The 68,822-nt window shown below is 32.3% G+C and overlaps 3 protein-coding genes and 1 non-coding gene across 9 annotated transcripts; 2 read left to right on the forward strand and 2 right to left on the reverse strand.

The window, feature by feature from the left end:
• Window positions 1–4,946: 4,946 nt before the first annotated feature.
• Window positions 4,947–9,087, reverse strand: LOC145822433 (uncharacterized). The gene is made up of 5 exons (XM_082919457.1): window positions 8,673–9,087; window positions 8,046–8,255; window positions 7,146–7,686; window positions 6,179–6,550; window positions 4,947–5,289 (listed from the first exon to the last, which is right to left on the reverse strand). Exons 1-5 carry the CDS (start codon window positions 9,085–9,087, stop codon window positions 4,947–4,949), a joined length of 1,881 nt encoding a protein of 626 aa, XP_082775583.1.
• Window positions 9,088–28,371: 19,284 nt separating this feature from the next.
• On the reverse strand, window positions 28,372–28,466 carry TRNAY-GUA (transfer RNA tyrosine (anticodon GUA)). The gene is made up of 2 exons: window positions 28,430–28,466; window positions 28,372–28,407 (listed from the first exon to the last, which is right to left on the reverse strand). It is a non-coding gene; the product is annotated as a tRNA-Tyr (tRNA).
• An 871-nt stretch (window positions 28,467–29,337) lies between these two features.
• LOC114310450 (serine carboxypeptidase-like) lies at window positions 29,338–43,824 on the forward strand. The gene is made up of 9 exons (XM_028256422.2): window positions 29,338–29,899; window positions 32,035–32,203; window positions 33,394–33,513; window positions 33,832–33,975; window positions 34,066–34,216; window positions 34,404–34,492; window positions 34,709–34,967; window positions 35,062–35,195; window positions 43,528–43,824. Exons 1-9 carry the CDS (start codon window positions 29,607–29,609, stop codon window positions 43,654–43,656), a joined length of 1,488 nt encoding a protein of 495 aa, XP_028112223.2. The 5' UTR covers window positions 29,338–29,606; the 3' UTR covers window positions 43,657–43,824.
• A 4,753-nt stretch (window positions 43,825–48,577) lies between these two features.
• LOC114310452 (uncharacterized) lies at window positions 48,578–60,650 on the forward strand. Of its 6 annotated transcripts, none has more exons than XM_082873153.1 (4): window positions 48,667–48,886; window positions 49,710–49,845; window positions 55,428–55,495; window positions 59,582–60,650. In XM_082873153.1, the coding sequence occupies exons 2-4, from the start codon at window positions 49,831–49,833 to the stop codon at window positions 60,447–60,449; spliced, it is 951 nt and encodes a 316-aa protein (XP_082729279.1). In that variant the 5' UTR covers window positions 48,667–48,886; window positions 49,710–49,830; the 3' UTR covers window positions 60,450–60,650. The 6 variants fall into 6 exon arrangements, with proteins under 6 accessions (XP_082729292.1, XP_082729285.1, XP_082729295.1 ...); XM_082873155.1 differs by having other exon boundaries at window positions 48,734–48,886; window positions 49,716–49,845; XM_082873166.1 differs by lacking the exon at window positions 55,428–55,495 and having other exon boundaries at window positions 48,578–48,886; window positions 59,591–60,650.
• The last annotated feature ends 8,172 nt before the right edge of the window (window positions 60,651–68,822 follow it).

The following is a 68,822-nucleotide window of genomic DNA, read 5'->3' on the forward strand; positions in this document are numbered from 1 at the left end:
GTTTCCGGACGAACAACTCTTTGAGCTGTCACGAGCGAGCCCTCCGTGGTTTGCACATATTGTGAATTGCTTGGCCATTGGGCAATTTCGTAGAATTGGTCTAAGCAAGACAAAGACCGATTCTTTTCGCAGATTAAGTATTATTTTTGGGAGGATCCGGAGTTGTTTAAATATTGCTCCGACCAAGTGATTCGACGTTGTGTGCCGAAAAATGAGGTGCATAGCATTCTTACATTTTGTCATTCTTCTGCATGTGGCGGTCATTTTAGTGGGCATAAAACAACCGCCAAGATTTTATAGAGCGGGTTTTATTGGCCCACAATTTTTAAAGATGCCCATCAATTTTGTAGAACTTGTTTGCGCTATCAGCAAATGGGTTTGATGTCTCGGCGCGACATGTGCCAATGTCCCCTATTCTTGCGGTAGAAATATTTGATGTTTGGGGGATTGATTTTATGGTACCTTTCCCGTCATCGTTCGGGTTTGAGTATATTTTCTTGGCAGTAGATTATGTGTCTAAGTGGGTGGATGTGATAGCTACCCAAACAAACGATCATAGAGTTGTAATCAAATTCTTACATGAAAACATCTTTAGTTGTTTTGGGTTTCCTAGAGCCATAATAAGTGATCAGGGTACTCATTTTTGTAACCAGTTCTTTGAGTCGGTAGTCAAGAAATACTCTATCACTCATAAAGTTGGCACTCCATACCACCCTCAAACTAGTGGCCAAGTAAAAGTCTCAAATAGAAAGGTAAAGCACATAATAGAGAAAACAGTGAGGCCAGATAGGAAAGATTGGTCACAACGGTTAATTGATGCATTATGGGCTTACCGCACTGCTTATAAGACACCCATTGGGATGTCACCATATAGAGCGGTATTTGGCAAAGCTTGCCATCTCCCAGTTGAACTTGAGCACCGAGCATTGCGGGCCATAAAGAAGTTTAACTTCGATATAGCCGCGGCTGGGCTCAACCGGAAATTACAACTTAATGAGCTGGAGGAAATCCGGAATGATGCATATGAGAGTTCGAGAGTTTTTAAAGCTCGGACTAAAGAATTCCATGACAAGCACATTAATAGAAAATCCTTTGAACCCGACCAAAAAGTGTGGCTTTTTAATTCAAAATTGAGACTCTTTCCGGGTAAGCTAAGATCTAGATGGAATGGACCCTTTGTGGTTGTTGAGGCATTTATTCATGGCGTCGTTGAGGTGCAAGATCCAAAGAATGGCCACATTTTCAAAGTGACTGGCCAAAGACTGAAACCGTATATAGAGGGGATTGGGAATAGGGACATGATTGAGTCCATTGCTTTGATGGACCCTTTTTACTATGATTGATAGATTGATTTCTTGTTCTCCTTTCTTTCCCTTCTGTTATATTCTATTTTTTTCTTTGTTCTTGTTGTGCTTTATTTGCGTCTAGGAGACTTTAAATCCTCTAAAGGTGTAATTCCTTTGGTGTTAGCCGTGCCCGAACAGCATCTGACGGTCTGGTATAGCCACCTAACCATGTTTGTAGTGAGTTCCTAGAAGACCAACTGAGACGGTGGAAACTAGAGTTCGAATGGCAAAGCTTAGAACACAAAGGTATGGAATTTCTGAGACTAGAGTCTGGTTTAAATACCCAGGGGTGTGGAGATTACTTCAAAACTACCCCGGCTTAAACTCTGTATGGTAGCCCCATAGGTTGAGGTAACTTTATGCGCCTCAATTCTGGATACCGAATCAACCTAGTCTGTCACCCTGTTAGATAATAGGGAAAGTTACAAACACAATTAGGGAGAAAAGTAGTACCCGTGGTTTTCAAGTGAAGATTATATCTTTAGTAGGCATTCCGATATTTTCTAAAATGCTATATTTACATTGGGCTGTACTTGGTTTTTATTTTCTTTTCTTTAATCTTTTGTAAATATAGATATATATATATATATATTTATATATAGTTATACTAAAATAATAATAATAATAATAATAATAATAATAATAAAAATGTTGTATTTGTTAATTGTTGTTTTTGGTCAGTAGCCCGAATGCTATAAACTACGCTGGGTTTTATTACCTGGGGAATTCTAAAGTGGCAACTTTATGCCATAACTTTGGTGCCTTTTGTTAGATGTTTGGGAGTTAGTTTTCCATTTTCTTGAAGTATGTACGCTTGCGAGTGCTTCTTGTTTTTTTGTTAAACTATGCTGTTGCAATGTAGTAGAAAAAGGTCATTGCATGCGTGTGGGTGGAAGGGACCCTCCCTAGCCTAGGTAAGACCTTGATTTATGCTTTGTGGTTTTTGTCTTATTTAAGTTCCCTCTAGAATGCTTATAGCTTTGTGGTTCCAATTGTATTCAAGCTAGTTCTAGGGTGTTTATGGTTTTGTGGCCCTAGTCTTATTAAACCATTCCTAGCTTGTACTTTGAGGTTTGTGGCAAGATTTGTATTTAACCTCTTTGTCAAAAAGCATGTTTTCATAGTTTATTTTCTTTGTGTTAAAAAAAAAAAGGAAAAAAAAAGGGGACCGCATGAGTGGTTGGGCTTGCCGCACGAGCGGCCAAACCCCAAAAGCATACTGCTTCACGCCACAGGAGCGGCCCGAATTAGGCGCTTGAGCGGCCCCATGTGGCGCACGAGCGGCCCAGCATTCAAAAAAAAAAAAAAAAATTAAATTGCAAATTTTGTTTTGTTTTTATTATTATTATTATTATTATTTTCTTTCTTCTTACTTATTTAAACAAATGTATATTTATTTTATTTTATTTATTTATTTACAAATTTTATTCCTTATTTATTTACATATGAAAAAATAAATAAATAAAAATAGAAAATAAAAATTAAGAAAAAATAAATAAATAAAAATAAAAATTAAAAATAAATAAAATAAATAAATATCTGTTTTCTTTGTCAACTTCTTTTATTTATTTTATTCTATTTATTTTGTTTTATTTTCGTTAAAAAAAAAAAAAGTTGACCTTATCTACACCTAACACACAATCCCTCTCACAATCTCTCAGATTTCTTTATCTCTCTTTATCTCTCTCTCTCTTAATCCCACAAACCAACCATCACCATCTTCTTCTTCCTTTTTCTTCTCTTTACTTCTTCTTCCTTATTCCTTACCACCATCATCTCACCGCCAGCATCCCTAATCCTCTCCGTCCGACGAATCTCCGGCGACCACCATTTTTTCCAGCAAATCTCCATTCTTTTTCTCTCTTTCTCCATTTTTTTTAAGGTAGATTTTCCTTTTGTGTAGATTTGTGGGTGTAGAAATATATTTGTGGAGTTTTTGTTTTTGTTTTTGTTTTTGTGTATCGTTGATCTATGATTCATCCTTTAAAAAAAAAAAAGTTTGTTCATAAGTGATTTACTTTTTTTTTTATTTAGTTGTTTATTCTTTCTGTTATGTTATTTTTTTTATTTTACTTGTGTTTCTTTAGTTGTAGTATACTAATTTAGCCATGTTTATTAGTTTATTCATCTCTAAAAAAAAAAAAAAAAACTCTGCGTATGAAGAAGATGAGAGCCACACGTGCGGCCCTTTCCGGGGCACGTGTAGTCCAAGCCAAAAAAAAAAAAAAAAACTCATAAATAAAGGTGCCAATAATAATAATAATTTAGTTTATTTTTATTTCCTCTATTTGTTTAGTTTAAATTGTTTCGTTAGTGATTCTGATTAGTTTAATTAGTTAGTGGATTGTTATTATTTTTATTTTTATTTTACTTGTTTAGTTAGTGATTTCATTTAGATTTTTATTTTAATTTTAATTGTTAAATAGTTTAGTTTTAATTTCATTTTATTTTATCTTCTGAATTTTTATTTTATTTTATTTCACTTTCTTCTCTTCTACTAACTAAATAGTTTAGTTTTATTTTATTTTAGTTAGTGATTCTAAAATGTTTGGCCAGTAGGCTAACCCTTTCTAGACATAACGGAGTAGTCCTCCAATGATAAGCAAAACAGTTTCCGATGCTTTTCGAGGCACATGAAGTTCCTATTTTCTTTTAATTTGAGAGACTTGTGAGGTCTTATTTTGTTGTAATATATTTTTCCTCTCCTCCCTTATTCATATACTAGCGTATGCCCGTGCCTAAAGGCACAGTGTAAATAATTTTAAGATTAAAATGCAATTATAATTTATACGTATTATGTTGAAATTTTTAAAGTTTGTGTCATTTTTGATAAAGATACTGAAAAAATATATTGAAATATTTTTCTTCTTAAAGAACTTATAACAATTTTGCTTGTATTACGCACTCTACAAAACTCAAATAAAATAACAACTCCCCCTGATCTTAATGCAAATTAAGAAACAAACATATAGGATTTAAAGTTATATTGCATATCAAAATATAAAAGGCCGTAAAAAAAGTGTAAACACTGAACAAAAAACAGAAATAAAGTTATATTGTTATACACCAAAAGAGTAGGTTAAAACTTTATAAAAAGTGGGTTAAAGCTTTACAAAAGATGTATGCTTTACAAAAGATGTGTCACTAACATGTCATACACCAAAAATTATATTGTCATACACCAAAAATATGTATGCTTTACAAAAGATGTGTCAATAACATGTCTTCAAATATGCGTTTGCCCAAACTTCCTCCTCATTACTTTCCAAAAAGTATTTGTATCAACTTTTATGTATCCCCAATGAGGAATATGCACAACAATCTGGTAATTTGTGGAAACAAAAAAAATATAGATTAGTACATTTGTTGGAAATATACATGTCAAAATACTTTGAGATTGAAATTACCATATTACATCCCCATCGAAGCAAGGTAGTCGTATTTCTCCGTTTAAGCTCCATAGATTTTTCGGTCCAATCCTACAAAAGTCCAAATTTCAAAATATTATTAAATTGAAATTTTTTAAAAAGTTATATAATCAACAGACATAAATCTACGTGGTTACCTTATAATAAAACGTCATTTAATCTGCATAGAATACTACAGCAACACTTCCGGATAAACAATATTTGTAGTAGAATCCAAATTATCTTTAGGGAGGAGAATACTTATATGATCAAAAGATGTACATCTAGACAATGCCACATATAATTGCCCATGGCTAAACAATGGTATACGCAAATCAACCCCAACAAATTTCACAGATTGTCCTTGAGATTTATTAATGGTCAAGGTATATGCCAATCGGACTGGAAATTGACGTCTTGTCATTTGGAAAGGCATTTCTGAAGAAGATGGTGTCAAAGATATCCTTGGTATGAATGCCAAATTGCTAAACTTTTCTCCAGTTAAAATTTGAGCTTCAATTATGCGAGTACCGCACCTAGTAACCATCAATCTTGTACCATTACATAGTCCATCTTTCGGCGCAATGTTTCTCAACAATATTATAGGACAACCCACTTTCAACTCTAACTTAAAAGTTGGCAACCCAAGAGGATCCAATGAATTTAAATATTCATTAGGATATCTATTTGTAATGGTAGGATCAATTTCATTATCTTTAGACATTTTATTTGCTGCAAGATAAGTATATAATCTCCTTGGAAAGATATTCAACGCAGTAGTATTAATGTCACTGACATCATCGTTACGCGCAGACAGAATTGTGCGTTCAGTTAAAAATGTTGGGGTTGACGTCTCTATCATATTCAATTGTGGATAAACTGTAGAGAGTAATTCATTCAAATCTTGACATTTGTGTATTGTTGATGGAAGGTTAACGATTTCTTGAGGATTGGTCCCAATCTAAAAAAAAGTGAAATCAATAAAAAAGTAAGTGTAAACACAATTTATTAATTTAAAATAATCTATATAATACAGGTTAAAGTAGTGTTGCCTCCATCAAGAAATTTGCAAAATTAGCATTTTCATGGCCTTCATGATTCAAGCGCATATTCAAATCCAAAGTCAAGATATATATATGCTTCCATAGAACAGAGTGTCTTAATGATGCATTCACAATTTGCTCACGAACTCCTTTGGGTATAACTGGTAAGATTTGTCGAAAGTCTCCTCCAAGAACAATAGTAATACCCCCAAATGGTTTTTCACTATCACAAATATCCCTCAATATACGATCAACCGCCTCAACACAATGTCTATGTTGCATAGGAACTTCATCCCAAATTATGAGTTTTGTTTCTCTAAATAACTCAGCTTGTAATGATTATTTGCTAAACCCACAAAGTGAATTTTTCAATACATCTAACGGAATAGAAAATGTTGAATGTGCAGTGCGACCTCCTACCAGTAACAGTGATGCAATTCCAGACAAAGCCACAGTAACAACGCTATGCCCAAGGCTACGACATTTTAATGCAATCGTATTGTATAGAAATGTTTTCCCTGTTCCTGCACCCCCATTCAGAAAGAAAACAATTCCTTTATTTTGGAAAACTGAAGAAGTGATTGTATTATAAGCATTCCGCTGTCCATTATTGAGACAATTAATAGTAATTTGTGGATCTGCATGTTGTGCCTCACTTTGCAGTTGTTGATGTTCAACTATCAATCGATTACCAACTACTGCACTCCAATTTGCAGTAGGTTGTGTCATGGGTGGCAAGTCAATTAACTTTTGCCTGATTCATGAAGCATTTGATTCAAAAGATGGAGACCATAATCTTCAATTTGAGCCTCAGTTGGTTTAGAAATGACAAACAATATACAAATCTTATGTGCAAGATCATCACATATATGCGTTGAAAATTGATTCCATAATGCACATGGATTTAGTGGAGAGCACTGGGTGAGAATAATACTAAACAATCTCCTTAATTATATCCAGTTTTTATGACTGCAGCCTCTTTTAAGCATTGTATCCATTCTTCATCATCTTCTAAAAGCCCCCTTGCAACACATGCTAATTTAAATGTATCATGCACAACATTATCGACCGTGCGTAAAGACTGAAACGACTTTGGTCCTTTGACAACGGTTAGTAACAAACGCAGATAAAATCTTTCACCACAATTAGGGCTAGCAAAGTACATTCTACCAATTGTATATTCCCTTTCTCTTGATTTCCATCTTTTTTCTGACTTGAGCCAAACAAAATGTTGTGGAAATTCTTGATAAGTGAATGGACATTCATCTTCATTGGCAGCACAATATGCAAAGAAGCCAGTAAGAGTTGACATTTGTTGACCAGCTCTAGATTGAATCGTTTGTAATGACTCTTCTGGATTAAAAATAACACGATGCATTCCAGGTAAATGAAGTGCCAATCGGACAACTGTTGGCATCTCTGCATGCAAAGGATGACCAAATATTCGCCAAGCAGCTTCTGGAGGTCCAATATATCTTGCATCGAGATATCGTTTAGTCTCATTTATCATTCCTAACCCCATCGTTGTACGATCATAACCCTTATAAATGTGCTTATGTATATACTTGACACATCTCATTCCGGCACAAACTTCCACATTTATAGGACAGTTGAAAAGTTTTAAAAGATATGCATTGTATGGTACGACATCCCTATTATCAACTTCTTGCCCTCTCACAGTATGTACTTGACCATTATTGCGACGACGATAGATAGGGTATCCATCTTGATCCATAGTTGTTGTTTCTGTGAAAGCTCGAGGGTATCTCTTAGTGCATCTACCATTTTCCGTACATGGTGCTTGCGGATTTCGAGCACCACATGGTCCATGTACCATACAACATTTGATAGTTTCAAAAAGCATAGGATCATCTTTTGGGTCTGAAAATTCTGCACAGACCAATTTGTCTACTTGAGCACATGTCCGAATTTTGTCTGGACCCTTGAGAAATAAAAGTGCATGCATATGAGGGAGGCCTCGTTTTTGAAATTCAATTGTAAAAACATGTGCAACTTTATTTTCAAACACTTTATTGTTTCTATCTCCTTCATCAAACATTTTCTCTTCAACTCAAAAACACGGGCAATTAAATCAAGACGATCAATAGGTTTTTGATATGGTAATAATGCTGAAGTAATTTCTGGCCAATTGGGATTTGCAGTCATGGTAAGAAAAATATCTGGGTGTTGGTTGTATCGTGTGATAGCCATTGAATCTTGAAAGATTTCAAACATATGCCTAAGACTACCAGTAAATGAAGATGACAAAATAAACCTTTGACCAATTTGTCCAGGTCGCACATAATCTGGATCCATATCTGACAACTCTTGGTAAAGCTCAACCCGAAGTTTCCCTTGATTAAGCTTGTAGTATGTCAATCGATTTTGCTCAGTTGTAGCCCAAGCATCTACCAAAAACTCTTGAAATAGTTTCCCACCTCGTAAAATTGTTGAATACTCTGTGGGTCGTTCAAACAAACAATAACAATAAAAATTCATTTGAGTAAGTCGATCAGTTGAAGGTCGATCATACTGAACATTCCACAATTTCAACTCAGGTTCCCATCCAAGCTTACCATATGGAAATAATAGAACATAATGTAATGGCAAGTATGCTGGGTGACATTCATTAATTCGCATCAACTCATTATTTCCTCGGAAATGTAAAATAATATCTCTCATTCTATTTACCTCTGTTCCATCACCTGGTATTACAATTGCAATCTCATCTGTAGTTGGTAGGTTATACCGACGTCAATCAGTTGTTGAACTGTAATGAAGATGAGCAGGTAGATTGTGTCTTGCCGAGTCTAATTGATGTAAAATGGCATGAGCTTGGCGATATTTATCTACAAATACATTGACTTGCAACAAACTATCCTGAATAGCTTTTAGAACATCCCTTCTCAAGTTAGGATTTCTACGATTACGAATTTCTAAAGCTGAATAAGGGTCATACATATACAGCTGAGCATAACTCGCATCCTGCCCTGGTTGTGGTTGTAGTGATCCTGTTCGATGTCGCAATTTCCCATGAATTGTGAATGATGTAGGGCCCCTTCCACTGAGTACTCTAGGATCCAATGTAGCACCAAGACTCGTAAAAGCATTGGCTGCATTGTACACTCGAGTATAACTTCGAAAGGATTTTGATTGATCATTATTCCTATCATACAATGCCTGAAGTGGTGGAGGGGATGTGATAAGTAAAGGTAGCCTAATCTTTCCTTTCAAACAGCAAGTTCCGAATAAGGGACGCTTTATAGATGATTTTGTCAATTTTTCATCCATCTAATGTAAGGCTGAACAATAAGGACATAATACATCCATCTTGCCAAGATAATGGCGGCAAGAATCTTTGTGTGCCCGGGCGTCAATTGATATACTCGTAGGCAGATCTTCTAATTCATCATCAGTACATAGATCTTGTTGAAGAAATCGATTTATAGGAGTAGACCTACGAATATTTGTGTATAAATAAAATTTTGTAAAACAAAACGGTATGAGTAAAAGTATGTATTTCAAGATTAGACACAGTAGTTTACCGATTCCTTTGTGAATTTGAAGATGTGCTTGGTATAGAAAACGAACATGTAGAATGATGGGTAACCATTGTTCATTTTTGTGCCGACTGAGAATCTTCAGTTATTGTTTCCTACTCCAAGTGAGTGCGATCGCGACGAATTAGTGTTAAAGAACGTTGTCTTAGTTGAACACATTCTTCTAATCCCTCTTGCTCTCGTTGCAAGCATTGAATTTCAATTTTTTCACGCTCTCGCCAATGCAGCTTTTGATATTACATTATCATTTTGTGCCTAAAAAGAAAATATTTTATCATTGAAGCAAAATATGTGAATATTTTGTGCTTAAAATGAAACTATCTTCTTATTTTTTCCATTTCTCTTAAGTTTGTTTTCTATTTTATTTGTTTTATACCTTTAATAGTGTTATCTTTATTTTCTTTTTTTCTTATTTCTTCCCTTTCTATCTTCTTATTTCTTCCCTTTCCCTTTCCCTTTCTTTGTTTTCTATTTTATATATTAAATAAGAATTAAAAACCTATCTTATTTAGTTTCTCCTTTCTTTATATATTTTTTCTTTATTTCTTCATTTCTTTTTTCCTATTCTCTTTATATAAGTAGCAACTTATGGATGGTACATTATAAATGCACATGTATCCATGCAAAATATGAATAAATAAATTTGAAAAACACATACAAATAATAGCAAGTTACAGGAAAACATATTACAATTATTCTACAAAAACAGCATAAAACAATAAATTCATTTTATACACTCATATATTTTAACTATTCAAAATTTTGATTAGTTTTGCATCATATTTTTAAAAAAGAATATATACCACTTGACATGCATTTGTTATTCTCTTGCCAGAAGGAGCCATCTTTTCTTTTCCTTTAGACGTTGGGTTGACCTTTTCTTTATCTTTTGTCTAACAAATATAAATAAAATATTGAAAAGATTAAAAAAATCTTATATAAATAAAATACATAAAATATTGATTTTGTACTTATCGCACGAACACGGATAACATTAAGGTTGTGCTCATCACGGATGACCACACCAACATTTCTACATGGAGTTGTAGGAGGAGGCCTACAGAAATAGATTGTGAACAAATTAAAATCTATATAATAAAGTGGTAATAGTAAGAGTAAAAAATTCAAGATTGCCTTGGGTTAATTCAAGATTGTCTTGGGTTAACAAATTAAAATTCTTTTTCTTTTTACCAATTTGGTGTTAAAGAAGGTTGTTTTGGGTTAATACATTCCTTTGATCTTTCTCTTTCTCGTTCTCATCGCAGGCGTTGTCCCAATTGGTATGCAGAACATGGCTTTTGATTTTTTTTCACGTTCTCGCCATTCACGTTGGGCCAATGCAACTTTTGATAACACATTATCATTGTGTGCCTAAAATGAGAATATTATATAAGAAGCTGCATAAAATGTGAAGATTAACTAATTCCCTTTCATCATGTATTTTTTCTTCCTTTTAACTAACTTTTCCTCTTCACTCGGTTAAGTTGTTAGCCATATAAGAACCAATGCCTGTATTTATGAAATTTAAAAAGGAAGGAAAAAATAATTTGAAAACACATTAAGCACACAAAGCTGTAAACTCACTATGCACGCACTTATTGGTTTTAAGACACTACCCATCTCTTTACAAAATGTACGTTGAAAAGGTAAATATTAGATCATTGGATACGTAAAATGTGAATATTAGCGTGTAATGTCTTGTACTTTCCTTTTCTCTCTTCTTGTTGTTTCTGTTATATTAAAATGCATTTTTTTCTTTTTCTTCTATCCTTAAGACTTCTTATAAGAAAAATAAAAATTAAAAAAAATTATATTATGCAGTTTCCTTTTCATCACATATTTGTTCTTTCTTCTTATTTTCCTTTTTTGTTTTCTTCTATTATATTTTTATTATGCTATGTTGTAGATGAAACATATTGTACAAATGTAACATATTTTTATCATACAAATAGACAAACATATTAAAAATTCAAATTAATGTTCATACAAATGCATTAGCATGTTGTACAAATGCTTACTTTAACATGCTTCAGAAAAACATTTCACATTCAATAAAAAGAATTGAATAAATTTTTGAAGAAAAAACATTTGAAAAATGTACATAAAAAATAGTATATGACACTATGCAAAAGAAACTATATAAAAAATCTACATAATATATTCGAAAAAGAAACTTTTAAAAATTGTTGAGAAACCATACCATGGGATGTGCATTTTCCTTTCATTTGCCATAAGGAATAGCTTTTTTTGTTTCCTTTGATATTGCTTTGTCTTTTTCCTTTGCCTTTGCCTGTAAAAAATAAGTAGAATATATTTATAAATTATTTTTAAAATGATTAAAAAATACATGTCCAATGTTCAAGTGACTTTTAGGCTTACCTCATGAATGCGAATAGTATTAAGGTCACGCTCATCGCGAATAACAACATTAACATTTCTTTCTTGAAGAAATCGAACCTATACATACAAAAACTTTAGAGTGATAAATAAAACTTTATACACATAAATAAGAAAATTAGTAAAGGGAGGTGATATTTCAGTTCGGTGTAAGTCCCCATCTACCTATAAAGTATGAGGAAAAAAAATAATTAGAATAGTGATATTGTCCATAACCGTTGTACTTAAATTTATAAGAGGGGTACTTAAATTTATATGAAGAGAAAAAAGAAGAAAAAAAACTTACTTCACCAAAAATAGTGATATTGTTCATAACTGTTGTATTTCAACCTAAAAATGATTGGTTATATAATTTTAGACACAAAGAAACAAAAAATTAGCAATAATAAAAGTTAACGTGGATTTCATTGGCAATGAAATGTTATTTCCAAATATGTTGCTACCAAATCGAATAATAAAATTCAAAATTTTATTTAAATAAATAACTACCATGAGTAGAAAATACTTAACGGGTTACAATTCAGAGGAAAAGAAATATATAAAAATATAAATTTCTAAAAAAAAGAAAAAGGTCAACAGATACCAGAGGTACGTGCCTTCTCTGTTTAGAATGGTACAATTTTTTTTTTTTAATTTGTTTATAACAAAATGTTAAATACATTTTTTTGGGTTAAGTTAAATACTCGATGAATTTGATTCAAAACAAAACGGATTATGTTAAATACTTGCGTTAAGTTTAATATATTTTTTTTTTCATGAAGACAACTAAAGTAATACGCACAGACATAAGGATTGACCAGAATTTTTGAAATACAACATAGAATATTATATTCCCTTAAAAAGGTGCACAAAAAAAAAAAACATAAACTCTCTTGCCATATTACACATAAATGTTAAAATGCCAAGTCTTTCAAATTTTTCTTTTAATTAGGAACTCTAGATATTCACAAAAAAATTAAAAGAAGAATATTTATCATCTGTACATTAGAATCACACAGCAAATAAATATTACATTTGAATGGTACAACTAAATAAATATATTACACAACAAATAAAATGTTAAATAAATTTTTCTGAGTGTCAGTTTAATTTTTTTGTTGCAGGAAAATCAACTAAATAAATCACCCTTAATTTCTTTTTAAATAGCTCCAAACAAACAGTTCCTTCCCTATCAGACTAATTTGTACAATACAAAGCACTAATCATAAACCAAGTCCCAAATAACCTATCTCTTTCTCTCTCTCTCTCTCTCTCCCTACATTCTTTGAGAAACCCACGATCAAACTCACATTTTCTAAGTCAACCCAGCATTTAGAATAGATGTTTTTTAACAATCACATTAAAATGATAAATTAAAACTCGAGCACAATAATTGTCCGAATTTGAACTTTGCTCTTTCTTAACTGACTTCAATTTTATAGAGATTAAATTAAAGCCAAAATTAAAACCCATTATAATCATAAATATTTTAAAGTTCACCATTTATGACTTGGAAAGTCCAAACATACATTTATGCCCAAAAAAAACATTCACCACATAAGAAAGCCATTTTATAAGCAGTAATGAATAATTATTTCATCAAGCAACCAAGGTAATACACACATATGCATTGACCAGAATTTTTGAAATGCAACATAGAATATTATACTCCCTTAAAAAGGCGGGAAAAAAAAAAAGGAATATAAACTCTCTTGCCATATTACGCATAAATGTTAAAATGTCAAGTCTTTCAAAAAAAAATAAATGAAAAAAAACAGTCACTTTCTTTTTAGAATCACACAACAAATATACTACATTTGAATGGTACAATTTTTTTTTTTTATAACAAAATGTTAAATACATTTTTTTGGGTTAAGTTAAATACTTGGTGAAGTTAAATACTTGTACGATATCTATAACGGATTATATTAAATACTTGTGTTAAGTTAAATACTTGTAAGTTTAATGCATTTTTTTTTCATGAAGACAACTAAAGTAATACACACATATATACATTGACCAGAATTTTTTGAAATACAACATAGAATACTATACTCCCTTAAAAAAGTGCAAAAAAAAAAAAAAAAAAAATCATAAACTCTCTTGCTATATTACACATAAATGTTAAAATGCCAAGTTTTTCAAATTTTTCTTTTAATTAGGAACTCTAGATATTCAAAAAAATATATATGAAAAAAACAATCCCTTTCTTTTTAGAATCACATAACAAATATACTACATTTGAATGGTACAATTTTTTGTTTTAATTTTTTATAACAAAATGTTAAATACATTTTTGTGGGTTAAGTTAAATACTTGGTGAATTTGATTCAAAGTAAAACGGATTATGTTAAATACTTACGTTAAGTTAAATACTTGTAAGTTTTATACATTTTTTGTTCATGAAGACAACTAAAGTAATACACACATATATACATTGACCAAAATTTTTTGAAATACTACATAGAGTACTATACTCCCTTAAAAAGGTGCAAAAAAAAAATAAAAAAAAAATAAACTCTCTTGCCATATTACACATAAATGTTAAAATGCCAAGTCTTTCAATTAGGAACTCTAGATATTCAAAAAAATGAAAAAATTGAAAAAAAACAGTCCATTTCTTTTTAGAATCACACAACAAATATATTACATTTGAATGGTACACTTTTTTTTTTATAATAAAATGTTGAATACATTTTTGTGGGTTAAGTTAAATACTTGGTGAATTTGATTCAAAGCAAAACGGATTATGTTAAATACTGGGGTTAAGTTAAATGCTTGTAAGTTAATACATTTTTTTTCATGAAGACAACTAAAATAATATACACATATATACATTCACCAGATTTTTTTGAAATACAACATAGAATACTATACTCCTTTAAAAAGGTGCCAAAAAAAGAAAAAAGAAAACATAAACTCTCTTGCCATATTACACATAAATGTTAAAATGCCAAGTCTCTTTAATTTTTCTTTTAATTAGGAGCTCTAGATATTAAAAAAAAAATTAAATGAAAAAAACCAGTCCCTTTCTTTTTAGAATCACACAACAAATATATCTTGCATAAATGTGTGACCTACTAAATGAAATGTTCTTTCATTAAAAGGGTGACTAAATCATGGTTGATTGCATCTATTTTTGAAAAACAAAATTGAGCGTGTAGAGTTCTTCAACTGAGCGTTCCAGTGATTAGTTATGCGCTTGATGGTTTAGTAAGTTGAATAGAAACGAATAATGCCTAGGTTTTTATTTTGGAAAGAATAAATAAATAAAAGGGAGAATAGAAGCCCATATTACATCAAAAGATATCATCACATAACTACGATGAAGCAACCCGACTATGCCTCACTAAGGGCACAATGCAAGTAGCAGTGCACACATGATTTTCAATATCAAGTTAATCTACAAAACTACCCACTACTACTATATCTAGCGCTCAAGCCTCCAAGAAGAACAAAAAAATAAATAATTGTGAAGGTCCTTGGGTTAGGGTATGAGAGAGAGTACTTGACTTCTTTCTAATAATGCAGCAAAATTGATCAAATTTAAACAAATCTTGACCAAATTTTAAAAATTTAAGACAGACCAATTTTATGAATAGCGACGTAATCAGCTAAATGTTTTACACTTCAATTTACCCACCGGAGTCAGGACAACCAATCCTAATCCAAGCTTTAAGTTCTAACAACAACAATAAGGAGTCAGGACAACCAAACCATGATGGTTATGATTAGTAAATTACTTAACTTACTCTCTCTCTCTCTCTCTCTCTCTCTCTCTCTGTTCATCAAATTTGAGTGAAAATTTGATTAAAAGCTTGATCTGATATGAATACTACAATCCTTACTCTCTTCGCATCTTCAAATCTTTTCAAAAAAATTCCAAACTTATCCTAAAAACCATCTCCTATCCATACCATTTTTTATGAAAGAAAACCATCTCCTATCCATACTCTATTGTCAAATTTTATCAAAAAAGATTAAAAGTATTATTATTGGAGATTTGGGGAAATTTTTTGTTCATCCTTGATTAAGTGAAAATTTTGGATCTATTACGTTTTTCCTGTGTATAATAGCCAAATAATTTTGAGACCAACCTTATGTGTAAGGACCAAATTTGTACTTAATAGTTCAAATAATTGACAGTAATTTTTTGATGAAAAAATAATTTTTGCTTAATGTTTTTTTTTTATTAATTTTTTTTTTAATAATTCTGATTAAAAATTGACAGAAATTTGGTGATGAGAGACATTTCCTCAATGTTTAATAGTTCTGAGAGAAATTTGGTTCACAACAATTTTGGTTAATGTTTAATCAAAATTGACAGAAATTTGGTTCACATAATATTTTTTTTAATTCTTTGATGAAATTTAGTTCAAATAATTTCTGCTTCATAGTTCAAATAATTGGCAATAATTGACAGACCAACTATTATACACAGTTGACAGTAAACACGATGTGTATAACCTTTTTTTTTTTTTTTGAACAGCAAACCAATTTCTGCTTAATGTTTTTTTTTATTAAAATAATTGACAATAATTCTAATTAAAAATTGACAGAAATTTGGTGATGAAAGACACATTTCCTCAATGTTTAATAGTTCTGAGAGAAATTTGGTTCACAATAATTCTGCTCAATGTTTAATCAAAATTAACAGTAGACACGATGTAAATAATTTTAAGATTAAAATGCAGTTATAAAAATATATTTAAATTTTTTTTTTCTTAAAGAACTTGTAACATTTTTGCTTGTATTACATTCTCTACAAAACTCAAATAAATAACAACTCTCAATAATGTTAATGCAAATTAAGAAATAAACATATAAGATTTTTAATGTTCACCAATACTGCAAATCAAAATATAAGAGCAAGTAAAAAAAATTGTAATCACTGATAGAAACTAAAATTATTGTATACTAAATCTATAATAAAAAGAAAAAAATACACCTAATATTTTCTTAGTTGATGATTAAGTAAACAAACAAACCAAATTTTTTAAAATTGAATTTATGCACAATTTGTATATACAAAATCTTTTTATATAATACAACTAATATTAAAAAATCCAAGGCACTCATGTGAATCAAAATTTGGAAACACACAGATTCACATGATTTGTCAAGATCATCTATTTTTTTAAGAGCACTGAATTTCATTTTAAATAACAAACATAGAAAAATCAAAGCACATCTGTAAAAACTTGTTTTGAAACCAATTTTCTAGTGTATAACACCAAACTAATTTAAAAAATCCATTGAGCAGAATTTTTGGCTGAACCAAAATTTATGATTTTGGTGATAAACAGTTGACAGTAAACATATTGAGCAGAATTTGGTGATTTTGGTGATAAAAAATATAGCCTTTGCAACTACTCTTTGGTGATAAGAAATTCTGCTTTGAAAACATATTGAGCAGAATTCTTCTTCAGTTTTACTCAGTTGGCTCAATATCAAAGCAAAGCAATAACAGAAGCTGCAGCCAAACGTTACCAAAGCAATAAACTAATCGAGCAGCCGAGCTTTTTATTTTTTATGGCTCCAAGTTCCTGATTAACTAACCGAGCAGCCGAGCAAAGTTCCTGTTTCAAGTTCAAGTTCCTGATTTCAATTAAAAAATAAGTGATATTGTTGGGTGCAAGGGGATACATAGAGCCATGTGAAACTAAGTGAATGGCATTAAATAAAATAAATGGACATTCATACTTAAAATAACATGGTCAACATAGTTGGTTCCTATTTCATTATTATATATGTATTTTCAGGATCTTAGAGTTTGCTAGGGATGAGTAATTGAGTTAATACTGTAGGAGTAGACATTCTTATGGGATGATTTTTGAATATTGGAATTATAATTTATCTACAAATAATCTGGAAAGGTGATTGGTATGTATATAGCTTATTCAGTTGCTTCATGGAGTATATTAAAAAAGATTAGCCTTGGTAAACTGACCAAAAGATTAGCCTTGCTTCCTGGTGATTGGTATTTAAAATGCAAAAATTGTATTTTTATTTTTTTGGAAACAAAAGATAATAGAGGGGACCAAATTCCACCAAGATTGCCGAAGATGCCCTGCCATCATATCTTATTACCCACAAAGTTGAGGCGTTAATTATTTTAGTAAAACCTCAAAATCCGAGCTATGTTATTCTTTTATTGCTCAGCTTCAATTACCCTCTCTCTGCCACACCCACGCTTTCCTTCTCTCTTGCTCACATATGCTTCAATTTTCTGATGTATAGCCTAATGACTTATAATTTGTAGGATGGGTGTGGTAATTGTGGATTAACATTTGATGTGAGTTAACATTCTATTCATCCAAATAGATGCATTTCTTCTGTCAGGTGCTGATGTCTTCTCTTTTGCATGTTTCATGTTGTTTATCTATTTTATGGGTTTTTTCTTTTTCCTCATTCGTAAATGCTAATTCAAATCCTCAGTAAAAGTCTAGTTTATGATGTTCCTTTCGAACATTGGAATGGGTCATACATGGCGTAGTTGTACATGTTCTTTAAATTTTTAAAAAGATCAGTGTTTTGATAATGGTCTTGCAGAATGAAGCGGCGTTGAAAGCATGTGTAGAACCACCACCTCCAAAACCTTGATTTGCTGTATTTCAAAACCAAAATATAGAGCCGCAAACATACAAACCGAAATCATACAAATCCGAAATCAAAATACATAAATAGAAATACATAGAAATACATAAATACCAAAATACAGAGATTCGAAAACTTATTTCAAAATCAAAACCGAAATCATACAAACCCATTTCGAAATCAAAACCAAAATCATTCAAACCCATTTCAAAATCAAAATTAAAACTGAACCAACTAAGAATTTAATATATTTCTACCATACATATATTTTACTGAGTAGTCATTAAGTATAAATATTTTACTGAGGATATATGAAAACTAAGTGTATGTTATATAAAAATTTCATCACAGAATTTCATCCCTTATTGAACTAAATTTGAACTAAAATATACTGAGTATGTGGTTCATATAATAAGGGAAGAAATATCAGTTATGTGGGTTAAGTTAAATTTGAAATATCAGTTATTGGTTCATGTATATTTTAGTGTGAACTAAATTATATGAACCAAATATCAGTTTGAACAAAATATCAGTTTGAACTAAATTTGAAATATTAGTTTCAACTAAATTATATGAACCAAATTATAATTTGAAAAAATATATTTGAACTAAATATGTGGTTCATATAATAAGGGAAGAAATATCTATATAATAAGGGAAGAAACTAAGTGCATGGGGATGTATGAAAACTAAGTGTATGTTATATAAAAATTTGGAGTAGTCATTTTGTTTCACATTACCGAGCAAAGTTCCTGTTTCAGATTACCGAGCAGCCGAGTTAATCATTTCCACCTCTGTTTCAAGTTCCTGTTTCACATGGAGCTAGAGTGAACAACGGAGAGAGTGGTCAGAGTGATCCACAGAAGCTCTGATGAAGGCAAAAGCTGAGAGAGGAAAAAAAAAATTCAAGAAGAAGAACAAAAATGAGAGAATACTCTATTGAACCCATATATCTATTCAATAACTTTTGAATTTGAATTCAATAACTGTGCAGAATTTGAATTCAACCCAGCAGTTAAGAGTGCAGAATTTGAATTCAATAACTTTTGAACCCAGCAGTTAAGAACCCAGCAGATCATACAGCATATATCATACTTAAATTTAGAAAGGTACAGCATATATCATATATCATACATCATATATCATGCAGCATGTAACGCCCTCAAAATAATACATAAAACCCATCTCTTTAGACATGCATTGATACAAAGAAACCAACCATCTTTTCATTAATCTGAATAGTTCTTACAAAAGTATTACATGTTAACAACAAAAGCAAATGCCCTACGGACTTACAGCTTTCTAAGTTAACACTTGGTTACAAAAAAGAAGAGTACTAACTCAATACATATTAAGCCATTGGCTTGAATTTACATGTAATACATCAAAAGAAAGAAAATAACAAGCAGTCAGTCTGCCTCTAGCCTCCCAAGCTATGTCCTTGGAGGTGGCATGCTACCTATACCTGAAAATGACGTCCCATAAAGGGTGAGCCACAGCCCAATAGAAATACACTAAACCAGCCATGAACAATGACTAAAAGATTAGCAGTTGATAGATAGTCAACACAAATACATCCACATATATCACATTTCGATTTCATGACATTAAGTCCATGTTACATTTCATTTCTCATTTCTTTTCAACTTTGAATTTGAAAACAAGGCTCAAAACTTAGCCAAATAACTTGATGAGAATAAGACTCATCTTAAAAACACTTTCGAAATTCATGGTAGATATACATTTTGATGCTATATCAATAACACATAAGCCACTCCCATACTATACGAACAATACACATTGTGGTGCTGTATCAACATGACATAGAAACACTTCTATACTTCACAATTGATAACGATATACATTTTAGTGCTATATCAAATCAAATAAACACTTCTAATTCGCAGCCTGATATACATTGTAGTGCTGTATCACTGTCACAAGAAAACACTTCTAATTCGCAGCCTGATACACATTGTAGTGTTGTATCACTGTCACAAGATTTGGTTTAGAGGTTCAGCCCCTTTCTTCCAATAAACCGTGGAGTACATCCCCCATCTCCTCCCACACAATGCAATGTATAGAAACAATTATCATATACAAATTAAATCGATCAATACACATTTGAGTGCTGTATTGTACCAACTACCATATTCAATGGCTTACTCAATTGATTAGTTTTAGTTTGCCTAATCATCATGCATTGTCTACAACAATCAAGACTATCCTCCACCAATAGCCCAAAGCAGTTATTTCTATACTGAAAATAAATGCACCAAATGGATATATAATCAACATTTCAACTAGGTAAGCGATGAACGAATCAAACTACACCCTTTAATCCCATACACGTCCAATTCCAACATTCTCAATTTAATTCTTCTTTTCTTCAATTTAATTATACCAATTAATTTATCAATGTAATTAGAACATTTCCCATAATTAACATCACAACCCTAAGGTTTTATTTCATCAATAAACCAATATTGATCCCATTTCTCTATGCCAAACATGCATATAAGTTTACATAAACAAAACCCCAACTTTTGCAAAATTACACAAAGGCCTAAACTTTCTCAAAATTACCCAACAACCCCCAACTCATCAAAATACTAAAATTCAAAGACAAAACTCATGAGAAGGGGTAGGATATCCCTACCTCGAAGTTAGAGCTCAAACGGGGAAGTTGAAGAAAACCAAAATGCTCCAAACTCAAAGATCCACGGATCAAAATGGAGCCCTCGACGATCCACACACTTTTTACAAAGGCCGGAGGATAGTGAGACACTCTAACTAGATCAAACCCTACAGAGAAGGGAGTTTCTAGAGAGAGGAGCTCTCAAAATGTCTTTTAGAAAGTAAGAGAGAGAGAGAGAGAATGTAAAAAGTGATTTTAAAATGGCCAGCTGCCAACTGATATACGACATTCCCGCTCAAGCGGAGAACACAACGCTCAAGCGTCAAGAACAAAAAACTAGGTACGCTCGAGCGCAAGAAGGCCCGCTCAAGCGCCAAAACACAAGAATAAAGTACATCCGCTCGAGCGCGAAAACCAGTCCACTCGAGCGTAGATTTCCCCATCCCAGAACTTACGCCAAAAAGTACTACCTGCTCGAGCGCCAGAGTACCCGCTCGAGCGTAAAAATCACACCTGCAGAAGTTTTGCAGGGACACGAAAAACTGGGAGTGTGCAATCTCCGCTCGAGCGCAACAAGGCCCGCTCGAGCGGAACGACCAAAAACCTGGCAACAAGATTTCAGACCAAGGTTCAACCCACCTGTTCGAAACATGCCCAACACATCCTAAAACTCAAACAAATGGAATTAAAGGACGACAACAAGATAGATACAACTACCAACTCCACGGAACCGAGTCCGGAATACAACAGAACAGTAAAAGGACAACCGGGATTGCTATACAGCATATATCATACAGAGGTTCTTAAACCAACCGTGTAATACCACTCGATATTGCTGGGTTCAATATCATGTTTTAAAATTATCTTATAGTTATGTTTTCAACTCTATTAAAGTCATGTTTTCAAATATCATGTTTTCAATACTGAATAATATCATGTTTTCAAAACTATAGTTAAGAACCCAGTAGAATTTCTTTTGAACCCATAATTTCTTTTCCATACAACTATAGTTATCATTCAAATCTGTACACAGAATTTCTTTTCCATATATGAATTACTATAGTTAATAATATCATCCAGAATTTCTTTTGAACCCAGAATTTCTTTTGAACCCAATATATATATCATTCAAATAACTCAAAATCCAAACAGAAAAACAGAGCCAGACGGTAGATAGAGAGGGAAATGGAACCACTTAAATTGGAGCAACTTCTGATCCTTTTGATGCTCAAAAGTATTTCTTATCCATACTTTTTCTAAAAAAACAAATGCAATTGAAAGAACATTTTAGCTCACAGACTGGGTTGTCAAAACATTTTTATCACAACACAAACTTCTATTATTTTCATTTTTTTTCCCCCCGAAGGCAAATGAAATCAAATTATGAATCGGATATATGACATAGTAGTTGATTTCACAAAGGGATTATCTCATTCCTGATCGACATATAATCCAAGTAGCAACAGGAAGTTGCATATTCTTTTCCAACCTTCTCAAATCAATTTCGCATGTTATCATCAAATGCTATAACAATATATACAATACACACCTCACTATCTGCTTCTCCCAACTCTGCAGCAGTATTTGTCTGTCCTTCATTCACATTATATTTTCAACTCTACTTCTCTCAACATCTATATAACAATCATCAAATGTATTTATCTTCACTTTGCAGCAGCCAAGCCAAGCTTCACATCTCATCAGAGAGTAGGAATGGGAAGGTAGATAGAGGGTATGTGAAGACAGATGGTAGACAGAGGGTATGGGGGAGACAGAGGGTATGGGGTAGACACAGAAATGTGTTGGGCGGGAAATGTGAGCTATCCAAAGCAAATCTAAACCATTGATATAAACTTGGGATTAATCTCAGCTATTGGATCAAAATGTATCTCACATACATTTTTGACATAAATTCAAAAACCTTTGTGACTTATTATATAGATGTAATTATTTAAGTATTGTAATAATTTCCCGCGCCCGTTTCTTCCTATCCCATTCTTTTTCTTGCTTTCCTTATTTGTAAACATGCATCATAATTTGTTTTTCATCATATCCATACTTTGCATCCATGTTTCATGCATCTTAATTTGGCTAAATTTGCATTTGTAGATTTAATTAATTCTTATGTGATTATGTGTGCTACCTCATGTTCTTGGGATAATTCACATGCCATAAATTAGAAGCCAAATCTTTAGTTGCATTTCATGAGTAAATTGCATTAAGATTTTGTATATAAGATCATGCATATTTTACTTATTTTATTTTGTAACTGTTCACCGGACATCGGTAAATATGCATCTTCTTATACTTTAGCATCTCGTTTGTGTGTGCTTTTCTTACTATGTTTAGCTTTCTACCATGTGACTATTTGTTTATTTGATATATCTATATGAATGCTAGTGGATGGAGGTTGTGTTGTTCAATTTGGAATAATATTGATTTTCGTGTTTGTCTGCTCAATTTTTGTAGGGTTGAACATTATTCACTCTTTCAAAATACGTGAAATCAAGTTGTTCCAAAATGAATGACATAATATATACTTGTTTGCTTCACATAGTAAATTTTTATTAAATAATCGAAATATGAACATGTAAAGTGAATAAAAATCATATCATGGTTTAATAGAGGCCGATCTTTGATTGGGTGAGTAGGGGTGCTCAATTAATAACCTTTCCTTCTCATATCTATGGTTCTGAACCAAGCATCTTTGGTTACAACAAACAATGACCTTGGCATGAGTCACGCGTTTCTTAATTTTTTTAAAATATTATGTAGCAACTCGGAGATCAGGTGATGTAGACCATTTTTTACAACGGTTTTGCAATAAAATGGATTTTCTATAAAAGTTGTCGAATTTGGAGTCTCATCTACGTTTCACATTACACTTGTGAGACTAGATCAAATAAATCAAGGGTCTGAACTATTTAGCGCTTGGGTACCCTCCGGCATGTTACAATCCGCACGGGTACTAACATAATGCACAACCATTTTCCAAAAACTGACTCCTTACTCTTACTCACATGCTATTTACCACCCCTTAAAATGATCTTTCTAAGTATTTATACATTAATAAGTTTAAAGAAATTTGTCATAATTTAAGCTATTGAGATGAATATAAAATGACAAATCCCAAAATCATAAATAAAATCTCAAGAACACCTAAATTTCACAAATCTCAATTCAAATACTTCTCAAATAACATGATCCAATCACCAATTTTAAAGAATTGAAGACCAATTTCATTTAATCACATTATCTTCAAATTTCAAAAATTTGGGTTCCATAAAAATTTAGGGCTTTTGCCCCTCCATCATATCTAAAGCCATTTCTCACGTAAAATTTCCATAATCTAAGTATAATAAAAGGAATCTTAAGATAACAGTAGAGAAATTTCATTTTTTTTCAATGTATAAACTCAACATTCATCTCTTCATTAATGTCATAACAATACCACATAAACATCTTCAAATGTTAAAAGTAATCCTACCTCAGGAATCAAGACCAAGAAGAAGAAGCTAGATTTTTGAAGAACTCTTTGTAAAATCTAAATCCAATCAGTAGAAAGCTTTATTTTCACCCAAACTCCAACTTTTATAAGGAATGAAGATGTAATTCTTAGTAGAATGAGAGATTTCTAGAAAGATAAGGCTAGGGTTTTCGAAGCTAGAGAGAAAAGAGAAGGAATGAGAGAAAAAGTGAAGAAAATAATCTAAAAAATAACTTTTAAGTGGCTGATATCATGTAGACTGCTCAAGCGATCTTTTCACCGCTCGAGTGGTGAACTTAAACTCTCAATATTTCAGCCTACAAAATTAAATTCTGGGAACCCCCACAAGTTCGCTCGAGCGACCACTTCGCTCGAGTTGTCCTTCGGTCTGCAAGGCAAACTACTGGAAGCATCCTTTTTTCGCTCGAGCGATCACTTGGAACAATTGTCATAGTTTTGGTGGTTAATGGTAAAATCTTTGTAAAGATAATAAGACAGAAATTGGAATATTTCCTTCTCTGTTTCAACCGACATCTACATTCATATATATATATATAAGAACAATGTGTTGGCTTGAAGAGGGGTGGTTTGCGCGAGGTAGGTAGGATGATTTGTGCAGTTTGTGTCACGACCCAACCCTAGGGGCTTAAGGCTGGAATCGCAACTTACTAATTTATTTGTAGCAAATTAAATGGGCAGGCGAAGGCAAATAAAAATAATTAAACAAAAAATTTATTTCATTTTACTATTTTAATAAAAGAAAGTACATCTATGGGGCTTTTATTATTTTATTACTTAGTGACCGGCCCTCAGTAACACAAAAGGAGGAAAGGAAAAGAAAAAAGAAAAAAAAACAAAATAACAGATCAGTATCAAATTCTTGTGTGGATTCCACTACACGAGATTACGGGTCTTCCTTACATTTCATCACCTGAAAAGGTAATAACTATAAGCACACAACAGAGTGGGAAATATTATTCCTAGAGTGTAGGGAATACAAAATAACCATGGATAGTTATTTAAGCTAAAATAATAATAGAACTTAATTTAAATAAACGAATGATTTAAAGTGGCAGAAATTGACACACAAAAATTATGTAAATAAATAACCATAATCACGGTACAGAACAGAACAGAGGTCATCGGAGTGACAGTCAGAACAGAGGTCAATAGATCCATGGCAAACAAAGGACTACAAAGTGGCCAAACAGAGGCCAATGGTTATTTAAGTCCTCCAAGGCGTGAGACTCCCGTAGTGGTACTTACAAAATATAATTGTTTATAAGGTCATAGTCAAATACTTACTAAAATTTAAACAAACATATTCATGGGTTTCATTTTAAACGAATAGAGTTCAAAAATTAATCCACGTAATTAAAATATTAGTATAATTTATAAAACATAACTTGTATTAAAAAAATTATGGTAAGTCAAAATATGCGTAAAATATATTATAGTTACTCAAGGTATAATATAGCTCCCCTTAATATTGACCCTTAGTCTTTTTTATTTTTTATTTTTTTTCTTTATGTTGCTTTCGAGGCTCCTCTTTTTTTTTTTTCTTTTTTTGTCTTGCTGGCCTTGACTTCACAGCACCTCCTTCGTATTTATATACACATGGCTGGCTTGGGTGATGACTTAGCCTTCAATGATGGCCTAAGTGATGAATCACCTTCCTTCCCATAAGCCCAGACGTGCAGATGGCCCAATTCCATTTCTTTAGCAATATTTGCAAATCTTTTTATTAATTATTGCTTAATTAACGTGGAAATTATTTATTATATTTGCTTTTTTTTTACTTTTATTTATTTATTTATTATCTTTAATTTTAATTTGACCCAATTAGTATTATAATTCTATATTTGTGTTAATTTGGTTCAAAATAATAATCCTTAATTAATCTCATAGTTGATAACCCAATATCAAATTAGATTTATATATACATTTATTATTTATTTATTTAATAATATATTATCACATACAACCATAATTATATTTAAGCGTCGTTCAGGAATATGTTTTTTTAGTAATTTTTTAGATTTTTGGCTAAAAAATGATTTAAAAAAAATTAGTATGTTTGGGATGACTTTTTAATTTTATACGAAAAGATGTACAAAGAAAAGAAAATCATTGAGTTTTTGGTATTGATTGTTGGCTTTTTGGTTTGTTTAGTGATTTTTGACTTTTTAACTAAAAAAGTTACTTGCCAAACGATATCCTATATATACCTATAATTATTTATGTGGTATTTAATTAAACACTTATAATGTCACAGTTTGAGTAAGAGTGAAAAATAATTTGTTGGATGATAGTTTGATCTAAGAAATGAAGAGAGAAGAAAGTGAGGTTGAAGGTAAAGGTGATGAAAGGAAGAGCTTGTGCTGGTTGTGTGTTGCCACGTGAAGTGCTGAATCTGGTGATATGGGATTGGTAGGTAAGCAACGTGAGTAAATCAACTCAGTAAGTAACTCAAAGTGAATGAACTCGATAACCTAGTGTATATTTCTATTTTATCCCTTAAAAGATGGTTATGTGCAATACAATACATATAATCATTTTTCATCAAAAAAATTTAACTTTCATCCACAATTATCCTTATTTGGTACAAAATAAAACTTGGAGGGCAATATGTTCAAATTGAACTATCAGGGATCAAAATAAAATTTAAGAGAAACTATGGGGACCTCTAAGTATAATTTGCCTTTTAAAAAAATATTAACTTAATCACCTTTGATTTGAGTTGAGAATTTTTAAATAGTCAAAACTAATGAATTAGTTAAAGACTAAAAGGATTATTTGGCATAATTTATATAAGTGCACTTATTTAATTGAAATAAGTGTAATTATTTGAGTCATATAATTTTTATGTTTTTCTACACATCTTTTTATAAAAAAATAAAAAAATATACTTATTTAGAACATATCTCAAATATACTCTAATTTTCAATTGTAAGCTTAGGTTTGGTATCAATGTTCTAAAAGATGTTCGGATAGCCAAATTTATTTTTTATTTTTATTTTATTTTTAAAACTTATCCTGTACAAAAAGCACCCTAAAAGAGGTTGGCAGTTTGATTAAAATATTCCAAAAAAAAAAAAATTTAACACGAAAAAGTACACTCATTTTTTTTTAAAAAAACAAACCCTTATTCTACTGTACAAAAAGCACCCTAAAGAGGTGGGCAGTTTGACTTAAACATGAAAAGTCAACTCATTATCTTTATTACTATTATATTTTTTTTTGTGTATCCTTATTATTATTATGAAAAATGCTTGGGAGCACTAATTAGTGCTCCCACTAATTAGGTGGCAGTGAGTCTCGCTATTAATGATGTGATGTTTTGGTCTTGGAGTTGTGTTTTTTTTTTTTTTTTTTTTACTTTTTTAATGCATTAGTGCTATTAGTGGTGATGTTTTTAGTGGGATGAATCATTGTTGTATTATTATTTAGGGTGTTTGGTTTGAATTGTCTGAATTAAATTTTTTGAAAATTGATTTTTTTAGTTTTCGAGTTTTTTTGTTTTTAGTGAATATTTTTAAAATTTTAAACATTTTTTTTTTATTTTTTTAGATTACCTTACTTAGATATATCTAAAAAGTAAAAAATTTGTGAAAAATATTTTAAAAAATTAATAAGTACATAAAAATACAAAAAATATACTGAATTCTTATATTTTTTTTATATTTTTGGTATTTAGTGGATTTTTAAAAGATTTTTTTTTACATTTTTTTTACTTTTTAAGTGTATTTATGTTAAGTGTGTCTAAAAAGTAAAAAAATTGCTTAAAATATTAAAAAGATTCACTAAAATCAAAAAAATAATAAAGTAAAATTTTTTAAAAAATATTTTTTGAAAAGTAAAAACAAGCAAGTGTTATTATTTTGTATAAAAAGTTAATAAAATAGAAGACAAAAAAATCCGACCTGCCGGATTCGAACCAGCGACCTAAGGATCTCCATCAGGTGTTGATACCCACTACAGTCCTCCGCTCTACCAACTGAGCTAAGGTCGGGCTTGTGCACTTTGACGTAAATGTTTATATATTAACAAATAGAAAGTGAGCGCACCTAAACAAATAATTTGTTTGACATGTTAGATGAAGCACGTATATACTCTTGTTCCCAATTTGTTTTTGCATAATTTACTATCCACCAAACTAAAAAAATACCCAAATCTTAAATATGTCTGAATATCAAATTGAAAAAAACAAATAAATGAAGAAGCTGGTTTATGATATGAAATTGAATTATGTCTAGAACTTTATTACAATCAGCCCTCTAATAATTTATACTAATCTATGAATCGAGAACACCGATTTGGTGTGTTTTGCTTTTGATGTTCTGTGGACTTTTTACAATACCATTATATTACACTAGCAATTTGTAAATAAAAATTATGCGTTAGCATCTTAAAATTGTTTTCACTTGTTTTAAAAATAAATTATTATTATTATTATTATTTTCCCTTATTCTCTCTCACCAGTCATATTTTAGCAACTTATATTTTATTACTTTTATTTATTTTAATAAATATATATACATCAAACACATTTTTTTATTTCTTTTTATTTTATATATTATTTGTAAAAATATGTATCATACATACCTTATAATTAAAAGAATATATATATATATATATATATATAAATTCATATTTTTTGAATTATAATTAAAAAAATTATAATAAAACATTATACGATCCTAACTAAGGCTAAGTTTGGCATGATTGAAAAAAGACAAAAAGTCAAAAAGTCACTATTCTATTTAAGTCACATCATCTTATTAAAGTCACATCACCTCTCTAACACATCACTTCAAACCCAACCCAAATTTCATAAAAAGTCAAAAAGTGCACTTATTTAGTCTTCCCAAACTAGGCCTAAAGAAAATTAATCATATCTTGAAAAAAAAAAATGACATAATATGATAGGTGTGTATGGTAGAATTCTGCTAAAATTTCGGCCCCTGTATCAGCATTTTATTTTCCTTTCCCGCCTAACCACACTAGACTCCGGCAACGCAACCTTATAAAGTCCTCTCTCTCTCTCTCTCTCTCTCTCTCTCTCTCTAACTGACATACTAATATTTGACCTCGCGCACACACTCTCTCTATCTCATAAACCAGAGGTTTTGAGAGCTGAAATTGGAGAAAAATGAAGACTTTGATTGCCCTATGTTTCTTTCTTCTTCTCTCTCCTCTTTCTTCATCGACTCTTCTTCCCATCCCAAATTTGCCTTCAATTCAAGCCGAGAAGCTGATCAGAGAGCTCAATTTGTTTCCCAAGGACCCAATCAACATCGTCGATCGCGATGAATCTGAGCCGGCCCGTCCCAGCCTTGTGGAGAAGCGCTTCAAGTTCCCCAATTTGCCTGGCCCTTTCGTCCCCGCCGAAGACCTAGGTCACTTTGCTGGCTACTATAAGATTCAGCATTCTCATGCTGCTAGGTAAATTCCCAAAACCCTAGAATTTTAATTTTTATTAGGGTTTTTGTTTTTGCAATAGGTACTAGAGAATTGGTTATACTTTCCTGTTTTGTTAATCAAGGATTTGAGTTGTCAATTTGGATTAATACTGTGTTTGGTTGGGAGATTTGGGAAGGAAAATGGAAATGGAAATGTAAATGGAAATGGAAATGAGGAAGAATTAATAAGATTCCAAGTCTCAACTATGTTTGGTTGAGTTGGGAGTTGAAGAAGGAAAAGAAATCATTTCTCAAGAACTCTCTCTCATTGTCCATCATCACACACGCTCATCTCCATCAACAACTCTCTGCTTCACTTCATAATTATATTAAGAATAATGCTATATGTATCAATTAGTATATTAACTAGTGTAGTAATTGATGATATTACATAATTTAAGATGTTTTTGGTGTTTATAATTTGTATACTGAGTGAGGTCAATAATAATATCATAACTAGTATTTATACTAATTGGTGTATATAGCACCACCATTATATTAAATATGTTTAATATAATTTGACTACAAACTGGTGCATTGTAGTCGTGAATTGTAATAACGAAAAATATGGGTGTATATGTTCAAAGTGCTTTTGTCTGTTTTTTTAGAAAAAAGTTTCAATTTTTAAAAATAAAAAATAAAAAACAATTTGGTAAAAGTAAAAATCAATTTTTTTAAAATTTTTAAAAATTATTTACAGCCTCCTAAAAAATAAAATTGTATAAAAATGATAGGTATTTTTTTTTTTATTTCTTTCACCTAATTAATATTTTAGAATAAAAACTTAAAAGAAGTTTTTGAAAGTCAAATCAAATAGTCTGTCGATTTTGTGAAGCAAATGATGATCCTCGATTGGAAGGATTTGCTGAATGATGCTGCGAATTAGAGATTGCTATCAGAGTTAGATCTGCAATTCACTTCGAAGCAAAATTGCAAATAAAAAAATTCATGAAAATCAATATAGATCTAAGTTTGATAGAAGGTAAGAGAAAATGAAAAAGGAGCACAAATACCTGATCGAAAATTCCAGGCAATGAATCTTCAATCGAGTTCATTGATTGAAGATTTCCAATTGAAGCAAATGATGATCCTTGATTGGAAGGGTTTGCTGAATGATGCTGCGAATTAGAGTTTGCTACCGGAGTTAGATCTTCAAAAATCGTCGGTGGTAGTTTTTTGAAGCTACTCATGGTCTCCTGCGAGAAGCCATGAATAATGAAACTCTCTCTCCCAGATAAATTTTTCCTCCTAGTTTTCCCGGGTCTTTTATCACAGATATAAAAGGAATTGATGTTCTAGAAGGTGGTCCTATTTGTTTATTTATTTCCCACTCCTTTTCTTTTTCCATATGTTTTTTATTATAACCAAACATAAATAGGATTACATTTCTCTTTTCCTTTCCAAATCTCCCAACCAACACAGCATAAGGGTTTTGTATATTTCATGCAAGTAGACTTATATCTCATTCATTTGTGTGTTTGGGGTTTATAGTTAGATTAGATGTTATGTGGATAGGTTTATTATAGAATGAAAGACTCTCTAGTGTGTTGCACTGAGCATTCAGCGAGTCAATGACCTTGATTGTTGTTTCAGTTGAATTTGCATATCAATTAATTTGGTCATTAATTATATTTAATTAAACATATTAGTGGGCTGTTCAGTTTATTTATTTATTGAAAATCTATTGTTATGTGGTATTACAAACAGTTTCAGCTCATGATCAAGGTCATGTATGGATATGTCCATGCATGTTTTTTTATGATATTAAAATTTAATTTCTACTGACAACATGCCTATTCGATAACGAACAACATGGTTGGATTTGTTAAATGTGGTTAGTTGTATAGTATCTTTAGCTCTGTAGCTCTTTATAGCTTAAATTACTGGAGTTTATTTGTTGATAGCTAAGTTGGTGTTGCAACATTTATGGACTATATTAAATGTTACGGGAATCATGTTGTCACGTTTCATTAATATTATACTTCTACTTGATTTTTTGTTTTTACCTTACCTTATTTCTTTTTAGCTTATTAATGTGAGATTTTATTTGTTTTTTTTTTTTTTTTTGAGTATTGCTTTCGCATCTTTGTGCTTATAAATCATGGTTTGTCTTTATAGGATGTTCTATTTTTTCTTTGAATCACGCAACAGCAACGAGGACCCTGTTGTCATTTGGTTGACTGGAGGACCAGGCTGTAGCAGCGAGTTGGCTATGTTCTATGAAAATGGGCCTTTCACTATTGCAAAAAACATGTCTCTTGTATGGAATGAGTATGGTTGGGACATGGTATGGTTTCCAAGAATAAATTTGTAGTAACTGCAACTGTGCATTAATAGTATTATAGTTGTTACTGGATTTTGTTGTTTTATTTGAGCACTAATCTTGTAAGGAGGAGTTAGCATGCATTTTTTATTTGTTTACTTTGTGGTTGTGATTTTATAGTTGTGGACAAAGTGATGTCTTTCCTTCGCTTCCTTTGTCTGTCATTGTATGCATAAAAGCAATGTAAAGTCGCTTCACCCACCTGAATTACCATCTCAAGTCTTTTGTATGCTTACATTAAGTGTACGTCTAACAACTGTCCAGAACCCTGTTGTTTGCCTTCTTCATGTTTTCTTCATTATGTTGGACCCCATTCTAGTCCACTGGCTTTGCTTTAGTCAGGAAGAAGGAGTTTCCAATCTTAAAAAAAAATAAATTATGTATAGAGGAATTATTTTGTGACTCTCAAAATGGTTTAGTTGGTATTTACATTTAAATATGTTGGTTATTATCAAACAAATTGTTATGCATTTTAGTCAATTTGTCAAACAGGCCAAGCTCTCTCTTGTTTTCATGCCATTCTAAGAAGTATGGACACGAACACGCGACACGACACGACACGCCGACATGCTAATTTTTACAAAATGCATGACATGATGCGTGGAGGACACGCATGAAATATATAATTTTATATATTTATTATATGTTATACATATGAATATATCATTCAAAAATAATAAAAAATGTAATATGACATTAATTCTTAAAAATTAATATGGTTTTTGTTTGTTATTGTCTCTTAAATTGTTTTGTTCAAACTTATAATTAGTTTCACCTATGTCTAATCGTGTGTTTAAGCGATAAACATGTGTGTCCTCCAAGTGTCTAGAGAGTGTTTGGGTCTGTAAAAAAAATTAAAAAATATGATACGTTTTAAAGAGTGTTGGTGTCTGACATGGATACCTCACCTTCTTAGAAGCGTGTGCTTCTTAGATGCCGTTCCTATCACAGAACAAGCATGTATGGAGCTTGATGCAGTTGACTGACATTAACATGATAGCTATTCTAACATTCATTATAGAATTCTTGCCAAGTCCATCTTTTTACATTTTTTTTTGGTTTTAATATTTATATTCTCATTCGAAGGCCCTCTTTTAGTTACTAGTAGTACTTCTATAAAAAAGGGTAATATAGCTGTTATTATAATTCTGCAGGCATCGAACCTTCTGTATGTGGATCAACCCATTGGGACTAGCTTTAGTTACAGCTCTGATAAACGTGACATTCGACACAATGAAAATGGTGTCAGTAATGACCTATACGACTTCTTACAAGTATGTTTCTTCAACATTAAAAAACGTTATGTCTGAAGTACTGTAAAGAAGTGAACTTCACTTGGTTTAATAGTTATGTTAAACATCGTCCTCCATATGAAACTTCATCATCTAATATTCTAGTAATTTTTTCTTAAACATGCTATTTTGCTTGAATTAGCTGAATCCCTTGTTTGAAAACATTATTTCATGATGTATTTTATTTTGGACTGGAGATGGAGAGGATGAAAGGAAAAATTGCATGCATAATTTGAATTAGATATATCAATGGAAACAGATGCAATTATGACTGAATTTTGTTCATTCGAATGTTATTAGGCCTTCTTTGCAGAGCATCCCGAGTTCACAAAGAACGACTTCTACATAACTGGAGAGTCCTATGCCGGGCACTATATACCTGCTTTTGCTGCGCGAGTCCACCAAGGAAACAAAGCTGAAGAGGGGATTCACATAAACCTGAAGGTATGGCGCGAGTAATAACAATGTCTGCATTGTGTTGTTATTATATCATCAAAACTCAGTTACTGAATGTAACTTATATTCCTCATACAGGGATTTGCCATTGGTAATGGTCTTACTAATCCTGCAATTCAGTACAAAGCATACACGGATTATGCGTTGGACATGGGGATTATTAAGCAATCTCAGTATAAACGCATCAACAAGAAGCTTCCTGCATGTGAAGCGGCAATAAAGCTTTGTGGTGATCTCCCATTTCATATTCCTCTTTTATTTTGTGATAAGAGCTTGCTCCTTTTTTTTTCCCTCCCCCTTTTATCACATCTTATTTGTTTGGTATCGGGAAGGCATCCTTACCCGTTATTGAGCATCAGGGCCTGTTATCTTTCTGTTCCAGGGCTGAAGATATAATTATTTTTTTTTTTTTTCAGGGACTGATGGTACAATCTCTTGTCTGGCTTCATACTATGTTTGCAATACCATATTCGATAGCATCATGTCAATTGCTGGTGACATGAACGTAAGAAAACGCAAAAACTCACCCTTTAGTTATCTATTAGCATCTTTGACTGCTTTGTAAGCCAATTTTCACATACTTCCAAAATGTGTTATTTAGAAAAAACTTTTTTATTCTTTCGACGATGTGCCTGAAAAAATGAAGTGGATATGAACTGTCAAGGAGATGCAAAGAACAACTTTTGAGTAGCATTTACATATTTAATGTCTTCACTTGCAGTACTACGACATTAGAAAGAAGTGTGTAGGAAGCCTTTGCTATGACTTCTCAAACATGGAGGAATTTCTGAACCTGAAAACTGTTAGGGATGCTCTCGAAGTGGGGGACATAGAGTTTGTTTCTTGTAGCACTACTGTGTATCAGGCCATGCTTGTGGACTGGATGAGGAACCTTGAAGTCGGCATTCCTGCTCTTCTTGAGGATGGAATTCAGTTGCTTGTATATGCTGGAGAATATGATCTTATCTGCAACTGGCTCGGTTAAGTCTTTTTGGGAATTAAACTTTCAGAGTAAATTCTTCTCAAGTTAGGTGGAAAAAATGCTTAGCTGACAAATAAACCTTTTTTGAGCAGGCAATTCAAGGTGGGTTAATGCCATGGAATGGACTGGTCAGAAAGAGTTTGTAGCATCTCAAGAAGTTCCTTTTGAAGTTGATGGTTCCAAAGCAGGATTATTGAAGAGCCATGGGCCTCTCAGTTTCCTCAAGGTCTCTCTCTCTCTCTCTCTCTCAATACTTCAAGGTTCTTGTATATATATATATTAGTCTATCACCCGTCCTATGCACGGGATAATTATTGATATTTATATTTGTTTTAATTTTTTTTTAATATACAAATTATGTTTCTTAAGATTTTTTATAAAAATAATTTAACAATCTTATCACTAATCATAGTGTACAGGAGAAATTAAAAAGGCTACTGCAGTAACTATGCACGGGCTGTATCAATAATTATTTGTATAAGAGGATTTTAAATGCTAATCAGAGATTTTGACCAAATCAATAAATACAGGCATGTGGATTGGAAAAAGTTAATAAATGTTGATCAGAGGATTTTGACCAAATCAATAAATGCTAAGGTTTTTTTTTTTTTTAAATCAAAAATTTTAAAAATTAAGATTGGGATATTAGAACTCCCACAAGGCTTGCGGTTTAGAAACCTCATTTTTCTTAATATATTTACAATCTATCTATACTATATATTAAGCAAAAGAGGTTTTTAACCTCCAAGGCTTGTGGGAGCTCCAATATCTCAATTCTAATTTTCTAATTTTTTGATTTAAAAAAAAAAAAACTCAGCATTTATTAATTTCTCCCAATCCCCATGTCTTTTGGGAGATTTGGTCAAAATGCCCTCATAATTAAACTTTAATGCATTAAAGACCAGCATAAACAAAATTCTTTGAAAATTTCAACACGTCTATCTATATCTATATCTATATCTATATCTATATCTATCTATCTATATCTATACTATATATTAAGCAAAAGGGGGTTTTTAACCCCCAAGACCTGTGGGAGTTTCAATATCTCAATCTGAATTTTCTAAATTTTTTATTAAAAAAAAAATTGAGCATTTATTGATTTTGTCAAAATCTCCTGATCAGCATTTATTAACTTTTTTCAATCCACATGTATTTTCACATACCTGCATTTATTGATACAATCCTCTGATCAACATTTAAAATTTCCTCATACAAATAATTATAGATATAATTGGTGTATAGTTACTGGAGTACCATTTTCAACTTCTTCTATACACTATGGTTAGTGATAAAATTGTTAAATTATTTTTATAAAAAAACTTAAAAGCATAATTTATCTATTAAAAAAAATCTAAAACAAATATAAATATCTATAATTATTTCGTGCATAGCACGGATGATAAGCTAGTTATCTATATATGTGAATTATGATTTTTAAATGTCTTTTTTTTTTTTAAATGTCTTCTTTTTTTTTCTTTTTTTATATTATATTAAAGTTTAATATTTTGATAATAATCATATCTCTAACCCAGATATGATTATTATCAAAATATTAAACTTTAATATAATATAATAAAAAAGAAAAGACATTTAATTCCTTGAAAAGTTCAACAGATATGATTATTATCAAAATATTAAACTTTAATATAATATAAAAAAAGAAAAAAAAAAGACATTTAAAATATAAAAAGAAAATATTTAAAAATCACAATTTACATATATAGATAATTGTAAATACAATCCGTGCATGGCACGGGTGCTATGCTAGTTATCTATATATGTGAATTGTGATTTTTAAATATATATATATATTTTAAATGCCTTTTTTTTTTCCTTTTTGTAGTATATTAAATTTTAATATTTTGATAATAATCATATGTGTTGGACTTTTCAAGAAATTAAATGTCTTTTTTTATTATATTATATTAAAGCTTAATATTTTGATAATGATTATATGTGTTGAACTTTTTAAGAAATTTTTTTTATACTTGTTCTTATTGCATTAAAGTGTTATTATGAGGGATAATAATCATATGTGTTGGGACTTTTCAAGAAATTTATGTGTTGGATTTCAAAGAATTTTTTTTATGTTTGTTCTTAATGCATTAAAGTATTATTATGAGAGTAAGACTTAGGAGTTAGGAGAAGTTAATAAATGTTAAGATTATTTTTTTTTAAATAAAAAAATCAGGAAATTTAGATTGGGAGATTAGAACTCCCACAAGGCTTGGGGTTAAAAACACCATTTTGCTTAATATATAGTATAGATAGATAAATATAGATAGATAGATATATGTTTTTTTAAGATTTTTTTATAAAAATAATTTAACAATCTTATCACTAATCATAGTGTATAGGAGAAGTTGTAAATGGTACTGCAGTAACAATGCACGGGTTGTATCTATAATTATTTGTATGAGAAAATTTTAAATGATGATAAGGGAATGTTGGCCAAATCAATAATGGTAAGCATGTGGAAAGACATTAGATTGGAAAAAGTTAGTAAATGTTAATTAGAAAATTTGGACTTTTCAAAAAAAAAATTTATACTTATTCTTAATGCATTAAAGTGTTGTTATAAAGGTAAGGTTTTGGGGTAATGAGAAATTAATAAATGCTAAGATTTTTTTTTTTTAAAATCAAGAAACTTAGATTGGGATATTGGAACTCCCACAAAACTTGTGGGTTAGAGATAGATATAAATAAATAAATAGATAGATATAGATATTTATATTTATTTTAATTTTTTTTTAATATACAAATTATTTGTTTTGAAAAAGGTACTGCAGAGAAGTCAAAAAGTCTTGTGGGTTGAGAGAAGTTAATAAATGCTGAGGTTAAATTTTTTTTAAAAAACAAAAAATTAGAAAATTAGAATTGGCATATTGGAGCTCCCACAGGCCTTGGGGGTTAAAAATCTCATTTTGCTTAATATATAGTATAGATAGATAGATAGATAATATATAATATATAATATAATATATATAGATTATAAAATGAGAGAAATAAAGTGCTATCTTATTATAATGGAGATCTTATAAAAAAAACGTGTAGACATGAATGCCCTTCTATTTTATTGTGTTTATAATTATTTATATATTTGAATTGTGATTTTTAGATTTTTTTTTTTAAATGTCTTATTTTTTTCCTTTTTTATATTATATTAAAGTTTAATATTTTGATAATAATCATATCTGTTGGACTTTTCAAAGAATTAAATGTGTTTTTTTTATTATATTATACTAGCCCATCACCGATGTTATGCACGGGATAATTATAGATATTTATTTTTGTTTTAGATTTTTTTTAATATATAAATTATGTTTTTTTAATATTTTTTATAAAAATAATTTAACAATTTGATCACTAACCATAATATACGTGAGAAGTTGAAAATGGTACTGCAGTAACTATACACGAATTGTATCTATAATTATTTGTATGAGGGGATTTTAAATGCTGATCAGGAGATTTTGACCAAATCAATAAATGTAGGCATGTGGAAAGACATGTGGATTGAAAAAAGTTAATAAATGCTGATCAGGGGATCTTGACCAAATCAATAAATGCTGAGTTTTTTTTTAAATAAAAAATAAAAAATTTAGAAAATTCAGATTGGAATATTGAAACTCCCACAGGCCTTGGGGTTAAAAATCCCCTTTTGCTTAACACGGAATAATTATAAATATTTATATTTGTATTAGATTTTTTTTAATATATAAATTATGTTTTTTAAGATTTTTTATAAAAATAATTTAACAATCTTATCACTAAGTATAGTGTATGAGAGAAGTTAAAAAGGGTACTGCAGCAACTATACACGGATTGTATCTTTAATTATTTGTATGAGGGAATTTCAAATGCTGATCAGGGGATTGTATCAATAAATGCAGGCATGTGGAAAAACATGTGGATTGAAAAAAGTTAATAAATGTTGATCAGGAGATTTTGACCAAATCAATAAATGTTGAGTTTTTCTTTTTTTAATAAAAAATATAAAAAATTCAAATTCAGATATTGAAACTCCCACGGGCCTTGGGGGTTAAAAACCCCTTTTGGCTTAATATATAGTACAGATATAGATAGATAGATAGATATAGATATAGATATAGATATAGATAATATAATATAGATAGATAGATGTGTTGAAATTTTCAAGGAATTTTGTTTATGCTAGTTTTTAATGCATTAAAGTTTAATTATGAGAAGGTTTTGACCAAATCTCCCAAAAGGCATGGGGATTGGGAGAAATTAATAAATGCTGATGTTTTTTTTTTTTAAATCAAAAAATTAGAAAATTAGGATTGGGATATTGGAGCTCCCACAAACCTTGGGGGTTAAAACCCCCTTTTGCTTAATATATAGTATAGATTAAAGTTTAATATTTTGATAATAATCATGTGTTGGAATTTTCAAGAATTTTTTTTTATATTTGTTCTTAATGCATTAAAGTGTTATTATGAGAGATAATAATCATATGTGTTGGGACTTTTCAAGGAATTCATATATGTTGGATTTCAAATAATTTTTTTATATAGATTATAAGATGAGAGAAATAAAGTGCTATCTTATTGGCAGTAGTGGCTTTGGTCCAGTCCAAGATTGGATTGGATTGTGCTGTTGGGCCCGTGGGGGCCCACCACAGGTTCCGTTTTGATAATCTGAACCGTTCAATGTGTAGAACTCGTCGAGTACTATATGTCTGTAAAAAATTACGTTAATCGGATATCGATAGCTATGTGAACAAAATAATTTTTTTATCAATCGTTAATTGTTTCACCGTCCATTTTTTTTATACAAAACTGATTTGATCACATAGCTATTTATATCCGATCAACGTGATTTTTTACAGGCATGTAGTACTCGACGAGTTCTACACATTGAACGATTTGGATTATCAAAACGGGCCCCATGGGCCGAACTAGCCGGGTCCAGTCTTGATCTCAACTTGAGACAAGCTGGACCTTATCTTATTATAATGAGATCTTATAAAAAAAAACGTGTAGACATAAATGCCCTCTTATTTTATTGTGCTTATAATTATTTATATATGTGAATTGTGATTTTTAAATATTTTTTTTAAATGTTTTATTTTTTTCCTTTTTTATATTATATTAAAGTTTAATATTTTGATAATAATCATATGTGTTGAACTTTTTAAGGAATTAAATGTGTTTTTTTATTATTATATTATATTAAAATTAATATTTTGATAATAATCATATGTGTTGGACTTTTCAAGAATTTTTTTTTTTATATTTGTTCTTAATGCATTAAAGTATTATTATGAGGAATAATAATCATATGTGTTCGGATTTTTCAAGGAATTCATATATGTTGGATTTCAAAGAATTTTTTTTAAACTTGTTCTTAATGCATTAAAGTGTGGTTATGAGTGTAAGGCTTGGGAGTTGAGAGATGTTAATAAATGCTAGGATTTTTTTTTTTAAATCAAAAAATTAGGAAATTTAGATTGGGAAATTGGAGCTCCCACAAGGCTTGGGGTTAAAAATTTCATTTTGCTTAATATATAGTATAGATAGATAATTATTTATATATGTGAATTGCGATTTTTAAATGTCTTTTTTTTTTTAATGTCTTCTTTTTTTTCCTTTTTTATATTATATTAAAGTTTTATGTTTTGATAATAATCATATATGTTGGACTTTTTAAAGAATTAAGGCCCCGTTTGGGGACTTACTTTTTTAGCTAATTAGCCAAAAAGTTATTAAATTAGCCAAAAAGTCAACAATTCATACAAAAAAGTCAAAGATTCTCTTTTCTCTCTACTTTTTGCATATCTTTTCGTAATTAGCCAAAAAGTCATCACAAACATACAAGTTTTTTTTACTTACCTTTTTAGCCAAATAGCCAAAAAGTTACTAAATTAGCCTATTCCCAAACGAGGCCTAAATGTCTTATTTTTTTTATTATATTATACTAGCATATCACCCGTGCTATGCACGGGTTGTATTTACAATTATCTATATATGTGAATTGCGATTTTTAAGTGTCTTTTTTTTTAAATGTTTTTTTTATTTTATTTTATATTATATTAAAGTTTAATATTTTGATAATAATCATATATGTTGGATTTTCAAGGAATTAAATGTTTTTTTTATTTTATTTTATATTATATTAAAATTTAATATTTTGATAATAATCATATGTGTTGAACTTTTCAAGGAATTCATGTGTTGGACTTTTTTTCAAGGAATTTGTTTTATACTTGTTCTTAATGCATTAAAGTGTTATTATGAGGGATAATAATCATATGTGTTGGACTTTTCAAAAAAAAATTTATACTTGTTTTTAATGCATTAAAGTATTATTATGGGAGATAATAATTATATGTGTTGGGACTTTTCAAGGAATTCATATGTGTTGGATTTCAAAGAATTTTTTTATGCTTGTTCTTAATGCATTAAAGTGCTATTATGAAGGTAAGACTTAGGGGTTGGGAGAAGTTAATAAATGCTAAGTTTTTTTTTTTTTTTAAATCAAAAAATCAGGAAATTTAGATTGGGAGATTGGAGCTCGCACAAAGCTTGGGGTTAAAAATCTCCTTTTGCTTAATATATAGTATAGTATAGATAGATAATTATTTATATATGTGAATTGCGATTTTTAAATGTCTTTTTTTTTAAAATGTCTTTTTTTTTCATTTTTTATATTATATTAAAGTTTTATATTTTGATAATAATCATATATGTTGGACTTTTTAAGGAATTAAATGTCTTATTTTTTTTATTATATTATACTAGCATATCACTCATGCTATGCACGGGTTGTATTTACAATTATCTATATATATGAACTGTGATTTTTAAGTGTCTTTTTTTTTTAATGTCTTTTTTTTTCTTTTTTATATTATATTAAAGTTTAATATTTTGATAATAATCATATATGTTAGATTTTCAAGAAATTAAATGTCTTTTTTATTTTATTTTATATTATATTAAAGTTTAATATTTTAATAATAATCATATGTGTTGAACTTTTCAAGGAATTCATGTGTTTGACTTTTTTTCAAAGAATTTGTTTTATGCTTGTTCTTAATGCATTAAAGTGTTATTATGAGGGATAATAATCATATGTGTTGGACTTTTCAAAAAAAAAATTTATACTTGTTTTTAATGCATTAAAGTATTATTATGAGAGATAATAATTATATGTGTTGGGACTTTTCAAGAAATTCATATGTGTTGGATTTCAAAGAATTTTTTATGCTTATTCTTAAGGCATTAAAGTGCTATTATGAATGTAAGACTTAGGGGTTGGGAGAAGTTAATAAATGATAAGTTTTTTTTAAAAAAAATCAAAAAATCAGGAAATTTAGATTGGGAGATTGGAGCTCCCACGAGACTTGGGGTTAAAAATCTCCTTTTGCTTAATATATAGTATAGATTAAAGTTTAATATTTTGATAATAATCATATGTTTTTTTTTTATGCTTGTTCTTAATGCATTAAATTGTTATTATGAGGGTAAGACTTGGGAGTTGGGAAAAGTTAATAAATGTTAAGATTTTTTTTTTTTAAATCAAGAAATTTAGATTGAGAGATTGGAGCTGTGAATTGTGATTTTTAATTTTTTTTTTAATGTCTTCTTTTTTTCATTTTTTATATTATATTAAAGTTTAATATTTTGATAATAATCATATGTGTTGGACTTTTCAATGAATTAAATATCTTTTTTTATTATATTATATTAAAGTTTAATATTTTGAAAATAATCATATGTATTGAATTTTTCAAGAATTTTTTTTTATGCTTGTTCTTAATACATTAAAGTGTTATTATGAGGGATAATAATCATATGTGTTGGGACTTTTTAAAGAATTCATGTGTTGGATTTCAAATAATTTTTTTTTATGCTTGTTTTTAATGCATTAAAGTGTTAGTATGAGGGAAGACTTGAGAGTTGGGAGAAGTTAATAAATGTTAAGATTTTTTTATGTTTTTTTTTAAATCAAAAAATCAAGAAATTTAGATTGGGAGATTGGAGTTCCCACAAGACTTGGGGTTAAAAACTCCTTTTGCTTAATATATAGTGTACATAGCATATCACCAGTGCTATGCATGGATTATGCTTACAATTATCTATATATGTGAATTGTGATTTTTAAATATATATATTTTTTAAATGTCATCTTTTTTTTCTTTTTTATATTTATTAAATTTTAATATTTTGATAATAATCATCTGTGTTAGACTTTTCAATTAATTAAATGTCTTTTTTTTATTATATTGTATTAAAGTTTAAATATTTTGATAATAATCATATGTGTTAGACTTTTTAAGAATTTTTTTTTATGTTTGTTCTTAATGTATTAAAGTGTTATTATGATAGTAAGACTTTGGAGTTGGGAGAAGTGAATAAATGCTACGATTTTTTTTTAAATCAAAAAATCAAAAAATTTAGATTAGGGGATTGGAACTCCCACAAAGTTTGGGGTTAAAAATCTCTTTTTACTTAATATATAGTATAGAAGTATAGATATTTAGTGATCGTCAATGTTAACATTTTTGCATGATGGTGCGGGGTGATAATCAGGTCCACGACGCTGGTCACATGGTTCCAATGGATCAGCCTAAAGCTGCACTAGAGATGCTAAAGAGGTGGACACATGGCTCACTTTCAGGAGCCACGGCTGAGCCTGAAAACCTGGTGTCTGCAATGTGATTTCTATGTTGTTTTTTCTAGACTCTCACTGACTATGTTTGTAAATAAATGGCAGCAAAGATCTTTTCTTTCCATGTTATCAAATAGATCCTAACATACTACGTTGTCTCGCTGGTGTTTTTAAAATAATGACGACTGCAATGAACTATAAAGAGAATTTCTCCTTCACCTTTCTTTGTCTATCCATTTTGTTTTCCTCTTGTTGCAGTCAATTCAATTATTTTTTAATGATTTATAGGGGTGGTTTAAAAAATAATGATTTGAACCATTGAAGTGGGCGGTCTAATCCACTTTCTAGACTAGGGACAAGTTGAATCCCTGTTATGTAAAGCATACAAAGCGGAATAATTTTGTTATACAATTTTAATTCTTACAGGTCTCACAATAATTTTGAGAAAAATTTAGTTCTCATATTTTTTCTCAAAATTATTCTATACCATTGGATTAATGTGACTGGTAGTTAAAAGCACACAATATTCACCTTGCTTGTTTTCATTTTTCAAAAAACACTTTTCAGAAAATTCTACTCACTTATTTTTTGTTTTTTTTTTTATTTTTATTGAATTTTTTTAATATTTTAAACAATTTTTGTTACTTTTTAGACACACCTAACATAATTACATCTAAAAAGTAAAAAAATTGTAAAAAAAATCTTTTAAAAATTCACTAAATACAAAAAAAATACAAGAATTCAGTATATTTTTTATATTTTTATGTATTTATTAATTTTTTAAAATATTTTTTCACAAATTTTTTATTTTTTAGATACATCTAAGTAAGGTGCATCTAAGAAAGTAAAAAAATTGTTTAAAATTTTTAAAATATTCACTAAAAATAAAAAAACATGAAAATCAAAAAACTTAGTTTTCGAAAAACTTAATCCAAAAAACTCAAACCAAATACACTGATTATATTTTTTCTATTTTTTTTCTTATTCACAACAATTTTGATTCCTTCTCTGCTATTTGTATTATTTTTATTAGAAATGAGTTTATCCTATTGATATGTATATTTTTAAGCATACAAAATAACATAAAAGTATTGAAAATAACAACGCAAAGTTCTAATAAAGTTACATTGCAAAAAATAACAATAATTACATAAATATTTTCTTCAATTGATAGTCATCATCATACGTACCAAATTAGTGGAAAGCTGTGTAATTCCAATTTGTTTTTATTTATGTTCTAAAAATATTTTCATTATTATTGTAATTTCAGTATAAATTCTTTTGTTCTCTTTCTTTAAAAAAAAAAAAAAACGTGTTGCTTTTATGGTAGTCACAAATATATGAAAATAACAAATAAATATATACATATATATTTTTTGGAATAAATTATAAATACATTTTTTGAGATTTGATTAAAATACAAATTAGCTCATGTGGTTCTGAAAATTACATTCCACTCCTAAGGTTTCTAATTTCATAACAAATCGCCTCTTTTATTGATAAAATCAAGTTAATTAACAATTTTTAATGATGTTATAAATATGTTTCAATTAATAATTTAGGTAATTTTATTATGATATAGGAGAGTAATTATGATTTTTTTTTTAGTTAATTTTGTTAAATAAATTTTTTTAACAAGGGAGTATTTATAATTTTTCAAACTACAGGAACAATTTGTACTTTAAGCAAACCTCAAAAAGTGTATTTATAATTTACCTTGATAGACCCCTCACTATTTAATTTGTCTTTCAAAAGGACATGAATTATACAGGTACTTTCAAAACCCCTTAATATTTTAAAACTTGTTTCTTTTACTATATTATCCTCATATTTATCAGCTCTCCTATTAAGTCATCCTCACAGCGTATTTCAGAGTAAAATTTTACTTTGAATCAGAGTAAATGATTCAAAGTAAAATTTTACTCTGATTTAAAGTAAAATTTTATATCGTTAAACAAATCAACATGTTTTTAACCAGAGTAAAATTTTACTTTGAATCATAGTAAACTTTACTCTGATTTAGAGTAAAATTTTAGTCTGAATCAGAGTATTATGATTCAAAGTAAAATTTTATATTGTTAAGCAAATTAACATGTTTTTAACCAAAGTAAAAGAGTAAAATTTTACTTTGAATTGGAATAAAATTTACTATGTTTCAAAATAAAATTTTATGTTGTTAAGCAAATCAACATGTTTTTAACCAAAGTAAAATTTTATTGTTACAAAAAATAAAATACATACTAAATGAATGAACCAAAGTCAAATTTTACTCTACATCAACATTTATATGTTGACATTATACAGATCATAATCTGAGTTTTCTCTCTTTGTTTCTCTTTCCAACAATATTTATACGTTCCAGTCAACAACAACAAATAAAAAAAATTAGATCAACAACCAGCCAGATTAAAAAAAAAAAAAAATCCATGTATACCAAAGTTCAATCTTCTACAAAATCATTCGGACAATCGTTTCAGAGAACACATCCAAATATCTCTCCATCTTTTGATTTCAAAGAATACATGTGTTCAACGACACTCATATATATATATATATATATATATTTAAAACTCAGATCTGTGTATGAAAAAAATATGTATAATCAAACAACTCCACCAAACACACGCCTTTATCGCCTCCTGGAGTGCCGAGACAGCATTGATCTAGAACCCTAGATTGGTATTGAACCTTAAATCGGTGGCAATGGTAAACGCACCTCCATATATTTGCCTCTCTCTCTCTCTATATATATATCTATAGCTGGAGTCCGGTGACAATCGCCGCCGTAGCCTTCGCGTAGAGCTTGCAAACCAATCTTTTCGCCTTCGTCAGATCAGTCGCCTCAGATTGTCTCGCCAGAGGTCGGAGCCGTTGTTCGACTTCTTGATCACCTCAGACTATGTTTAGAGGGGGAGGAGAGAGACAGAGAAGGTGGGGAGAGAGTGGGTGGGGAAGGTGTGAAGATTTAGTTGAGGGTATAATAGTCTGATAAAATATTTAAATAATAAATTTTCCCTTTTATGTAAGACTTTATAATTATGAGGGGGTTTAAAAAATAATTTTTTTCTTAATCCTTTTAACAATGAAAGGAAAATAAAGGGGTTTATAGCCAAATTTTCCTTTAATAATCTAATACCTCTTTTGGGACACTTCAAGGGTTGGTTTGGGATGTCCTAAAAAAATGCACTTTTTGACTTATTGGTGGGTTTGGGTTGGGTTTGATGTGATGTGTTAGAGAGGTGATGTGATTTAAATAAGATGATGTGACTTAAATAAGATAGTGACTTTTTGACTTTTTGACTTATTTGTACATGCCAAACTAGCCCCAAATAAGTTTCTTATGGGTTTATTTCTATTACATTATATAATTTTATTTTTTCTTTTTTTTTTATATACTTTTTTCCGTAATAAATAAAAAAATTTAAAAATAAATCATACCCAAAATAACATTAAATCAACAAATCTTATTATTTTAGGAAAAATAATAAAAAAATATAAAAAAAAAAGCTGTTCACCTACCCAATTTTCAAATGGGAAAGTCTGGTAACTCAAGCTTACGCACCTAAAATTTTTTGAATAAATAATTGTGTGATAAAGGTTAATTTTTATAATATAAAATTTATATAAAATGTAATAAAAATTAATTTCTCAATAATTTCTAAACGGGGCACTTTTTCATAATTTTTTTTTACCTATTTATGTTCCATTTAATTTATATTATTTTCTTATATTCTAATAAGTCTTATGAGTGACATAGTTACCAAAATACTCTTAATAATATTCACATTTACAGTGTGAATATTCTGTGATGTGAATATTCACATCGTCAATGTGAATATTCACATTGTAAAATATGAATGTTCACATCACTAAATTGCTAACCGTTCAAAAAATATTTGTAATGATAGAAATGTCCATAAAATACCTTAAATATGAGAATTAAGATTTGGTAGATCAACTGATAGGACTTATTGAAATACAAGAATATCTTATGGATTAATTAGGAGGAGACTTATTTATAAGTCATTTTTCAGACACTTATGCTAAACTAAGTCCCGTGTAATTTCTTATAGAGTTTCAAATCCTATTTAAATAGGAATGTATTCCACAAGATCCTACATAAACGTAACGTGACGTGATACTTACATAAAGGTAACGTAACGTAACACCTAAATATACGTAACGTAACGTGACATCTATATAAACGTAACGTAACGTGACACCTACATAAACGTAACGTGACACTTACATAAACGTAACGTAACGTGTCACGTTGCGTTTCGCAAACTTAATGAATTTTTATTTTTTAAAATTGAATGTGAAAATGTTGCTGGCTTATGTTGGTGTCACGTTACGTTTCGTATAAATATGAAACGTAGGTGTCACGTTATGTTTATGTAGGTGTCACGTTACGTTACGTTTATGTAGATATGATCTATGATAACATTCAAATTCTTAAATTGAATGTTACCATAAATCATAGGTGTCACGTTACGTTTATGTAGGTGCCACGTTACGTTTATGTAGGTGCCACGTTACGTTACGTTACGTTTATGTAGATATGTCATGTTACGTTTATATAGGTGTCACGTTACGTTACCTTTATATAGATATGATCTATGGTAATATTCAATTTCCTATATATAGTTTTACAACAACAATGCTAGATAGCTCAAAATTTTGTAACTCAAATGGCTCAAATCACTTAAAACGACGTCGTTTTGACAAATTTTGACTGTAAAACGACGTCGTTTTGACAGATTTGAGCCATTTGAGCCACAAAATTTTAAGCTACCAAACATTTTCCGTTTTACAATTATTTATGATATTAACAACTAATATTAAGGATAAATGTGTTAACAAATTTCACACAGCACTTATAGGAATATAAGTTTTTTAGTAGGATCATATGTAGCATAAGCCTCCCTAATAAGACTTATAAATAATTTTTCTTTAATGGGGATACAAAATACTTAAAAAATATTTTTTTTAATAAATCTCTCTTTCTAAATTAATAAGGGTGAATTTATAATATTATTCCTTCTAAATACCATATCAGTGAAAAATACAAAATAAAAATTGTTTGGATGTGGATATTACATCCACAAAAGGCAGATTATAATTGTTTGGTTCTATTCCATGTATATAGATGATTGAGAGAGGCTCTGGTTCAGCAGAGCAGACTCAGCACTAAACTGTCTGAATCCGAGAGACGATAGAGAGAGAGAGAATCAGAAGATGGGTTTGGAATCTCATCTTCTCTTCTAGGGTTTCCTTTCTGTAAGTAAATCGTTGCCCCTTTTCTATTCCTTTATACATTTATACTTATATATATATATATATATTGATTTATATGCATCCTTTAGATTGATTGAAGAGATGTAAGAATTGAATTGGGTGCGTTTGTAACTTTGGTGGGTATTGATTTCGATGCATGATCTCTGCTTTGTTAGTTGGGTTTTTCGTTTATTTCTGATAGATTGTTTTTTCGGAAATCTTTCCTGAGAAAATCGCAAACTTCTCTGGCTACAGTTTGTTTCTCTCTCTCCTGATTTTAATCTCAATTTTCATGTCAAAAAGCCTAAAAATTGGTATGCCTGAGGAATAGATGTACTCTGGTTTTGTTGGTTTATAATAATTCACTTTACCTATAAATAAATAAAAAGCCTAAAAATTTAAATTTCCCTGTGAAATTGCTTTGAAGTGTGAAGACTTAATCATATCAGGGAGCTAATTAAATGATCTTGATAGATTTTTGTGCTTGCTTCATGCTTATATATGTGTGTGTATATATAATTATATAAATGAGGAGTTGAATGGAAAAAAATTATGCCTTAACAAACTGAGCTGATTATAGAATATAGTTATGTAATTTTTAAACGAGGTAATTCGCTTTCAGCTGCATTTGTTTCTAAGGGAATCATTTAGAGGGAGAAGAAAATGCACATGTTTCAGCGAATTAAGTTTAAGCTTTCCTGATTATTGATGTATGCATTAAGCTTGAACTTTTTTTTAAAAAGAATTTGAAGTTGAACTTGTTTTCCATTCATGTATAGATAGTATATTCTATTGTTTGAAGCCACTCTTATGTTTTATTTCCAAGGAAAAGGATTTCCGTGCACTAAATTGAGATTTGGCATAGCAAGTAACGACGTTGCCTTCAAAATTATCTGCAAGGAGTATAGAGCACATAGTGGTCTACTATTAACTGCACTGTTGGATGCATGACCTATGTTCAAGTAAGCTTACATTATTACTTTATCATTCTTGTGAGCCATTCTCTGTTTTTTGCTATGTAAAATCAACTTTTGCTCGATAAACACTCTATCCACAAGGCGGCAATTAGGGTTGTGGGCCAAAGGTTTCTTTAAAAATTAGACCTGCCGAAATGAATATATATATATAGAATTAAGGTAATTTCCAAATGTTGGTTGGTTTAATCCTGAATACAGCACATGAAGTTCACCTTGGTAGTTAGAATTATATGCAGATATGTATGGGTATACAAGAAGCTAGCAGTTAAATTTGTGGATATATTTTTATGCCACAGCTGCTTCTTCAGAAAGAGCTGCCAAGGCCAAGACAGGAAGTAATACTATAATGAAATATTATGTATCTGAACTATTTATCAAAGTGGGAATTTGATGGATAAGGAAATACAAATACGATGTTACTTGTGTTCTGTGTATATCAACTCTTTTATTTCTCCCAAAGTATCTGTGTCCACCAAATATGGCAAGGGTAAGAGTTTGAGATATGTATCTGACGCCCATATTCAATTTAGACACTTGGGTCCTTAAATCTTTTTATGATATTTGAAGAAGAAACTCACATATGTCAATATGCAATATATGTATATATATATATGAGTGTCCATCACTTGTCGTCCGTGTACTCAAATCTAATTTTTGGATATATATCCCAATAACCTAAGATTTAGGTTTATGTATGTTAGATGTTGGACACGCACCCTCGCCTGATATTTTTATCCGAGTCCATGCAAAATAGCCTGTGTCGGGAATGACTTTCTTAAATGGTTCGTGTGAATGCATGGACCATGTTAGCTATTAGACAAGAATAACATGTGAGAAATTAAATGAAAACTTATTTAGCTTCTTCAATGTATCATCGGCCTTGTTTGGGAAGTGGCTACTTTTTTGGCTTTTTGGCTTTTTGGCTATTTTAGTAGGCTATTTTAATTTTTGTGTTTGGGAAGTTGGGTTGAATTTTTTTTGTTGATTGTTGTATTGAAAAATGTGTTTGAAATGATGTTTGAGGCTGAAATGACAAATTTGTCCCTAATCTCACTTTTTCCAAAATTGGTCTAAAGGGGCAAAATTGTCATTTATTACCTGTGGGATAAGCTGTCAATGTGACAGTGGAAGGCTGTCCCTGACCTCACTTTTTTTTTTTAAATTTTAATATAGGTCAGTAGCTTAGGCTACTGTTTGAGGCTATTTGGCTTTTTTAGTATTTGAGGCTATTTTAACCCCAAACTTGGGTTCCCAAACAAGGCTATTTTAAGATATCAAAAAGGTTTTATATGCTTCAGGCAAAGGATGCTAGAGGGACTAAAGCGAGGCCTAAAAAACATTGGCCTCTGTTCTAGAAATCATTTGACTAGGGTGTCCTAGGATTGCTACCTAAGTTTGAAATTACATTATTAGCATTACTGTGTGACCAATTTAAAAATTATAGCAGGTATACTAGTTGTGATGAAGAAATGCCTTTTCTACTTCTTTGAATATCTTAATTGTGGAGAACCAAATTGGTTTTTATTTTGTTCAAGTTGAAGATGGTAGAAAGATAAGAGAGAGGTCTAAATACTAAAGGAATGTGGATCAAAGTTGTGAGAGCCATGATGATCTAGGGTCCAACACATGTTACGGCCTTAGAACAAGATAATCTAATTTAAAAAGAGGAAGGAGAAGAATGATTCATATTCTTGATACTTGTAATAGCTTGTTAAGTTGTGTTAAGATATGTAAATTTGAAAATAATAAGCTAACTGTTGTCTTTAAAAAATTCAAAAATAATATGTCTTGTGTTGTATTACTATTATAATGATTATTAAAAATTAGAAAAACTATCATACAACGCTAATAAGCTCTAAATGCAAACTTATTTGGAGTTTGGGGGATGGTGAGTACTCACATGATTCTAAAGGTACTTGACAGGTTAGGTTGTAATCTATATTATTGACATTTAGCTGGTCTTGTGGTTTGTCTGGCTACTCCATACTTGCCCTTGTAGTCTTACTCAAACTGTTTTTTATCAAGAGTGATGACAAGAATTTTTTGTCATCTAGTCAAGGTGCACATATGATGGGGAAAACATCATTTCAATGAAAGTTGTTGGAACTTTATTTTCTGTTCCACTCAAGTTCTTCAAAGATACACACAAGATTTGGGTTTTGACAATGATTTAAGCGTTTTGTTAATTGGGGAAGTGGTCATGGTGGCGATGGAGATTTAGTGCTGGTGAGGTGGTGATGATGGTTGCCATTGCATGTGCCCTTGATGGCTGTCATCAATGGGTTCAGAAGAAGAGGGTAGAGAGAGAAATGGGAGGAAGGGGAATCAATCTTTGGGTCCGGATGAGGAGGTCAAAGTCTGTAACAAGGAGGAGAGGGTCGAAGCCTTTGATCCGAACCTAAATTGGCTATTCCATGAAGAGGAGGTATTGTTTTTTTCTTGTATTAAGCACACTGTGGGGACTAAGGGTGAGGAAGGCTTTGATTCTGGGGAAAAGGTATGTGACTCTTTTGACGAAGATAACATGAACTCTTCACTTCCTAATCATCTTCAGTGCATTCAATCTGAGTCAGTTTTTGGGGGGGAGTCACTCTTGGGTCATTTTTTCTCAAATCCTAGTAGAGTGGTTTCTACCAAGAATGACAATTTGCCTAAGTTATTTGCTAGTAGCTCCTCTGCCAGTGTTTGAACCCACGTGCAATTAACAAGGAAAGTCATAGGGATGATCTTCCGATGGAAGTGTCTACTAATCATAGGCTTGAGAGGAATGATGTTCTTGGGAATGACAGTGATGAATCTAAAAAGTGGTTGAGGAAAATGAGTATGTATGTGTCTTTTCCTTTGGGGGAGGGAGATGTGCCTTACTTTACACAATTACTTGACACTCTTGGTTTGTCACTAGTTAGGAAGAATGGGAAGAAGTCTAGGTCTAGGAGTGTGGGTTTGCATCTAAGGGTGGTAGTAGTCATCGAAGCTCGGGGCAGAGAAAAGGGCTGAGGGAATTAAGAAATCTTGAAAGTGGCATTAATTATGAGGGCCGGGAGAAAGAGACAAGGGGTGATGTTGGTTCTCGATGAAGATTTTGAGTTGGAATGTTAGAGGACTACGATTTTGTAGGAAAAGGTAATTAAAGAGGTTTTGAAAATTCATCAACTAGATAGAGTGATGTTTCAAGAGACAAAGTGAGGAATGTGATAGAGGTTTCATTAGGAGTGTTTGGGGGACCAGGTTTAGGAGATGGACTGTTTTACCTTTTAGCGGGAGATGAGGGAGAATTTTGATTATATGGGATGAGAGAGTTATATTGGAGTGTGAGATAGTTGTTGGGGTGTTTTCATTGTCCATTAGGTTTACGAATCGGGATAACAAGAAATGGTGGTTGAAGGGGGTTTATGGTCCCAATGGGCCTAGTAGTTGTCAGGAATGGTGGGAGGAGTTGGCGGGATTATTTGGGCTTTGTTCCTCTAATTGGTGTGTTTGTAGAGATTTCAATGTGGTTCGGCTTATTTTGGAAAAACTCAATGTGGTTTCTTGTCACGACCCAAACCCGCCCCTATAGGTTTAGCGTCGTAACCGGCCAGTAATCCTCAGATTACCAAAGGCCTCTTAGCAGATTAGCAAGTAATAAGGGGCTGCGGAAGCAACTAGACAAAATAAACAAAGTCCAATGAACTGTGATGATGTACATGGGACAGAGTAAGTCAAATTTATTTATATTCATAAGCATGCTAGTCAAGGGACACCAATACTCACAAATATTTACAGACTGTAGTTTCCAGATCCTGACTTTACAAACAGATAGAGACTAGCATAACTACAAAAACAGCCATGGCAATTGACTTCAACTGGAACCTCCTTGGGAGGCGCAACGGTTGGCTGACAAAACTGGGGTGTAGGCCATCAACCCTGGGCCTGGTCTCGTACTTGCTCACCTACATACATAATATAAGGAGTGAGCTAAAGCTCAGTGAAAAATAACAGAGTAAAGGGGTTAATGAATGATGACCATATTGAGTACAGAAATCAGAAATCAATCCTTTATCAGTTCGGAAACATAATCATATTCGTATCAGAAAAGAATCACAGTCATATTTATATTCAAATCATGTGTGGTACATTCCCCTTAGCATAACATATCATGTTAGTCAAGCATAGTAAGTCCCATAATGGAACCTCCGGTACTAGGTAACATATCCGTGCCACGGTATTGTTTCCCCCAGGCGAGGGCCTGTGCCACGATATTGTTTCTCCCGGGCGAGGGCCTGTGCCACGGTATTAACCCCTGGGCTAGGGCCTCATGACCATGTGCCTTAGTATTGTGTCCCCTGGGCGAGGGCCTCGGCTAAGGGTACCACGTTTACATTTCAAGGAAAATTGGACAATCATTCATTCATTCAAAACATAGCATTTCAGAACTTATCATCTCATGTCATTGGAAAATAATTAAAGTTAAACATAACTTTACAGAGTTATTACTCACAAACAATTGGTCGGCCCAACTAGATAGTAAAATAGCTCTTCACTTGTCCTGAGGTGCGGGACCTACACGAACAGGCATACAATTATCCGCTTGAAACACACGCTCGAGTTAGACGTAACTTACTTCGTTAATCTTAGTGTGTGCTTAACCATTAACCTCATTATGGAGTCTTAAACATGGTTTAGGAATGCCTAGGATGAGATGGGAATGCAAAAATGCACTTAACAACATTTTTCAAAACTTTGCTGAAATAGGGGTCACGCTCGAGCGTGGATTTCTACGCTCGAGCGGACATGCAGACAAAAGGAATCTGCTCGAGCGTGGATTACTCCGCTCGAGCGGACTGCAAGCTACAGTAAAAGTACTGGATGCACGAAATTCACGCTCGATGGGCGCTCGAGCGTGAGACACAAGTCCTCGCTCGAGTGTGCATTACCCCGCTCGAGCGGACTGTAAACACAGGCAAAGTACTGGATACACGAAATTCCTGCTCGTGCGTAATTTTACCTGCTCGAGCGTACTGCATGAACTCAGTATGTACGCTCGAGCGTGGAGTTTCCCGCTCGAGCGCGAGTCCAAAATCTGAAATTTTCAGATTCGAACCCCAAGCTCAAAACTCAACTACAATGCACCAAATTCGATCATTTTGGGCTAATTTTTTGGAAAACACTTGTAAACTCATAATATGACATGTTTCAAAGATCAATTTGAGGAATCAAAACCCAAAGGTAGTTCAAGTAAACACAATTTTCAAATAAACTTCAAGAACATGAAGAACAGTGCAAAATTCAACACATGCATGGATTCCTTGAAACTCCAAAGTTCTAAAACAAGATCAAATGCAAGATTTAACTTCAAAACATGGTGAGTTCATGGACTATAACAAAAATGGGGACATGCATGCAAGAATTACTATGATAACAACCTCAAACTTCATGATATGCACATGCATGCAAGAATTCCTACTCAATTCAACATTTAGAACCAAAACTTGACTCTAAACTCTAATTCACCATGAACCATGCAAGAAGTAACTCAAAATCACAATGGAGAAGATGAATTCTCTACCTTATGTTTTGAATTATAGGTGAGGAAGCTCAATTTTGCAAATCTTCTACCAATTCCTCAAGTCTCTAAGCCAAATCTCAATGGAAGGTAAGTTTTCTCTTCTCTCACTCTTCCCTACGCTTTTGGTCACAAAAATGGCTGAGGAAATGTTATGAAGTGTATGCAATTGAGTTCCAAGCAATGGTACCTAAGTGACCCACTAATGGCAATGTCGTAAATAATTGAACTAATGTAATTTAACGTTATTTAATCTAATTTAATCGCTCCGAACCGAATTTTAATTAAACCTACCATAAAATTCTATAAATCTTAACTAGCACATAAATCAAGTCGATTTCTGATTCGGACGCCGATGAGGCTTTCAATTCGCAATTTAAAGTCAAAGACATGAACAGATCATTTTATCGCGAACAGATCATTTTATCGCAAACAGATAGAAACACATAAATAATGCAACACACATGCAAATAAATCCCAAATCCTTCCAAAATTACTAGTAAGCATAATTAATCATGAATTAGCATTAATCGAAGGTCGGGGTCATTACATTTCTACAAATAGGAGTATGCGGAATTTCGACTCTTTTATAAGGGAGTGTGAGTTGCTCGACCCTCCCTTGAGTAATGCTCGGTTTACTTGGCCTAATCTTCAGGAAAAATCTTATGTTGTAGGTTGGATAGGTTTCTTCATACTCTAGGGTGGGAGGAGTTGTTTCTTGATATAAGGTAAGAGGCAAGGCCCAGAGTTGTGTCAGACCATTGCCCGGTGATTCTTGAGAGCTGTCCTTTTAAATGTGGTCCTGTCTCTTTTAGATTCGAGAATGTGGTTGGAAAATCGATCTTTTTAGGAGAATTTTAAGGATTGGTGGGAAAGTAGTAAAGTCCATTTGATGGGAGGGTTTTAAGTTTATGCGAAAGTTGAGAGGAGTCCAGGATAATTTAAAGGTTTGGAAGCGTGAAGCTTTTGATGATCTAAATGAGGTGAAAGCAGAGTTAGTTCGGGATATTGAGAAATTGGATGCGAAAGAATTTGGGGAGGGTTTATTTGGGGCTTTAAGGGATAAGAGTTCATTGCTCAGGATGAAGTTGGAAGAGCTTGTTTTAAGGGAGCAGATTTTTTGGGGACAAAGAGCTAAGTTGAAATGGGCTAAAGAGGGTGATACCAATTCTAGATTTTTTCATAGGGTTGCGTTGGGAAAGAGGAGGAAGAATTTTATTAAAAATTTGGAGGTAGGACAGGGGTGAGTAAGGAGGTGTTTATTGTTAAGGAGATTTTCAATTTTTATTCAAATCTCTATTCTGATGGGGGAGTGGATCGTCCAGGGATTGAAGACATTAATTGAGCTGCTGTGGAGTCAACGACAGCCCTTTGACGAATGTGAGGTGAGACAGGCAGTGTTTGAGTGTGAGAGAGATAAGGCTCCTGGTCTAGATGGTTTTTCAATGGTTGTATTTCAAGATTGTTAGGACATTGTGAAAGGGGATCTTATGAGAGTGTTTGGCGAGTTCTTCGAAAGTGGGGAGGTTAACTTATGCACCAATGCATCTTTCATTTGTCTAATTCCCAAGAAGGACAAATTGGTCAAGATTGGGGACTTTAGACCCATTAGCTTGGTTACATCACATTACAAAATTCTAGCAAAGGTGCTTTCTAAGAGAATTAGGGTGGTCCTTTGGGAAACCATCTCTTCTGCACAAGGTGCGTTTATGCAAGGACGATAGATATTAGATGTAGTCTTAGTGGCAAATGAGGTTGTTGAGAAGTATAGAGGGTTACATAAGGAGGGTGTTGTCTTTGAGGTTGATTTTGAGAAGGCGTATGACCATGTTGATTGGGACTTTATGGATTTTGTTTTGGAAAGGAAGGGGTTTGGATCTAGGTGGAGAATTTGGATTTGGGGTTGCTTGTTGTCTTGTAATATGTCGGTCATTGTGAATGTTTAGGCTGGGTACTTGTTTTGGGCATCTAGGGGTCTAAGGCAGGGTGATCCGTTATCACCATTTTTGTTTATTTTAGTTGCTGATGTGTTGAGTCGGATAATTAATATAGCTAAGGACATGGGTGTTATTGAGAGATTTGTAGTGGGGAGGGATAGGGTTGGAGTCACTCATCTACAGTTTGCGGATGATACTATATTTGTTTCATCAAAAGAGGAAAGTAAGGTGGGTAGTTTGCTAAAGATTTTGGGAATTTTTGAAATTGTGTCGGGCCTCAAGGTCAATCTTAGCAGGAGTAGTGTTGTGGGTATTAATGTGGGAGAGAGCTATGTGCAAAGGGTGGCGGATATGTTGGGATGTTCCATTGAATTATTTCCTCTCAAATACTTGGGGCTTTCACTAGGGGGAGATCCTAGAGTGGCGTCCCTTTGGGAGCATGTTTTTGTCAAAATTGGGTAAAGATTGGAGGGATGGAAGCAAGCTTTGTTGTCTAAGGGAGGGAGATATACTTTGGTAAAGTCTGTATTTAGGCTCTGTTCCTATTTATTTCTTGTCCATATTCAAGATTCCGGTTAGCATTGCGAAGAAAATTAAGAAATTGATATGAGATTTTCTTTTGGGAAGGGTGTGAAGAGGGTAAAAGGGTTCATTTGGCTAAGTGGGAGGTTGTTTCAATCTCTAGAGATAAAGGGGGTCTGGCTATAGGAAATATCATTACTAGGAACATTGCTCTCTTGGGCAAGTGGTTGTGGAGATTTCCTGTTGAAAGTGATTTGCTATGGTGTTCAGTTGTTAAGAGCAAGTATTGTGTTCGACCCAATGGTAGAGATTCTAACGTGGTTAATAGAGGCAATTGTCGTTCTCTGTGGAAGTCCATTTCTCGCTTGTATCCACTTGTGTCTAATTTTCTTTCATTGAGAGTGGGGAATGGGGTGAGCATCCATTTTTGGGAGGATGTGTGGGTAGGGGATATCTCGTTTGATAGAGCTTTTCCTCTTCTTTATCGATTGGTTCGTTCTAGGAATGTTTCAATAGCGTCGGTGACATGCTCTTTTATGGCTCCCATCTCGTGGAATTTTGATTGACTTGGGAACTTAAATGATAGGGAGGCGGCTAAGTTGGCATCTTTGTTGGTATTGCTTCATGGGGAATCTCTTTCTTCCTCTCGTGACATTAGGGGATGGAATCTTAATTCTTCAGGGGTCTTTTCCTGTAAATTCTTTTTCGATAAGCTTATTGATAATCCCTCTATTCCTTTGATTCTTATTCATGAGAAAATTTGGAAAGCGGTTGTTCCTCATAAAGTGAAGTTCTTGATGTGGCCTTTAGCTCAAAGGGGTGTCACAACTAATGATGTTCCCCAAAGAAGAAGGCCTAATCACTCTCTTTGCCCTCAATGGTGTGTGATGTGCAAGAGGGATTCAGCTTATGTGATCATCAGTGGGTTGCTCCGCGGGACTACATTCAAATGCTTCTTGTTAGGTTCAAAGGGTTTGGGGGCACCAAAAGAGCCAAAACATTGTGGTCAAGCATTGTTTTTGTGATTTTCTGGACTATATGGTTGGAGAGAAATGCAAGACTCTTTGATGGCAAGGAATCAAACGTAGAGGCTTTGTGGGATAGGGTGGTATACTTGGCTTCGTTTTGGGCATTTGTATCACCTCCTTTTAAAGGAGTTTTCTTGTTCTTGATCTCTAGGGATTTGGCTGCTGTTTGCCATCCCTAGAGCTAGGAGTTTTGTACTTTTGTTTTGTTCTTTCTCCTTCTTTGTATGAGGACTTCTTATCCTCTTACATTTTTCTTTTTTAATAAAATTTTTGTTGATGCTCAAAAAAAAAAAAAAAAAAAAAAAAAAGAAGGAGGAAGGGGAAGGCATTGTTTAGTTGGAGGAAAAATAATGAAATTACTTTCATACATATAGTTGTTTAACTGGCCACTTAAAAAAAAATTATTTGGTTAAAGACCTTCTGCAATTTGAAATCTCAAAAGAGAGTAATTAAGTGAAATCACAAATTCTGTTACCACCGTTTTGTAGTGTGATTACTGCTGCCTCCTATATTTTCATATGTGCTCATGTGATTATATATTACATAATTTGGACTGATGTAAGATTTTTTTGGGCATCATCAATAAAATTATATAGAACTTGTAATGTATTGAAACATTTTCTTCTTTTTCTCTTATTTTACTTTATCTACCATTTTCCTCTGAAATCGGGTTCCCTTAATAACTTTAGTGAAACCAGTGATGAACTGCCATTCGCCTTCAACAAGATGCATGAATTCTCCGCAGTTGATGGTTTTGTGGAGGTAACTGAAAGCTTGGCAGAGATGATAAAATATGTGGCTAATGAGCCCTCGGTGGGACTTTTCTACGTCCAGCAACACACCCAAAATGCAGTGCCAAACCTTATTAACCTCAAGAACAATGTCATGGACAAGTCTCGGGAGTTGACTTTGCATACGGAAGATCTGGAAGATTCTATCACAATGGTGAGGTCTATGAAAGACTGCGGCTTCCCTATAGCTGATGAGATGATTGGAGACATCAAGAAATCTCTAGCAATCATGTCAACAAAACAACCTAAAAGAGGGTTGATCCATAACCCAAGTTCAGGTTTTCAAATGGGAAGAACTAGTTCGTGGGGTCCATCTACTTGGGGTCGTAATGCAGATTCTATGCGGCAAGATGGTGAAAGAACTGGTAATTATCTGACATCGGTTTTAAAGTCAGCAAAAGAAAGAGCCAGCAATTTCAAGTGGCCTCAACTTGACCCTAAAGAATCGATACAAAGCAAGGGCGAGAAACTTGTGTCTTATCTTAATCCCCCACTGCCAGTTTCAGCCTCAATCACCACTTCTACTCTGCCAGATGCAGAAGCTGATGAATTGCCCGTGTCAAGCCAGATTGATGATGAGCTACAACAAGAACTCCCAGTTGATGAAAGTGCGTCGAATCATCAATTGGTTTCGTTTGTAGAGAACTATGATGAATTTACGGCTGAGAGAGAAGCAAAACTTGAGGAGTGGTTGGGAGGGACCGATAAAGAGGATGGTCGTCGCTTGGAGGAACTGATGCAGGAGTTCAGCTCAACGACACTTTGAATGCTGGCTTCTTGTAAATTATATTTTGTTGTATAATTATTATCATGTTTGGGCATCACAACACACTAATAAGATCATGGTGCTAAAAGTAGTAGTAGTTAATCTATTGATGTTTCAGAGTGGAAAATTCCTTGTAAAATTCTTGAAATGCGTTTCTGGCAGGATTGTTGAAGCAGAAATCTTCTTCTTTCTTCCTCTAAATGATCTTTATGCATTCCTAATTTTGCATTTTGTTATGTTTGGTTTTAACTTGTTAATAAAATGTAAGCTTCTTTCACAGCCTTAACAGAACAATTGAGTTATATTGGTGGTGGTGGACCAGGGTGGTTGGTAGCAGCAGTGGGGCGGTGGAGGTGGTTGTGGGGTGGCGGGATTGGTATAGTGTTGTGACATTGACAAAACTTTAGTCTGTAGACATTTTCACCTTCCAAAACTGGATTTTTTGTTTTTTTTTGGGGGTCCAAATAAGCTTGTTTTTTTGTTGACCATTAAAAACATTTTCTATTTGATTTTCACCTTCCACAGCTTTTCACAGGGGCTTCTTTCCCACCCACAGCTCTAAAACAATGTTGAACACTATAATATGAAATCCGGCAATGCTAAACAAGGGAAATCATGGATGAACAAGCGTACTGCATTTGAAAAGAAACAGAAAGTGAAGCCAATCGTTTTTAGAAAACATCAACACACGATATGAAAACTTGGCCCATATGAGATCCTCTGATAAAGACAAAAAAATGCCCACATGCAGCATTCTTCAAGAAAATGGTTTTGCATTAATTCTGAGGCCTGAACCCCAAATTTTCTTCAATCACCACCACCAAAATACATTGTCAGCATCCACGTCTGTGGAGATCTTTCCGTTCAGCAACTAGCACTAGATACCGACAATCACCACCTTGTCAGATCCTCGCTTGAGAAGGCCAATGTGCCATGAAAACCCCATCAACAAGTAATATAACAACCTTACACCTCTTGTCTCGTCCAGAGCCCTCCTAGGGTTCGGCAATAACAGAACCCAATAGGTTGAGACAGCATATAGTCAGTCTTTCCTCAACATCTTGCATAGGAAAATGGGCAACAGGTATCTCAAGGACATGCATTCCATCTACACAAGTAACTCCAACTTAAACAGGCTCTGTGATGAGGTAACAACGAAGATCCCAATCAAACTCTCGATCCATTTTTTGATGGACATTGCATTTGTTGATATTATGCACAAGCATAACAACCTTCTAGTACTTGGTGATAGTGGTGATCCTGCAGAACGCCACAAACATATTTATAATGAACACAAACCCGATCAGAACATGACATGGGCAGAACAAGAGCAACACACGAGCACTATCTTTGAAACTTGAAAGATATAAACAAACAAAATCTAAAATAAATTTGCATATATAAATAAGTATGGGACACCTTTTTATTCAAACAGTCGCAACATAATTAACTTAGAAACCTATAACCAGGGAAACTATATGAATTTATGGGCCTCTCTAAACTTTTGTCGTATTACCCAATTTTACTTCCGGACTATGGGCATTATTTTCCATGTCAGATAGAATAAGACACAATTCTAAGCAGCTGTGTACAAATTAAATGGAGTGAGTCTCTGTTTTACAAGTACCCCCTTTTCTAAGTAGCATTTTAAATATTTCAAATAAAAAGGTGTAGTTTTATTTGTACTGATTGTATGTTGGAAAATTAAATAAAAAGGAATAGTTTGGTCGTTCTTATCGCACCTAAAGGATGAATATGTCTTCCAAAATGGAAAAACTAAAAGAGGTGGAACTGCCAACTTCCACCAGAAAGTAACAATCAATATTTAAAGACCACTTTGAAGTTTCAAAGAAGAATGAGCACTTGTTTGAGTTACTAAAAATCAAAATTCATTTCAGAAGAAATTTTAAATAACTTTTTAACACTTCAGAATTTGTATAATTTTTCTTACTTCATAGTTAAATATGTTGTGTGCATGCTTATTTTGATATTTGATTTGAATCGTAACATAACAATTTGTAAATTGTGCAGAACTACACAGTGAGCAAAGTTTAGGACACACAGAAACAACTCAAAAACAGTAATCTGTTATGAACCTTCAGCAGCAAGATTAGCCACCACCTTTACAGCATGGATTTAGACATCGATATCTCCAGATGTTAACAATTGTAATATTTTTTCAAGCCCAATTGGAAGCATGAAGTAGAATATCTTGTAAGTTATCTAAAAGGGAGGGAGGAATTGTTGAACTTTATATGGTTTAAAAAAATTTCCCTGAGAGGCTTGGAATGGGTGCAAATGTAACCTTTGGCATTAATTGAACAGAAAGTTATTTTACATGTACACAATCTCTTGAATGCCATACCAAAAACTTGGGTTCAAGTGTTCCTAGCAGCTTGGTCACCTAAAATTAATGCCTAACTATTACATAGGGTGAATGGAGATAAATAAAAAATAAAATTTCTCGCCTTCTTACCATTCTTAAAGTTCGGGGATCATCTGTTTTGGACGTAGTATTTGCCAAGAGTCGAGCACCTCCTTTATTCATTATTAAGCTTTGATTTGCCTCTGGGAAGAGAGAAGATGAAAGACACTAAACAAAAGCTCAAGGATACATGTGTTAGTATGTGAATAATCAAAGGTGTTATTACAAAACAAATACATTCTTCTGAGGGATTACAAGGCATTTTCAAATGCAGGAAAAAGGCTTATGCTACCATTGCAATTATTTGGTAAAATCTTTGATTTAAGAACATTTTTTTTTTCTAACAATAGATCAAGGCTTATCATGTTGGGGAAAACAATGAAATTGGTTTGTCTTGTATATGGGTGTGTTAATTAAATTTAAAACCAACAGAACGCATATTAAAAAATATATATGTGCCCGATGAGGAAAGAAGAAAATATCAAACCAAGAGAATGCAACCATTCACGAGTACCATTCATTGCCAAATTAGCAATAGCTCCAAAAGCCACCCTAAGTATGGTTGTATTTTGGGATGATCGCAATAGCATGAGCAGTGCATCTAGACTACCTTCCTCCACAATCTTTTCCTGATTGATATCTAAAAGGAAAAAATGAAAAAGAAAAAAAGGGAGAGGGAAGAAGATAATGAGATTTTTCATATATCAAATGTTTACCTTGAGAAGAAAATGAGTATAGCAATAACAAGTTCTTTTATAACTTTTCAATTTAATTGGGGAATCAGAGTGTCTCAAACAGAGCCTTTTATGACAACTAAAAAAGTACAGATTATCTTATACCCAAACAATATTCTGACATGTTGACTATTTAATATTTTACATCATACCACATGGCAACAGAGAAACGATAGAATATCTTTCTCATGTACAAGAAAGATAAAGGCGCCAAGGTTATGAAATAGGAATGAGGCTAGAATGAATAACTGCAGAGTTGTGTAAAGTGTATATTCTCTCCGGCTTACAATTTTAAGGTTTTTTTGGGACAAATTCAAGGGTATTGATTCTTTATGTAATAGTGTCCTATTGGTCCTCTTTTTGAGCTTCTTCGGTTTTTAACCCCCTTTCTAATCTTTTAAGATTGGGTTTGTTTCTTGAATTTAAATAGGGATTTAGAAAGTGAAAGTTAAATGACGAAAATATAAATGAAATATAAATTAATTTTTTTTCTCAATTTCTCTTGTATTTTTTATTTTCCTTTCCAATTTCCTATATAAATCTATGATTGGATTTCACTTCTTGCCTTCCACTTTTATGTAATTTTTTTATTTTGGATCGGCATCAACAAAATTTTCATCTATGCTTTTGAGTTCTCCAAAAAAAAAAAAAACAAAAAAAACAAAAAACAAAAAACAAAACAAAACAAAATTTTCATTAAAAAGAGGGAAAAAAAGTATAAGAAGAGGAGAAGTCACCACAGAGAACAATAATAAAAGTAAAAGAAATACATGCTCAAATCCTACATATGCTCTCCACTCCCTAAAAAATAATAATAATAAAAATAATAAAATAAATGAGAAACCCCCTTTAAAAGGAGCAATTCATACCAAAAAAAGAGTAAAAAGACAAATCCTCCCACCCCCAATCCTCTACTTTTTATTTTCCTAATTAATAATATTCTTTTTGTTGTCGATCAAAAAACAAAAAAACAAAAAAAAGGGATTTCTGGTTTCAGATAAACATGAAGTTTCATTTAAGTGACACATGAAATCTAACACAGGATCACAACAATAATTCAAAATTTAAAAGTTAAACCATTGCAATTGTGGCCCTTTGACCGGAAATTGTTTCCCTTGATTGGTTTGATTTATGTAAACCCAGTGGTTTAACCATATTCTCTTTTATGTATGATTTCTTGTCCTGTGGAACATAAGGTGTAAATCCTTAGAACATTGTTGAGGATATAAATAATAAAGTTTCTCCTCTCTTTGATAGCTTAAACTTTTAGATGAGTTGGTGGTCAACAATTGAATATGATATCAAAGCAAGCAATAGATCCTGTGTTTAAACCTCACCACCTACCCAATAATTAAAAAATATTTGCACGTGTTTGACCACTTATGAAGAAGAGCCTGGCCACATGAGGGGGCGTGTTGAGGATATAAACAATAAAGTTGTCCCTCTCTCCAATAACTTAAGCTTTTAGATGAGTTAGTGCTCAACAATTCAATAAGCATGGATGACATATCCCATGAACACGGAACAAGTTTAACAAAAAAAGCAACAAGTGGATAATTATTAACAAAAAAAGTTGTTAGGTATTATTATTATTCTTTTTATTTAAAAGCAACAAGTTTTGGTTATCATATTTATTGAATAATTCATCTGTAGAAATATTTATCCTCCCTCTTCTCCATAAATCACAGTCCAAAAATATGAGGGGAGCTTAATGACTAGGCACAAGTGGACTCATGTAGCATTACCTTTTTATGGCATTTAGGGAAGATATTGGTGAATAGCACTACATAGGTTGTTTTGTATAATATAGATCCATATATTGAACTTGTTATTTTTATTATTTTATTTTTTATTAAGAATAAAACAAATATAAAAATCATGGACCAAAAACTGAATCATAAATCAGTTGATTTACCTTATGGGGTCCTACTAACAACTGCCCAATGGGCGTTCATTAAGAATCACAAAATGCAAAAAAAAGTTACATTTTTATATTTTTTTAATTTATTTTTCACATATTTTAATGCATTTGCCCTGGTTTGAGTTTTGATGATCTCTTAATTGCATCTTCGTCATATCCAATTCTTCTTCTACACCTTGAAAACGGGCATGCCCATCATCTAGTTCCTGCTTTAATCCTGCTATTTTCTTCTCATACATTTGAGTGGTGTCTGAAAGAGCCTTCTGATATGTAGAATTTTCCTTTTGATATTGCTGGTGGGAGAGAGAGAGAGGGGAGAGAAACAAAAACATTAGAACTAAAGTCTCTTGTTAGCTGAAACTAGGATTCTAGGAGCAACAAAAATTTGAATTGCTTTTAAAATTTTACCATTGACATGGCTTAAAATCTATTGTGAAGAGACTTGACGTGTTAAAATGCATATAAACAATTCTTGCTGTAAATTTTGATTTGGAGCTTTAAAGTACCAAGAAATTACTGCGTTAATCTTTCTTTTTACAAGATTAAAAAGACCAATGAAGACTCATTATAAATTGATCATTGGTGTACGGGGAGGAAATAATTCTCCTCGTATAATCCTGTTGACCAAATCCACGCTCCTCCGTATGACGTCGCTTTATCACCTGAAAACACAAATGTGAGCTAGCCGGCGGGTGTGTGCCGGAAACCTCTCCGATGCCTAAGTCAGAAAACTTGACAAATAGACAAAGCTCTAAGTTCTCAGAAAGATTGTGTTCAATTACCTCCTCCAAGGTGATGCTTGTGAGCTTTTATAAGTTTCCCGTGGCACAATCCTAGTAGGACTTGTATTTCTCCATGCAGAGTCCTCCTAGGATTCATACTCCTAAGGATAATGCTTATCCTTTTACACCCCCCCCACTGCTTAAACCAAGTGGGATGGTTTTTACCACGGCCGAACTTCTATGTGACCGAAATAACAGTGGCTATGCTGAGCCACAGAGTAGGCCGAAATAACATTTGACCGAAGTAAAGTGGGCCAAACTATCCTTAGTTCAGCCCTTCCCTTTACTCTTCCTCACATCGGCTTCTCATCTGTTCAACCCATGGTGTGCTTGGACCGAACCAACGACTCTCGACCGGTATAACTCCCAAACCGGTATACCTCTAAGGTCGATATACCTTCATGGCCGGTCTAACTTCAAGTTGCTCCTAGACCGAAGTACAATTATAATCCTCTAACCGAAGCAACTTTATCACTTGCGAGCCGAAGTAATTTCACCTCCTTGGGCCGGAATAACTTTGTCTCCCCAAGGCCGGAGTAACCTTGCCCTCCTGGGCCGGAGTATCTATTGCGGCCTTCTTACTTAGTCCTTCGCGTTTTGGGCCTCAATGCCCAACTCGCAGCTCGGCCCAATTTTTCCCAAAAATTACCCTCTCAATTGCCCCTTAATTCCATCTGTACAACATGATTGGGATTACCAGTCTATCGACCGAGCTGGAGTTTCTCAAGCCCTTCCAGCCGAGCTAAAAAGAACAGTCTAGCCTATCCAGCTGAGCTAGAAATTTTGTCAAACCTTTCGGCCGAGCTACTTTCACTCCGGGCTCTGTTTCGTCCGGTTAAAAAACGTCTCTTCAATCACGACTGTAACGCTTCCCTTTCCAGTGACACGTGGCGGGCTCTGATTGGCTGGGAGCAGCTATCACGCCGCCCTCGTAGTATGAAATTTTTGAACAGTCCCGCCCTTTCTGCCTTTACCCAGAACAGTCCCTTTCATTTTCGACTTACTCACTCTATTGCTGTTCATCTTCTCTCTCTGTGCCTTTGCTTTCTTAACTATTATCAAGCTCGTGTTTCTTCGTTTGCTGTGACCGTTCCATCTGTAGTTCCTTCTTCAATCTGGTAAGTAAATCCATTTTCTTCCTCTACTTTTGCTTATGTTGCTTTCTATGCTTTTGCGAAACATTTCTTCCATTTTTGCTATGCTTCTGTACTTTTACGAAAAAACCAGTAGAACTCATGTGTGTATGAACTATTTTGTAGGAAAATAGTCTTAGATCCAAAATCACCTAGTAACCGAACTAGGATACTGTTTGTGTATGTAGATAGATTCAGAAAATAACCGAACTAGAACTTGTAGGAATATCAGTAGTTTCTTCTGAACCACTCTAGCCAAGATAAGATCACCGAACAAGCTTGCACATACCGAACTAGGTACTTCGGTCTATAACCGAGCTAAGCTTTCGGGGCCAAGCCGGTTTTCTTAGTTCTTAAACCGAACTCGGAAAGCCGCCCCCAGAGGCTTAACCGAAGTAACTCTATTCACACTGCAACCGATTTAGGCCTTGGGGCTAAACCAGCTTTCTTAGTTTCTTAGACCGAACTCAGAAAGCTGCCCCTAGAAGTTAAACCGGTCTACCGAGCAAACTGCTCAAACCGAACTACCAACCCTTTTGATGAACCGAGATAGAGCCAGCTTTTTGAGGCCGAAGTAGGGCTTTTATACCTTGCTTTTAAATTGTAGCACGGTCCATTGATCAGTGCTTTAACCCCCTCTGCTTTTTACTTTGCAGACTTAGGTTACCCAAGCACTCCTGCGTGCGCTCAACCGAGCTACTGAGCACGATTTTTGCACCGAAATAACTTATCCGTAATTTATTCAACAAATGGGTAAGTATAGGTATTTAGTTGAGACCCCTGGTGGGATGGCCGAATTCAGGAAGGACTATAACATACCGGATGACGTCCATTTGACTTTGGCCGAAAAAGACATCACACCCTGGGATAACGAAGGCTTCGTTCCCTTTACTCTTCAATCCATAGTAGAAACCGGACTACGGTTTCCCGTACAACCGTTGATCTGTGAGTTCCTTAGGCAAACTAGGTTATGCCCCACCCAACTGTCCACCAATACATACCGTATCATTATGGGGATAGCCGCACTAAACCACCAAACCGGTTTAAACCTCGGCCTTGCCGAAATATTCCATCAATATTCCATCGGCTCGAAAGATGCTGGATGGGTCTATTACCTTAGGATCCGCCGCCGCCGAGAGAAGATTGTCAAGCACACACCGGACAAAGACCTTAATGATGATGACTTCTTCTGGGTCTCTGGGAATTTTGAGGATTTTCAAGCCCAAATTCCTGGCCGACCTATAAATTGGAAAATGGGAGAGCCTGGTAATTTAACTTCGGTCTTGTTCCTTGTATGTTGTCTCGGTTTTTTAATCTATTGACCGAACTAACACTTCTTCTTTTTTGCAGATTTCGCCCACCTCCATTCCCTGTATAG

This window comes from Camellia sinensis, chromosome 1 (genome assembly GCF_055761805.1).
Source record: "Camellia sinensis isolate YWXY chromosome 1, ASM5576180v1, whole genome shotgun sequence".
In the NCBI taxonomy this organism is placed as follows: Eukaryota; Viridiplantae; Streptophyta; class Magnoliopsida; order Ericales; family Theaceae; genus Camellia; species Camellia sinensis.

Bases quoted from the DNA above. Each gene is read 5' to 3' on its own strand.
- LOC114310450 (XM_028256422.2), top strand. From the start codon at position 29,607: ATGAAGACTTTGATTGCCCTATGTTTCTTTCTTCTTCTCTCTCCTCTT. The intron at 29,900-32,034 runs GTAAATTCCCAA...TTGTCTTTATAG, and splicing joins CAGCATTCTCATGCTGCTAG to GATGTTCTATTTTTTCTTTG. The intron at 34,968-35,061 runs GTTAAGTCTTTT...TTTTTTGAGCAG, and splicing joins TCTTATCTGCAACTGGCTCG to GCAATTCAAGGTGGGTTAAT.
- LOC114310452 (XM_082873153.1), top strand. The intron at 55,496-59,581 runs GTAAGTTTTCTC...TAATAACTTTAG, and splicing joins AAGCCAAATCTCAATGGAAG to TGAAACCAGTGATGAACTGC.
- LOC145822433 (XM_082919457.1), bottom strand. From the start codon at position 9,087: ATGGATGAAAAATTGACAAAATCATCTATAAAGCGTCCCTTATTCGGA. The intron at 8,256-8,672 runs GTTTGTTGCAAG...AACGACCCACAG, and splicing joins TCTAAAAGCTATTCAGGATA to AGTATTCAACAATTTTACGA. The intron at 7,687-8,045 runs GTAGTCTTAGGC...TGGTCTGTGCAG, and splicing joins TTTGTCATCTTCATTTACTG to AATTTTCAGACCCAAAAGAT.